A 72,089-nucleotide genomic window follows, 5' to 3' on the forward strand; every position below is an offset into this window, starting at 1 on the left:
CATAATTGCAGTTACAGTATATAAATAAAATATAATATATATTTTAAGTAGAGAACATATACAACATAAACTTGAACAAACAAAATAATATTAAGAAAAAGGCTAAGAATGAAAAAGCATAATTGAGTATTATATACACATCTTTTATAAGATAACCATTTTTTTGGGGGGGGAGGGTTATTTTGTGTTTTTATAGGGCTAATTATATATATATATATATATATATATATATATATATATATATATATATATATATATATATATATATATACGTATATATATTTTGCTGGTGAGTCTAATATATTTACAATTAACAGAAATTATCATAAGTGTTAAGTGGGCATATGACATTAAAAATAATAATAATTATAAAAAATAATTAAATAAATTAATCATCAAATAAATAATATTATAATTTTAGAAAGTTCGTGACTGTATTATGGAATATTATATGATATATATTCTAAGCTGTTCCAACTTGTTGATTATGTTGATGGCACTTACAGATACAGAGGACCATACAGAATAAATAAATAAATAAATAAATAAATAAAGGAAAAGTAATACTGTGGAAGAGAGGTGTTTTGCGTGGTGTTTTGCATGGCTGATACATTATAAACTAGTTTCCAAGTGGAAAATTCAAATATTCTGTTTATGAATTCACATATTTGAATTGCAAAAAAATGCTTCCCTAGAGAACAAATACCATAATAATAAACATACTCAAATGATTCCACTGGAATCAACACATCTATCTGTTTATCCATCTGCAGACAGTCTGGGTTCTGCTTAATGCTCACCGTGTTTTTATAATAGCCAACGCCCGTGTCGTAAATGATAGAATATTTATGTCGTTTATATCCTTTATTTCACAATCAAATGATTTATTCCACGTTACAAGAACGTTTAGCAACATTTTAAAAAGGTTTCAGGAAGGTTAGCCTGTAATATTACAGAAATAATATTCCAGAAACCAGAGGTGGAAAGTAATGAATTACATTTACTCACGTTACTGTAATTGAGTAGATTTTTAAGTAGTTTTTAAAATAGTTAATTTTACTTTTACTCAAGTAGATTTTGACACATGTAATTTACCTCACTACATTGGAAAACTCTGGAAATGCTGGAAAAAAATTCTGAATTTAAAAAAAAAAAAAAAAAAAAAACAATAAGGGACGCGATTTGTTCTGTATTTCCATAAATGCTCTTTTTTTTACATCAAATAATTAAAAGTAACTATGTAACTTGTACTCAAATTACATTTTAAATTGAATACTTTGTTACTTTTAGTCGAGTAGATTTTTAGATGGGTAATTTTACTTTTACTCGAGTAGAATTTTTGCAAAGTAAAGGTACTTTTACTTAATTACAATTTTTCAGTACTTTTTCCACCTCTGCCAGAAACATTCTAAAAACGTGTGACATAATAATAGTTTGCATCAAAACAAGTCTAAAGTCAGCGCAGTTTTGTTTTCCCACAAAATCTTACAGCACTTCATATCTTACAGCTTCCCTCTGCTACTGACAACTTTATGGAGATGTGGATTTCATTTTCCAGCAGGACTTGGCACACTGCCAAAAAAGTTACAACTTCCAAAACTACCAATTGCTCTTATATTATATTTTACTTTTCTAAAACATTGATTTTTGGGTTTTTATTGGCTGTAAGCATCACAATCCTAATCATCAACAATAAAAGATATAAACGCTTAAAATAGATCACTCTTTGTGTTTTAATACATCTATATGAACTGAATTACTGAAATAAAGTTACTTTTCAATTATATTAATTTTTTTTGAGATGCACTAGTATATTAATTAATGTTACACACAAACCTTGACCTTGTATGCTTTTTTTTTTGTTTACTCTATTTCTTGGGTTATTAGAACATTTCTTACATTTTCAGATAAATGGTAACATTATTGAAATGTTATAAGCAAGATTTCTAAAATTAAAAATTAAAACTTTAACATCACTTAACAAGTGATGTTGAAGTGATGTTACCAGAATGTTAATATTTTATTATATTTAAAATATTAAAAATATTTAGTAAAAATGTTTTAAACTATTATTCCATCATTTCCAGAAAATGTAGCAGATTGAATTTATATAGTTATAAGGACATGAACTGTAACATTTAGAAAACGTTCTACGAACCAAAAACTAGAAAATTAGAAGGAAAGCTGGTTAAGCTCAGAGGCATTATTAATACTATGATCATGATCAAGATCTGCTTTATAAGCGAGTTCACCAGAATGTTTTGTAGATGTTTTCACCTGGATGATCAAAACTCTATTACCATCAAAAACCAGTTTAAAACATATAAAACCAGATAAAAGCTAAAACTGGTCATGATGTGCAATTTTTAGAATAAAAAAACATGAACATATATATGCATTCTGAGCACCCAAACTTACAACAAAAACAAAATACAGATTTCTAGCTGTTATTTGAGAAAGAATACTAAAGAATAGTGTTTGTTTCCTGAGGGTTGGGTTACAGTAATTAATACCACAGCAGCAATTATCTGTAGAAGCTAACAAATACAAAATACAATAGAAACACCTTTGAAATATAAAGACTGAACCACAGTAGGCTGCTTCTTGTGTGTATTGTGTGAAAAGAGATAATACCAGCTTGAGCTGGTTCAGCAGGTTAGTCTAATCAGGTGGTACGTTTCTTTGATTTTAGTTCTAATGTTTAGTACTGTCATATTGGCATTATATATATATATATTATATATATATATATTTAAAAGTTTAAATTTAAAAGTTACTTTATTTCAGTAACTCAGTTCAAAATGTAAAACTCATATATTATATAGATGTATTAAAAAACACACAGAGTGATCTATTTTAAGCTTTTGTTTCTTTTATTGTTGATGATTTTTAATATGGCTTGCAGCCAATCAAAAAAAAAAAAAAAAAAATCAGTGTCTCAAAAAATTAGAATATTATATAAAAAAGACCAATTGGTGCTTTTAGCAGTGTGGGCAGTGTGCCAAGTCCTGCTGGAAAATAAAATCTGCATCTCAATTGTTAAGACTTGATAATAAAACACAGTGGATCAACACCAGCAGATATCAGACATGTCTCTCCAAACCAGTGATGCGGATTTCATTTTCCAGCAGGACTTGGCACACTGCCCACACTGCCAAAAGCACCAATTGATCTTATATAATATTCTAATTTTCCAAAACATTGATTTTTGGGTTTTTATTGGCTGTAAGATTCATAATCACCAACAAAAAAGAAATAAAAGCTTAAAACAGATCGCCCTGTGTTTAATACATGTTTAATACATCTATATAATATATAAGTTTCACATTTTGAACTGAATTACTGAAATAAAGTAACTTTTCTATTATACTCTAGTGTTTTTTTGAGACACACAAGTAAAATGATAGATTTCACACATAATTCTTGACCCTCTATCTTTTTTTTTACCCATTTTCATGAGTAATAATTTATCTGTGAATCAAAATAAATAAATAAATAAATAAATTGAAATAACTTTGTTTTTTTTTACAGTTTTACCACAGCAGCCAATTGGCAGCCAGTAGTAGCTATCTAATTCTGATGGTAATGGAAATACCCTACATGCTATTGATAATACCAGGCGGACTGGATTCAGTAGATGCTTTTATTCTGAGCTGGTTAATCAGGTTAGTCTGTTTAAATTCCAGAACACTCTGATCTGATCGCTCTGTGACTTTTATTTTTCTTTCACTTCTGTCAGTCACGAGAACACACTGAGGGAAAATTAACACCTTGTTCACACACTTTACAGCTCTGGAAAAAATAAGGGAGCACTTAAAAATGATGAGTTTCTTTGATTTTACCAAATTAAGAAAAAAACAACAACTCTGGAATATAATCAAGAGGAAGATGGATGATCACAAACCATCAAACCACCAAACTGAACTGCTTGAATTATTTTTTGCACCAGGAGTAAAGCAGCATAAAGTTATCCAAAAGCAGTGTGTAAGACTGGTGGAGGAGAACATGATGCCAAGATGCATGATTAAAATCTGTGATTAAAAACCAACCAGGGTTATTCCACCAAATATTGATTTCTGAACTCTTAAAACTTTATGAATATGAACTTGTTATTTTCTTTGCATTATTATTTCTCATTTTCTGTAAATAAATGCTCTAAATGACAATATTTTTTTAATTTGCAATTTGGGAGAAATGCAATTGTTTGTAGTTTATAGAATAAAACAACAGTGTTCATTTTACTCAAACATAAACCTATAAATAGCAAAATCAGAGAAACTGATTCAGAAACTGAAGAGGTCTCTTTATTTTTTTTTTTCCAGAGCTGTATTGTATATAAATTTCAGAAATGTGGACTAGTATTCTCTGCTTAAAAAATCAGATCTTCTAAATTCAGAAATTCTGCTGGTAGCTGATTTAATGTGATCAAAGCTGATCAGAAGTGTTAAGTAATAAAGTACCTTACTTAAGTAGAAATGTTGATTATTTATACTTTACTGCAGTAATTATTTTTAAATTTCCACACAATTATCTGAACTTTCTACTCCTTACATTTTAATAAAAAACAGCCTCGTTACTCCTATTTAATATCAGCTTCTCATCGTTCAATAAAACCCCTATCCAGATAGAGTGAATCTGATTGGATGTAGAGCAGCGGGTCAGTGTTAGTGTTTAAATGTATAGCTGATCTCTTACCTGGTTTAATGTGTAGAGATGCAGTCTCTCACTGATCAACAGCACAGCAGAGGCAGGGAGGAATAAAGTGAATGGAAATGAAGCTGCAGTTAAATATCTCCTCTTATATCACCGCCCACGCTGTCATTTACAGTCAGAGGAAAAAAGAAAGGGAGGGTCAGAGCCGCCACAGGTATGTGTGTGTATGTGTGTGTGTGTGTGTGTGTGTGTGTGTGGTGCATATTTGCAAAAATGTCCTGTCTAAATTTCATATATATACGTTTGAATTTTTGCACCAGGAGTAAAGCAGCATAAAGTTATCCAAAAGCAGTGTGTAAGACTGGTGGAGGAGGAGAACATGATGCCAAGATGCATGAAACAAAACTGTGATTAAAAACCAGAGTTATTAACTCTTTACGAAAACTTTATGAATATAAATTTGGGAGAAATGTTGTTTGTAGTTTATAAAATAAAACAACAATGTTCATTTTACTCAAACATATACAGTACCTATACCTTGTATATTAACCCATTCAGACCTGACTAATGTACCAGTGTTGAAGGAATAAAGGAAGACTTTAATATTATAATATAAAATATATTAACTGCTTTTTATATCTACTGGATTGGAAGGTTGTGCTTGATATATATATATATATATATATATATTATTTTTTTTGTTCATAAGCCATCCGTAAACACAATAATAAACAAGAAAAAAAGTTTCTAAATTACATACAGTTAGTAAAAATGCGCTTTTCTAATTTGCCTCTTTGGCTCTAGTGCTGTTTTTTTTTTTTTTTTTAGGGAAGTGGGCGGGGCTAAGCTATTGTTTTATTGGCTTATAAACTTTTTCTTTGGCTCGTTTAGAGTCTACTCTGATTAAAGACAGCTCTCACTTACCTGGCTGGACATTATGTATTATCATGTGCAACAAAACGTCTGTACAAATAAGAAAATACATGATGTCCATTGTAATTGGCGCTGGGTCTGAAAGGGTTAAATCTTAGATGCTTAAATACATTATATAGACTGTTTCATTGTTTCTTCTTCCAAAATGTATGAACTTTGTGTGAGCTTCTTCTTTGCATTAGATGAATGAATAGAGCAAATATATAAATGCTCCAAAATCACTTGAAATAAAAGACTAAACTTTTGGTTTTATCACAGTTTTATCACAGCAGTCATTACCTGTTTCAACTAGCTAATGCTAAAGACAATGGAAATACCCTAGTGGTTCTCAAACTGTAGCATCCCAAGGTGGTACACTAGATGTGACTTAAATCTATAAAGTTTTCACCTGTAATTTTCCTAACATTAGAAATTTCAATTCCTTTGCTGCACAGCTCAGAGTCTATTTTATTAATATATATTCAGTGCTGCTCTTGGGCTGCATTAGAGAATCTAGGAATGCTGTTATACATGTTTATAATTATTTGTGATGGGAACGCCTGGCATTAATTATGCCAGTTAAAGGTTTTAACTTCCTTAAAGGAAAAGAAAAATGTGTTATATAGATCAAAACTTTTTTATATGGGGATTTTCTGATGTCACCTAAGGCTAAAATAAAACTAAGGTCTTTGTTACCAGGCCAACATGTGTCACATCCAAAGCTCTGATCATTTTTAAGCTACTAGTAGTGCTGTCCAGTAATCTAATTTAAAAAATCTAATTAATTACATGGTTTGTAATTAGTTAATCTAAATTAATCACACTCATCATCTAAGAGTTTTAAGACTTAAAAGCTATAACTGTAATAAAAATCATATGGCCTATTTCTTACAACCATAAGCAAATTAATAGTTTGATTCATCTAAAAATTATAGACAAAACAATTATAGAAGGTGGTCACATATTTTCATGGTTATTTTTAGTGAGATTCTACACTCTAAGACATTTAGAGTAAAATAGCTCAAATATATTTACTTAGTAAAAAGTCCAAATAAGATAAAAACAGGGGTGCATTTCCCAAAACGTTTTTTTAAGGGCTAAGAAGAACTTCATGACCTCGTAATTAAGAACATATTTAAAATTATGAGCATTAAATTTATTTTTATTACCACTAATTTTAATTTTAAATGTTGCAATGTATGGTCAACAGACCTCATTTACATAAAAGTATACCTAATTACAGTCTGAAAATCCAGGTGCTTGGTTTTATGCACCTGTGGCCATGGAAGTGATTGGATGGGTGAGTGAATACGTCTGGGAATAAAGTGTATAAAATAAGTGTAGATACCATATAAACCAAAAAAACACAATGATCGAGTTTAAAACAATGAACAATGATTATTATAAAAAGCATAAAAAACAGACTGGTGTCGGGTTGGATGAGACTGTAGAACAGACAGAGTTATGAGGAAACAGCGCTGGAGTCCAGTGTTATTTTACACTGCTGGATTATTTACTTACAGTATCACATTTCCACACTGATCTATATATCAGTCCTATCAGAATGTTATGAGACAATAGTATTGTCTATTGTTTTTACTAATTTCCAGAGCCAGTGTCATCAGTTATCACAGATTCTATATCACAGATGATATAGCTTTTATATAGCTTTCAGGGCTGTTCTCCTTATAGTTTTCTATTGTTACCTTAAAGTTAATTGTTCTCCTCACTAATAGTTTTCTATTGTTACCTTAAAGTTAATTGTTCTCCTCACTAATAGTTTTCTATTGTTACCTTAAAGTTAATTGTTCTCCTCACTAATAGTTTTCTATTGTTACCTTAAAGTTAATTGTTCTCCTCACTAATAGTTTTCTATTGTTACCTTAAAGTTAATTGTTCTCCTCACTAATAGTTTTCTATTGTTACCTTAAAGTTAATTGTTCTCCTCACTAATAGTTTTCTATTGTTACCTTTAAGTTAATTTTTCTCCTCACTAATAGTTTTCTATTGTTACCTTTAAGTTAATTGTTCTCCTCACTAATAGTTTTCTATTGTTACCTTAAAGTTAATTGTTCTCCTCACTAATAGTTTTCTATTGTTACCTTAAAGTTAATTGTTCTCCTCACTAATAGTTTTCTATTGTTACCTTAAAGTTAATTGTTCTCCTCACTAATAGTTTTCTATTGTTACCTTAAAGTTAATTGTTCTCCTCACTAATAGTTTTCTATTGTTACCTTAAAGTTAATTGTTCTCCTCACTAATAGTTTTCTATTGTTACCTTAAAGTTAATTGTTCTCCTCACTAATAGTTTTCTATTGTTACCTTAAAGTTAATTGTTCTCCTCACTAATAGTTTTCTATTGTTACCTTTAAGTTAATTTTTCTCCTCACTAATAGTTTTCTATTGTTACCTTTAAGTTAATTGTTCTCCTCACTAATAGTTTTCTATTGTTACCTTAAAGTTAATTGTTCTCCTCACTAATAGTTTTCTATTGTTACCTTAAAGTTAATTGTTCTCCTCACTAATAGTTTTCTATTGTTACCTTAATGTTAATTGTTCTCCTCACTTATAGTTTTCTATTGTTACATTTAAGTTCATTGTTCTCCTCACTTATAGTTTTCTATTGTTACATTTAAGTTCATTGTTCTCCTCACTTATAGTTTTCTATTGTTGCCTTTAAGTTCATTGTTTTCCTTATAGTTTTTTATTGTTACTTTTAAGTTCATTGTTCTCCTTACAGTTTTTCTATTGTTGCTTTTAAGTTTATTATTCTTCTGGTAGTTTTCTATTGTTGCTTTTAATTCATTGTTCTCCTTGTAGTTTTCTATTGTTGCTTTTAATTTCATTGTTCTCCTCGCTCGTAGTTTTCTATTTTTACTTTTAATTTCATTGTTCTCCTCACTTGTAGTTTTCTATTGTTGCTTTTAGGTTCACTGTTCTCTTTGTAGTTTTTCCTATTTTACTCCTGTGTTTGTTGTGAGACCTGAATCAGTTTAGTCTGATATCTAAAATCTGTTGCTGTGGTTTGAAAACAGCATAAAATTGACACTGTATAGTTTATATTGTTGCTGTCCAATGAAAAACAAGTATCTCCATTTATGTAGATTTTTAGTTTACTACATAATATGAACAGACAAACTGTTTCTGATACTGTGCCAAAATTTCTTGATGAACGGACCAATAGAAACTCTTCAAAATTATGTGATATAAACACTTGTTTTTCATTGGACAACGACAATATTTAGCTTTTTCTATAGAAATTTTGCTAGCCTAAATTTTCCACACTCAATCAGCAGCTCAACACTCACATTTCTTTTCACACTTTTATAATACTTTAAATAAAAAATAAATCAGCAATAAATAAATACAACAACAGAGTGGTAAATGGCGGGCACTGGCCACAGGCCGAGTTTATAACTGTTATAAACTGTTGAGATGTTTTTTTATATATATATATATATTGTGTATCATCATCTGAAACATAGTAAAACAATACACTGATCAATCAATCATGATAAATAATGATACATTCACAAACTGTTCATTTTCTTATTCTCACAGCCCTGATGAAGACAGATCACAGTGAACAGCTTCAATGGATGGAAAATAAATAATAACTCCCAGTCTGATACATTCTAAGCTGGAAAAATAATTGATTAATGATTCATATAAAGCAGAGTTTTGGCTATAAATGTGTGGCTTTACACCAATAACAAGGTTCTGGCATTATTACTAATAATTAAGAGTCAAAACACTGTACCTGCCTGTACACACAACTGTCATAATAAAATGACATTTTACAATAAATAGACCAGCAAATATGATCCATTTATTAAATAAATAACAATAATAATAGTCTTTTTATATGTTAATGTATAGTGTAGTATAGGATATTGTCCTAATTGTACAACTGGTTATACATCTGTCTAACTAGGTAACTATTAATTAAACAATTTTTCTTTTTTTCCCTTTATTTTAATTACTTTCCCATTTTCTCCCAATTTAGCTAGGCCAATTAGCCCCACCCATGCAGTATTGCCGAGTAGCATCACAGCGCTAACGCTCGGAGGAAACCGCAGCGACTCGGTTCTGATACATCAGCTCACAGACGCAGCCTTGTGCTGATCCACACCACCCTAGAAGTGATGAGGGGAAAGAAAGAGCGCCATCTACTGTACTGTACCCACCCAGAGAGAGCATGGTCAATTGCACTCTCTCAGGGCTCCGGCAGCTGATGGCAAGCTGCATCACCGGGATTCGAACCAGCGATCTCCCCAACAATAGAAGATAGACGTTTGATTCCTTAACTGGTTACACAGATGTAATACCAACTCAACTGTCACGATTGATCGTTCATTTAACTGAAGATTCAGTCAGTGCTTAACACAATCAATTAAAACAGATCCTCAAGCAAAACATAAAATATATATATATGTGGCAAATACATGAACCTACATAAACACAAACTAAACTTAAAAAAAGTAAACAGAGTCAGATTTATGTTTGTGTTCCATTGAATGTATTTAGTCGGGTTAGTTTTGACACCGATTTAGGCACAACACCTGTTCTTTTTCTTCTTCTGTTGTTTAATAATGGTGATTAAAGCCAGTTTCAACGTCCTGTAATTGGTCCAAAAGCATCTGCAAATTATATGCAAAAAAAATAATAAGTCCAAAGATCCAGATTAAACAAGAAAATGCAAAAGCTAATTTTGTAATTTTGTACTGTGAAATCAGGAGTCAAATGACCAACAGTCAAACATGGTGGTGGTAGTGCTAAGGTCTGGGGATCCTTGGTGTGGTCAGAAGCATATATTTAGCTCTTTAATTGCTTCTTTAGTTTTACATTAAAACTAGTTTATTTGGTTCAACCAATTCAATTTTAGTTCATTTTTAGCTCCTAAAGACACTCGAACATGTGCGCAGTTTATATTTAAAAGGAAACTCTGGTGTAAAATAGAATTTTAGTGTAGTAAAAAATGATAAAGCGTACTAAGCTTTGTTAAATAGCCCACCCCTGTTCTCTTGCAGATCCAGTATTTTTTACAGTCAGTCCTAACATGCTTTAGAATGAATGATATGGGGCATATTTTGCCCCTGCAGATAAATCGCTTTTTCCACAGTTATTCAGGCTTAAAGTAGCTCCACACCTCCTTGCTGGAATCTGGAGAGCCCTGACATTTAAAACGAGGCATTAATAACTTAAAAAAGTGCAAAAGAAGCTTATTAAAAACACTGTTTACAACTCGTAGCGTAATCTAATCTCCGTTAAAGGTAAAGGTAAAGATGGCGGCTGCAAAATATGCCCCATATCATCCATTTTAAAGCAGGTTTGGACTAACTGTAAAAATTACTGGATCTCGAAAAGCTGCCGGAGAACAGAGGTGTGCTATTTAACAAAGGTTAATAATCTTTATCATGTTTTACTACACCAAAATCCATTTCACACTGGAGTTCTCCTTTAAACTAAGCTACAATCAGCATTTAGCAACATTTAGCTGGTGCAGCTCAACTGGATACTAAAGCTTAAGTGCTGTTGGGCTATGCAACATGACAATGACCTGAAGCACAAGAGTATGTTCAATCCTAAATGTCTCAAAAGGAAATGAACTGCAGGTTTTGGAGTGTTGATGATCTTTTAAAACTGTGTTTTTTGTGTTGTGTTGTCTTGTATTTTGTGAGTAATTAAAAAAAGGAAATAAAAAAAGGAAATACAGCTACTCTTTCAGCAATGCACATAAACTTATGAAGCTAAGAACAGTCCTCCTTCATTCTCCACTTTTAGGAGATACAATGTTGTGTTACAATAGTGACGATATCTTAACAGTTTCACACAATCTGGATCAAAATTCAGTTCAACAACAGTCAGTGAGACGCTTCTCCGCTACAAATGAAACACGCAAACGGGACTCTTGTGACTACAGCACAGAAACGAAACCTCTCCATTAAACGTGTTCAAGGCAATCGAACAGTCCTATAAAAAAAGCATGAAAATTATTAGACGTACTTTAAATCAAGGTCTATTTACATATTATTAACATATCCGTTTCAGGTGCTTTGCAAGGCTAACTACGTAAAAAATATTTCGTAAATAATGAGAAATCATTCATTTGAATTAGTGTTTTCAAATATTTGCAATATATATTTAAGCCAAAAGCAGAATCGCAACATTCATGCAGCATTCGATGACAAAATGCAGATTTCTCATTATTTAGCATTTTAATTTAGCCGACATGCTGCAATATCTAAGCATTTTGTCCAATATAATGCATGAGCAAACCTTATTATAAAATGTAATTTTAATTTAAAGCATAAATAAAAAAAAGCAAATCAAGCATAAAAGATACTAACTAAAAATAATAAATAAAAAGACTCATTTTAAAGGTGCTTTTCATTAAATCTCAGGTTCAGTTAAAGGTTCAGTTACAGAGATTGGTGGCGCGCGTCTGGATGGTGACTCTCCTGGGCGGGGTTTGCTCTGTGCTTCGATTGGCTATCAGCTCCTGCAACTGCAGAGCCCCGCCCCCGATGAAGCAGAAGGCGGGGCAGACAGGGGCAGAGCAGTCGACAGTCCCCTCCCACAACACCCTCAGCGAATGGGCATCGTAGAAAGTGACCCGCCCCCTTTCGAAGTCCAGGCACAAGCCGAGGCGTGGTGGCAGAGGGGCGGTGAGGGGCGTGGCCGAGGCGTTGGACGCGCCACACTTGGGGAGCAGGATCTTGCCCATTCCCATAGTGAGGAAGCAGAATGGAGGAGGACAGTCCTGAGCATCCTCTGTACCGCTGTCGTGACCACTGTCAGGGTCGTACCTATGGAGGAAAACAACAGAGGAGGAGGGGCCAAACAAAAAAAAAGATTAAAGGGGTTTATCTGAATATTGTATAAGTGCTTTTAACATTTGTGTGGGTTTACATAGCAAAAATAATCATCTACAGTCATGTGAAAGAATAAAGACACTCAACGAAAGGCATGACAATGGGTGCATTGCGATGCTCATTGCTATCTTACACCCCGTCAACATTTGTCTATTTTCACACCTTGCGGTCTGGCGTGGTGGTCTGGAACTGGAGTGTGTTTAGAAAACACAGGAGCGCCACTGACTGATTAAAACCCTGACAACAGTCAAACAGTCTTTGAAAAAACTTTTTTGAGTGACGCAAAAGATGAGTGAAAATCTGAATTAATGATTTAAAAAAAAAAGGTTTGGATCAGATTAGCAAAAATCTGATTTTTCATCATTTTCATGGTTTGTCCTAATTTTTTCACATGACTTTAGGAAAGTTTGTGTCCAGCTTTTCATTAATTTATTATTTCATCAGTCTTACCGTGGGCTGGCCATGTCCTGTGGGAGGTGAAACCATTCCTGCAGCTTTGATTCTAAACCAACTCCAACCTGATCTCACACACACACACACACACACACAAACACACACACACAAACACACACCAGTCAGTCAACAGTATGTTAATAACACTCCTCCCTCTACTTAATTGGTAAAATTCTAATCTCGTCTGGTCCGCTGTTTGCTCACCTTGACCAGGTACGAGCCAGGCTCCACTGAGCATGCCCAGTAGTGACGGCCTTGAGTGACGGACACGTCGGCCACCAGGAGGTCAGAGGTCAGGTGGCAGGAAGTGAGGGCGCGGTCTGCAGCCTGTAGAAGGGTGAGTCCGGGAACACTGCGGGCGTACGTCTGACCCTTACCCAGAGCGATCCGCTCGGCGTGAAGACCCCAACGAGAGTCCAGACAAAACGGCAAGACTGACACGGAGAGAGGGAGTGAAGGGAGGAGAGGACAAGGAGGGGGAGGAAAGGAAAGAATAAGGAAAGAAATAGGGAAGAGCAATTGAGGAGGCATAGGGATTGAGGAGAGAAATTGGAAAAGGAAGCAAGAGAACAATCGAAGGAACGAAGAAGAGACACAGGGACAGAGGAGAGAAATTTGTGAAAAAGGAATAGAGGAAATAGAAAGAAGGACAAGGAAGGGAAAACGAGAAACGTGGGGTAAAGAGAGGGAAAGCAAGAAAGGGAACAAGAAGGGCAAGAGAAAGAAAAAAGAAAGAAAAGGAGAGATCGAGAGAAAAAGAGAAAACAGGGAGAGAAAAATAGAAAGCAAGAGGAGAGATAAAGTGAGGGGAGGGACAAAAAGGAGAGAGAGAGAGAGAAAAATGGGACAAATACAGGAAAAGGGGGACAAAGAAGGAGTGAGAACGAGGAAAGAAAGTGTGGGAGGGGGGTAAAGAGAGAGTTGTAGGAGTGAAGAGAAAAATAAAAGGAGAAAATGAGGACAATGGAGTAAAGAGAAGGGAAAGAAGAGAGAAAAGGAACAGAGAAAGAAGGGACGGAGAGATGGAGTACATGCAAAGAGAGAAAGAGATAGAGGAAAAGAAACAAAGGCATGGAAAATAAAATAACAGGAATAAAAGAGAGGGATTTTGGAAGAAGAAAGAGGAGGAGGAGGAGTAGAAGAAGAGGAGGAGAGAGGAGAGCAGGAACATAAGACAGGTTTCCATCTCAGCCATTTCATGTGAAAAGACAGCGAATTAGGATTTATGGCCATGGATTAGCATTATGCTAACAGCCATGTTAGCATGTTTATTTTGATAAAAGCATGTCTTAATAAACTTAAAGAGTTTTTGGACTTTTGGAAAATAGCATAGCACAACAAGGCCAATTGTGCTCTCTCAGGGCTCTGGTAGCCGATGGCAAGCTACATAAACAGGATTCGAACCGGTGATTTCTTAATCCTAGCTAGGGTAGCTAGCTTTTAACCTAGCATGGATACTAGGTACTTCTCAGAGGGGTAACCACTCTCAGAGCAGTGCTTCTCTTAGTTGGCTGGTGAACTGTGAGCACCTATTACAAATTAGTATTTTTACTTACTAGATTTCCAAATGGAAAAAGTCAGGAAATCTATGCAAAACCACCCAAAATATTTCACGATAAAAAAATATTGTTTGATGCATTTTCTTCAATTCACATGATCGGATGGAAACCCAATTACTGTACATATTCCAGGATTCAAAGGAGGTCAAGCTGATTTACAGTATATTCCAGTTCAGACAGGAATACACATCCGAGCTGAGACTGAGAAAACAAACAGGAAGACGAAGGATGAGGAACAGAAGGAGATAAAATAAAACATGAGGAAAGAACTAAAATGAGCGAAGTTGAGAGAGAGATGTGAGATGGGTCTTTTGAGATGAGCGAGATAAAAGAGATAGAGTGAAGAGAGAGAGAACCTTGACTTCAGTTTGGATCTAAAAATATATCAATATCTATTCACCAAAGTGTGAATGGAATAAAAATGGATTATAAAAACTTCTTCATCAATTTTAGTCATTCTCAATTCCTATTCACTAGCTAGAAATCCCACACACAAATCCCACAGTACTGCTAATGCTGAGAGAGTGAAGGTAAAGACTGTATATGGGGACTGATTTTAGCGCTCTTTTGGGCGGCTGACTGTTGACTGTTGTCAGGGTTTTAATCAATCAGTGGCGCATTTGTATTTTTTTCACCACGAAGATAGAAACATGCCAGAAATGTACCTGAACACATCTCACTTCCACCACACCACGCCATAAATCAGTGTAGATTTATTCCTAAACTCCAATGCTTGAAGGAGAACACTAACTGCATAAAGTTATCCAAAAGCAGTGTGTAAGACTGGTGGAGGAGAAAATGATGCCAAGATGCATGAAAAAAAAACTGTGATTAAAAACCAGAGTTATTTCACTAAATATTGATTCCTCAACTCTTTAATCTTTATGAATATGAACTTTTTTGTTTTATTTGTATTATTTAAGGTCTGAAAGCTCTGCATCTTTTTTGTTATTTCAGCCATTTCTCATTTTCTGCAAATAAATGCTCTAAAGGACGATATTTTTATTTGGAATTTGGGAGAAATGTTTATTTCTCAAACCTAAAAAACCTATAAATAGCAAAATCAGAAAAACTGCTCTCTTATTTTTTTCCAGAGCTGTATTTTGGATAAGACTCCATAATTTCAACACTACAGCTCAGTGTTGGGGAGCTTTATACTCCTCTCTGCTCATAAGAGTCCAATTCTATTGGAAGCACTTCTCTACACGGACGATGCAAGCTGTGTGTGCATTTGCACATCTGTGTCAGCAATGGGTGCAGTGTAAAATTGCTAAATGCATCTAAAACGAGAGAAAGAAAGAGAGAAAGAGAGAGAGAGAGAGAGAGAGAGAGAGGAATGACGAGAAACAAAAAAAGGCCCACTGGGTGAGAGCGTGCACACCACATGCAGAAGAAAGGCAGGATGGATGGAAGTAGAGAAGGTGTTCGGCAGCAGGAAGACAAGCAGAATGTATGGGTGGATTTCAGAGGATGAAAAAAGGTGTAAAAACAAAAACAAAGAGAAAAAAGTGCAGAGATGGATGTAAGAAAACTGTGAATTCCAAATGAAGAAGTATGGCAGCGTGTGCAGAAACAATGTACTGTACAATGCAACAGTTAAACTGTTATAGTTATAGCTTAAAGGTTATATATAATATTCCTTTATACAGCACTGCACAACATTTTTAGGCATCTGTAAAAATACAGTCCGGTCAGTAAGTGTTTTTATTGCTCAGTAAAACTTTAATATTATACTAAATACAAATCAAATTAAAGCAAAATTGATTTTACAGCACTGTGTAGATCCCATCCTGCACTTCGTCCAAAACTATCCTGGTTATCATCATAACAACTCCTGATTTGGCGAATCACAGCTTAATGAGGCTCAGGTGAGGAAAAAGGAATCCAGGACAAATCTGGAACTAGACTTTGTTTTCAGACTGATTCACAGGATAATGAACTGATGAACTGATATTTTCTATTCATGTTATTCTTTATACTGTATTAACTTTTATCATTACTTTTAACATAATTCATATTTTTAGACATAAACACTATTACTGATTAGATAAATGGTTTTAAGCTATGTGTTCATGTGCTTTGCAAAATACTCTATGTAGTCTTTATGTAGATACACAAACTTTGAAAAGAACATTAAATCGATTTAAAATTGACGTTTTACACAGGCAAACACAGGTATAAATATCTAAAGAAGAGAATGCCTCTATATATTTTCTACAAAAGCATTTAAAGCATAGGTCGGCAATAGGCGGCCGGCGGGCCAGATGCGGCCCCGCAAGCAAGAAACATCTGGCCCGTGAGGTTGAACTATAATGAAAAAAAAAATCGGACTGTCCGTCTCAAAAATGCTCTTTATTTAGAAACTTAATTTTCCAAAACAGAAAAATTTATTAAAGATTTTTTGATAGAGCCACGGGCTGTTAGATAGCTGCTAGCTTCTTTATTCTGTTATTTTTTTTTTTTATTTGTTTGTTTTTTTTTATTTAACAAACAGGTATATCATTAATAGCGCCCCCAATGGTCAGTCCACAGATTTCACCCACATCAGCCCACTTGAATGTCTGCTTGTCATTTTAAGAGCGCCCTCCCGCCACCGTGCCCGCCAATCCCCCCCCCCCCAAGTGCTTGTGGCCCGCCATGTAATGCCTTGGAAAAAATCTGGCCCGCGGCCAAACTTAATTGCCGACCCCTGATTTAAAGGTTGTACTATCTACCATTACTTGTCACGTAAAATCATGAAATTATGTAATTTAATCAAGGGTGCCAAGACTTTTGTTTACAGCAATACTAGTGCATCTAAAAAAATAGAATATCAATGATTTTTTTTTTTTTTTTAGAAATTTAGTTCGAAAATGTAAGACTTACTCATATATTATATAGATGTGTTACACACAGTGATCTATTTTAAGTGTTTAATTTTTTTTATTGTTGATGATTATGAAGCTTACAGCCAATAAAAACCCAAAAATCAGTGTCTCAGAAAATTACAATACTATATAAGACCAACTGGTATTTTTAGCAGTGTGGGCAGTGTGCCAAGTCCTGCTGGAAAATGAAATGCGGATTTTGTTTTCCAGCAGACACAGATTTTTGGGTTTTCATTGGCTGTAAGCCATAATAATCATCAACAATAAAATAAAATAAAAATCTTTAAGAAAAGAATATTACAATGCATGTCAATTTAATTTAGGCTGTTTAACTGTTTACTGTTTTTATATGTGTGTGTGTGTGTGTGTGTGAGTGTGTGTGTTAGAGTGTGTGTGTCGTACCTGGTGCAGGTGGTGTGTGTAGGTACACCTCCTCACTGCACTCCCCATAACCCGCCTTGTTGCAGCCCCTCACCCTCAGCACATACACGCTGTCCATCTCCAGCCTGTCAATCACAGCACTGGTCCCGCCCACCTCCTCTAATCGCTGCCACGGGCTGTTTCCACTTCCTGTGCTTTCAGACTTGACCCCGCCCCACAACGGGCCAGACCCGCCCACTTTCCTCTGATATTCCACAGAGTAGTACCAGGCAGGGGCGGAGTCCTGAGGGAGGCGCCAGCACAGGTAGAGCTGGTCATAGGCCAGAGTCTTCTGAGTGTCAATCACAGGAGCCAGAGGAGCTGCAGAGGAGAGGATGAGCAGGGTTAGTACCTACTCAATCCGGATCATTATATAGAAATTTTATAGAAATGTATTTAATGCAATGTAAATGTTTAAGGATTAAAGATTAAAGCAGCATTTTCAGTAAAACCGCATTGGAAACCTTGTATAAAGTCCATGCCGCTCAGGAGCTTGAGCTCTCGGGAGACGTCCATATGGAAGTGCCGGAACGAGGGATCAGCGGAGAGAGAGAAGTGCTGCAGGTTGTCTATGGCTTTAACAAGCCTGAGCAGCGGAGAGAGAGAGAGAATAAAACACAAAGAATTACATTAATGATTAAACAAAATGCAGAACCTTCAGCCTGGACAAGTGGGGCTGAACTGCTACTGCCTGTAAAATACAGGTTAAATAGGTGGATATATGTGTTGGCTTCAATATACAATACTGTGTTATATTACATAGTAATTAAACATATAGGGCCTAGTCCTGGACTATATTTTCCTTTCAGTATGAAAAAAAAAATCAATTCACATCTCTGGGTCACAGATAACATGCTCATAGCAGAGCCCAATTAGGATCTAGAAAGTTTTCTTCATAGTTTTCATGTTGGCACCACATAGGAATGTCAGTGATTGGCCACATCAGGACCAATGATGAGACCAGGAGAGTTTAAGAGCTGGGAGATATAAAAACATTAAGATATACATTATCAGTATATATCAGTTAATAATATAGAGATATGTATCATATAACACCTTTCAGCTAAAAATATTTATTTCTATCATATATATCCTTTCAGCAAAAAAAAAAAAAAAATATATATATATATATATATATATATATATATATATATATATATATATATATTCTTCAGCAAAAACATTAAATATATATCATATATTGCTAAAAACATTGAGATATACATTGAATATATCAGTAAAAAATATATAGAGATAAGTATCGTATAAAACCTTTAGATAAAAATATTGATATATATCATATATATCCTTTCATCAAAAAAATAAAATATATATCATATATTACTAAAAAACATTGAGATATACATTGTATATATCAGTAGAAAATATAGAGATATGTATCATATAAAAACCTTTGCTCCGCTATTGAAGTCTGTGCACTGTTTAAAGCAGCGCTGTGAAGCTGCGGGACTGAGTGAGAGGAGAGCCTCGGCGTTACCAGTGATAAGAAGAAGCTGATTCTGAACTAAAGTTCAGCGCGTTGTAGCGCATATTTAATCAGTGACATGTACACATAACAGTATATATTTAATCACTTATTTTTCTACATTTTAGGGGAAGCTGAGCTTCCCTTGCAGTCTTAGAGCAATCGCCACTGATGTACACACAGATAACACACATTGCACATTGCTAACCTGGTGTGTGTGACTCTGGCGGCCTGGACGAAGCAGGGCTGATCCGTTTCTTTGAGCAGCTCCTGAGTGTACGTGACGAGTCCGGCGTTTTCCAGCAGACTCTGTTTCTCTGAGAGCTGACTGTTCAGAGCCTCAGCTCTCTGAGACCGAGACCCTTCTATTACTTTAGACAGACCACCCTGTCTCTCAGCCAGCACCCCCCGCAACTCGTTCACACACTGATTCATCTGCTCTTTGGCTACTGCACTGTTCACCTACAACAAACAACACACACACATAAACACACATATATACATATAGAAAAATCTCATTTATACAACTTGTATATACAGTACCAGTAAAAGTTTGGACACACCTTATCGTTTAGTGTTTTTATTTTATTCTTTTTTTCCTACATTGTACAGAAATACTGAAGTGATCCAGACTTTAGCCCTATGAAAATTATTTTACACTTCGACCAGTGAGGTTTTTTTTTTTTTTTCACATTAAGAGACAAGAAATTCAAGTAATTAACTCTTGACGAGTTCAGCACAGCTGTTAACTGAAAGGAGTTTCCAAACTTTTGACTGGTACTATGCGTTGTGAGGTGCAATCTTGTGAGTGATAGAGATAGCAAGTTGACCTGAGTAAGGGATTCACAGTGTCACTGGGCGTGTACTAGGAATAGATCATAGAATGCATTACCACCATTACCACAGTGGACAGCGCTGTGACCAGTAGCATCTGCTACAACTGTCCCTGATACTTGTTCCTGTCCCATGATTTGTGGCATGTCAGTGTATAGTCAATCAGCTTAGACCTTTTTAGTTTCTGTAGTCTGTTTAATTTTTTTTATTTTTTTTTTGCTACAAGACTAATATAATGATAACAAGCAATAAGCAAAGATTAAAACTCATAAATATCATGTATCAATACCAAAGGCTACAATCAAGAGACTTCATAACTTTATAAAAGGAACTACAGAGGGTTTAGTTCAAGATGTAAAACACTGAGAACATTTGAGAACAAAAAGGGCAGATTAGACTGATAGTGAACATCTTAACAGGTTTTTCAGATCTAAAAAAAGTGCACAAAGTGGATAGGTGGAACTAAAATGAACTTGAGAACGAATAATAAAAAAAGAGAGTGTCTGGAGATTCAAAGCTTATCTGTTAAACATGGTGGAGGTACTGTTACTGCTACCAGTGAAAGACCGAAGATGCTTTAGCTATTTACTATGTTTCGTAGAGATACAGTGGTAAAAATGTATAAATGTAACTTGTATCAGTATCAGTTTCAGAGAAAAGATGAAATAAAATGAAAATAATATTCACTACTACAGTTTACTGATGCAGCTACTAGAATGCCGGTAGGAGGTCTAATAATAAAGAAAAAGAGGAAAATAAAAAAAGTTTACCTCTGTCTGAGCGATGGCACTCTCCACCTGGGTGATCTGCGCCTGTACCATCTCCTGATTACCCAAGACGTAGTTCATCTCCTTAGTGATTTTATCCTGTAAAAATCATACTAAGCAGTTAACACCAAATCCACCGGAGATCCTATTTAAATGTATAGTTACACAGAGAGATAGTCCAGGTCCAGGAAGTAAAAATCCTCTGTTTTGTTTCTTAGCTCTGAATTACTGGGTAAAGTATATAAACACTGAAGTGTTATTCGCACAAATAACACAGGAATGAACTGCATGCTGTTCCTAGCGCTGTTAGTTATCTCCTATCTGACGAGACGGCATCGCTGCTTGGCTTCAGCTCTGCCTGTGGGCGGTCCAGAGCCGAGGTGGGCGAGGTCATGAATACTAATTCACGGGTTGATGTAGACACGGTGCTTTTCCTGATAGACTCGTTTTTTTGGTTTATTTTATTTAACTAGCTCAAACCAATGCTTACCAGATTAATAAAGAGGCGGATTTCATTTTCCAGCAGGACTTGGCTCACTGCCCACACTGCCAAAAGTACCAATTGGTCTTATATAATATTCTAATTTACTTTATTTTTTTCTGGAATAAAGTAACTTTTTAAAAAAATTATATAATAACGATCATCCCAGAAAACTCTGAGAAATGTCTCAGTTATGAAGCTTTTGTAAAGTGAAGCTGGATCAGGTGCGGTTGAGGATCTTGGAATAGCTCTTCAATAGAAATTCATAAACTCCTGTGGAGTTTCCCCTCAACAATATGGTAAGATCAGACGTATGGATGTGAGTGGGTAAAATTGAAGGAATTACCTTTAGAGTCTGGTAGGCCTGAGCGATGGGCATGACCTTGTGCCCACTGTGGACCCGCCGGAGCTTACAGAGGGCACAAAGCAGCCGCTGACACGACCGGCAATAGAACTGCAATCGCTCCTGCTCATGCTCAACACACACCAGCAACTGAAAGAGGAAGAGAGAAAAGGCAGAGACAAATTATTATCAATGTCATGCAAAACCCTTTATTACATTATACATTTCTGTATATACATATATATTGGACAAAGAAACTGAAACACCTGGTTTTAGAGCACAATAATTGATTGTGGTGACGGACAGTTCTGGTGGAAACAGGAGAGTTGAGTTGCACATTGAATTCTGCGTGATTTGATCAGCCGTGGTTTTATGTTTTTTTGGATACAATCCGGGTTAGCACCCGAAAAACATCCCTTTCACACAGCTTCTTCTTACAGCGTCCACAGTTAATCCTGTTGGATGTGGTTGGTCCTTCTTGGTGGTATCTCGCTGACATTACCCTGGATACCGTGGCTCTTGATGCATCACAAAGACTTGCTGTCTTGGTCACAGATGCTCCAGCAAGACGTGCACCAACAATTTGTCCTCTTTTGAACTCTGGTATGTCTCCCATAATGTTATAGTGTGCATTGCACTCTAATATTTAGAGCAGAACTGTGCTCTTACCCTGCTAATTGAACCAACCTTCACACTCTGCTTTTACTGGTGCAATAATGTGCAATTAATGATGATTGTCCACCAGGCTGCTCCAATTTAGCCATGAAACCTATACATATATATATATATATATATATATATATATATATATATATATATATATATATATATATATATATATATATATCAAAATCAGAGAATCTGACTCAGAAACTGATTCAGAAACTCTTAATTGTATCCAGAGCTGTATATCTAAAAGTACATCATATATTTATCTAAACTGGAATCAGCCCCCTGGTGAAGCTTGAACTGAGCTGCATTCCTTTATTTTTGTCCAGCAGGATGTTTTACAGTGTGCTTAGTCACCACAGACTCTGAATCTGAAAGGAAGCGATCTGGATTCAGATCAAAGGCGCTGTGTTGTTACCTTGGGCCTGAAGCTGTGCGTGGGCAGGATGTGTTCGTGCTGGGCGCGCGGCGTTCCCCACGGGTGGTAGAGCTTAAAGCACTCGTTACAGAAGTTCGCTCTGCAGTCGGCGCAGCCTTTAGTGGCCTCCAGAGTCTGAGGGGGTTTACAGAACTGACACATCACCGCCATGCTGCCCAGGCTGATCGTGTGTCTGTACCTACATACACACACACACAAAGACAAAAAATAACACACACACACATTAATAATCAGATGCACAATAGGACGTTCAACCTTAATGCAGTAAATTAATAAAACCTATGATGATAAGAGGCATGGGCGGATCTACCGGGGTGGCATAGGGGGGCAGCCGCCACCCCTGCTGCCAGCCCAGAGTTAAAAGTTATTATGGCCAGTTCAACATTTACAACAGCGAATCCAGGCTGCATTAAGCCAGACTGCAGTAAATTAATATAAAATAAATTATAACAAAAGTGCGGTGCTGCCATAGTTGCGATGCTGTTTTTGAACTTTTCTTTGCTAACTATAACATGTATTGTTTGCTAGGTCCAGAGATGTCAGTTAGTAATTAGTAATGCGTAACTCTAATCTGTCAAATTTTATAGTAACGAGTAATCTAAAGTGTTACTATTTCCAATCCAGTAATCAGATTTGTCAAGTTAAATATCCAAGTAACTGTGCGTTACCATTTTTATCATTTTCCTTAGTAAAATAATATTGTAGCGTCCGACTGGATGCGTGGGAAAGATGGACAAGAAAGACATTTATAGTCTGCGCTTTATTGCTGAAACTTACAATAGTTGCTGTCGGATGCAACCAAGCAAAACAACAACAGGCTAACAAGCTAACAGGCTAAAGCAAGACACTGATTGGATAAGATTAGGTCTGTCTGTATGAGTTTGTACATGGTAGCCCGTACCTTATATATATATACGTCTACCGTACGTACTGTAACTTTTTGTAGATTTTCTAGATTACAAACTTTTTCTAGATTACATAAATATGTATGGATTATTAAAAACTTAGCCAGAGACTTGACTCTTATCCAAGAGATCTAGGCTCAATACAGACTTGTATCCCAAAAACCTGAAGACACTTGAAACTTGGCTCAGACTCAGGCCTCAAAAAAACTTAACTCCGTCACATACCCAAAAAACGAAGACTTGACTCAGACCTGTGACCAGGGTGCATACCTAAAAACCTGACCCAGGTTCACACTTAAGAGACTTAAAACTTGACTTAAGAGACTGCGTAGTTAAACGAAGTCACAAGGCTGCAAGCAGTGAATGCATGCTGCACACCCTGTGCATGTAAACAGCATGGAGCAGCAGAGAGAGCGTTTTTCATAGCTGTGTTAATTAGCGTTATCTGACTAATATATCAGATTAAACTGCGCTTTATCAAAGGTTTAGCTCAAATAAAAGAAGTCTATTTGATAGCTGGGTTGGATCGAGACCAGATCACACTCTCATCACTAGCAAACCGCTCTACTTGCTGGTCTTGGTACTGAGTGCAATTACTGTTTTTACAGTAATTTTATTAGGACCAAATAGTGCTGGTGTGGAAACGCCCTAAGACTAACACTCCAGAGACTGATTAGGTCCCCACAATCCTGTGAAAAGTCTGACAAAGTGGGGACATTTTTGTGTCCCCATTAGGAAACTTAAGAAACTCATAGTTTTTCTATAATTAACCTTTTATTTAACCAAATAAACTCCTTCCCTAGACTCCTTCTAAAATGCTAAGGCTCAGCACCAATACATTTAACCCCTTAACGCCTGTTGTTGCAAATATGCGACTAACCGTTTGATTCAATCAACCTGCCAAGATAGCGCCTGCATTCCCTCAATGCCTGTTAGTGCATATTCGCCACGGACCTAGGAACCTTTGACAATTTACAATTCAAATGAATCTAGAATTCAAATTAATGAAATGTTTCCTGTAATATTTGTGTATATTGTGTTGGTGACAGTAATTGGTGTTATTTATTATTGAATGCCTGCTGTTGGGTGCATAAATAAAACATTGATTTTTCACTGTTATATTACTCTGTTATTGTTATCTTAGTATGGACCATTATGTCTGCTGTAGCAAATTTGCAACATACCAAATTTACCCCAAATAGACCATATTGCCTGTTGTTGCAAATTTGCAACATACCAAAATTTCTATTTATTTTTGTGCAAAAGTGAAATTAATAATCTCAACAATATTTACTATCTACTTAAAGGTAAAACACACATGAAACATTTTTTCATATACAGCTACATTAATTCAGGCGTTAAGGGGTTAAAAGTAGACACCCACCATTAAAAAAAACTAATTTAAAGAGATACTTGGCGTACAATACCTCTTTAATCTTATAGCCAATATAGCCAATTGAGTGGGTAATATTTAGATAAGAATTTTGTCCACTTGAACCCACAACCCAAAGACACAAGACTCGACTGTCATAACCTGATCAAAAATTCAGGACATTCAGGAATTTTAATGAAACCATGTTTGCTGAGAACTATAGCTAGTGACTATAGCTAGTGACTATAGCTAGTGACTATAGCTAGTGTTCTGTGTTTGTATAATTGAATTTTGATAACAGAAGTCCTAAATTAGGGGACGATTTACTACGCAAGACACTAAAATATATACTGCAGTATATTAGAAATGTAGGACATTTTAGGGACATCATTATTCAGAAATATATATGTTTAAATTATTTTGTTTACTCATGCATTTTCTACAAAGCTACGTGTGAGTGGGTTTGTGCAAACAATCCGAGAGTACCTGGCAGAGGAGCTGCCCCCATATATCTCCACGCACTGCAATATATAGCTCAGCGTATCAAAGGCTGCGCAAAACACCACATCAGCAGACTGCTAAAGACCAACTCCACTGCATCCACACCCCATCTATCTATCTCTCTCTTTTTCTCTCTCTCTCTTTCTCTCTCTCTCTTTCTCTCCACCACCCCCACTCTCTGAGCTGATCTTTAATTAAGTGTGGGTCAGTGTCTGTGCTAGTTCTACTGCAGATGGTGTTTCCGGGCCAGGGCGAGACAGGCATATATCTCAGTTTAAAAAGAGTTGGGAGAGCAAAGTGGAGACATTTTCTTTGTTTGTTGCCAAGAAAAGCCAAACAAAGCTTTTCTGAGCTGTCTAAAAGGTCCCCAATTACTTCTTAAGATCTGCATCAGTTCTTTTTAATGCTTAGTCCGTCTGCTGTGTGAGTAAAGCTAGTTTGTAGCTTTAAACGCTTACAAGGCATGAGGAACTTGGCCCTACAAAAATAAAAAATAAAATGCTGTCAAGTGAAACGGGGCAATTGTTCTTCTTGTAAGATAAGCGGAGCGTACGCAGATTGAACAAACCAGTACAACCGCATTTCTGCATTGACTGGAAGAATGTTGTTATGAGAAATAATCTGGACAGAGCTCTACATAGATCTAAAGACATATAATACATCAAGGAAGTAAATGTGTTTGTGAGAAAGTGTGTTTAAGGTGATATTACATCTTAAATGTGCCTCTATTGTTAGGTCCCCACTAGCTTGTGAAAAGTCTGACAAAGTGGGGACATTTTTTTGTGTGCCCTTTATGAAAACTTAAGAAACTCGTAGTTTTTCTATAATGAATCTAAAAGAATTTAACCAAATAAACTCTAGACTCCTTTTAAAATGCTGAAGCACAGCACCAATACATTTAAAAGTGGACACCCACCATTAAAAAAAGCTAATTAAAGAGATACTTGGCATATAAAACCCCTTTTATCTCATAGCCAGTGTAGCCAATTGAGACATCAGGTAAATGGTTAAAGCTCAATCAATCGAAATTGCCTATAAGCATACGTAAAGGCCTTCCATACGCATTTTGCCATGCATTTTGTGCAGAGATTCATATATAAAATATCTAAAAATGCTTAATCAAATTCAAATTACCTGCAAAATCAAATAGAGCAAATTGAGGATTGATTGTCAGCAGAGATGTATGCAGTTAATACATGCAGTTCTAAATCTGTGAAGTGAGGATTGATTCCTAAAGATTACTAATGAATTTGCTTTGGACATTGCCCCCTAGTGTACATGTATGTTGGCAGACATATATGCAATGTATGTATTAAAACATATAGGCCTAATTAATTAAATATGGGCTTAAATGCATTAAGTGGCTAAAACAGTAGGCTGTGTGAGCTGCTGCTGATGCTGTAGCATTGCCGAGCAGCATCACAGCGCTAACGCTCGGTTCTGATACATCAGCTCACAGATGCAGCCTTGTGCTGATCCACATCACCCTAGGAGTGATAACGGGAAAGAGCACCATCTACTGTACCCACCCAGAGAGAGCAAGACCAACTGTGCTCTCTCTGGGCTCCAGCAGCTGATGGCAAGCTGCATGACCGGGATTTGAATCAGCGCTGTGTGCATAAGTGTGTGTATGTGTGTATGACCTTTCTACAATGCGCTCCAGTGTGAGATTTCTGAGGCAGTCCATGAGGCCACGCTCCCCCAACTCCACATCACTCCGACAGGTGGGACACGGGAACATCATGGTCAGAACGGGCGTGTCCTTCCGTCTGCGGCCAGGATACGTCCCACAAACTGAAATACAGAGAGAGAGAGAGAGAAAGAGAGAGAGAAAATAGCATTTACAAACTCTTCATAGGACTGTGGAAGAGATAGTAGAGAAAGGAAACACACTATATGAGTGGTGTTTACAAAACTTATAGTTTTTCTTCTACTCGTTTGTTTGTGTAATTTTTTATAGTAGTATTTAGTGTTTATTGGGTCACTTTCTACATTACCCCCTCCCCCCCTAAAAAAAATGATACAACAGAAAAAGCAGAAAGCGTGTAACTGGTTGTTATGTGGTCTTTCACTTTGTTAAGGCTTGAGTTTAGATGCCTGTTCAGAAATGTGCTGCAGTCAGGAGCTTCACTGACCTGAGCTTTCGCCTCATTGGGTGTCAATGAATCACAATAATAACTAAATATTAAAAATATACTGCAATAAAAACAGCTTCTGGACAATGTCTTGTTCTACTAACAGACTGGGAGGGTTTGGTATATCTAACATTTAATTTAACTGCTGCCAAAAATCTCTATGAAACATAAAATGACATTATTTTTAATAAAAGTTCACCATCGTAAGAAGTGCTTTTAGTAGAAGAACATATTTTAAAAACACAGGACCCAACGCTACTGAGTCTCTTTTTTTTTTTAAAGAGTGGAAAAATGTAAATATACAAAAGAATTAACATGCCAATACGTGTCAATAATTAATACTATTAATCATAATAAAATTGCATTGTGGATGAGAGCGAAAGAGCAAGATAAAGCAGAGAGAGAAAGTTCTGGAGAAACTGGGTGTGCTGACACGTTCAGAATTAGCCCAGTTGCTTCCAGACACACACACACACACACACCTGCAGAAAAAATAGACTGTACATCTGGTTGGTAGAACAGCACACACACACACACACAAAGCGAGAGAGACACTAAAATAGAGACTTTTACATGCAGGAGTGCAACAGCAGTGATACATTGGTGAAGTCATACACACTGATGTCATTTTAAAGTGATGTCACAAGGCCTGTCACATTAATTACATTCAATTTATGGACAAGATCTCAATAATTGCGGACATCAATATCTCCTACAGTGTTTATTTAGAGAGAAGAGCTCATTAAAAATAACTTTGCTTAAAAAACGAAAAAATATATATATAAAATATATTTTATTACAAAACTATTAACATTTTATTAAAAAAAAAAATAATAAAACCATTTGTTCCCGGTTTTAAAGTCTGGATTATAGTAATAAATATATATCTATATATTTTTAAATATAATTTCTATTACAATTACAATTTGAATTTGTAGTAACGTTTATTATTATTTAACATGAACCCTTTTTAATGTAATGGTTGAATAGAAATCTTCAAGATTTAGGTGATTAGTATCAGGTCAGCCTGTCTAGGGCTGATTTTAACACACTGGATCAGACAGTGCGTATCTCTATTAAATGTACCGTATACACTCTACAGGCTGTTTGCAGATACAGAACACACACTTATACACACACTCACACACACCTGTCCTGAGCACGCGGTCGAGGCGATCGGTTTTGGGTGGGGGTCTGCGGGCCTGTCGTGGGGAGCGAGTGTTGGGGCTGGACGTGGGCGTGTTGGGCTCTGGAGGGAGCTCAGGAGGAGGATAGCCCCTCTGGACCAACACCTCGGCCGCACACAGCACACACACACTGTGCAGACACGGCAGCACGATGGGCTGCTTCACCATCTCCTCACACACCGGACAGCGCAGCTCACGCTCCATGCTCTTCATGTTGGACTGGAGAGAGAAAGAGAGAGAGAAAAAAAAAGAGAGAGAGAGAGAGACAAAGATTGTCATTCAGTAAAATGAGTCCCTTGTTGACCTGTACATTCTTTCACATAATCAAACTCTCATATAACAGGAAACATGGTGTAAATCTCAGCAAGTGACAACTAAACAAAACCACTTTCAGGGATTAAATTACTTTTGAACAAAAGTAAGAGTAACTCATACAAGGTCAAAAGGTAGCCTGAAATGTTCTTAACCCCTTAATTAATCTCTATGCTTATTATTCAGTAATACTGTAAATTGTGATTATTATTTGATTGTCAATCAGCAGGATTCTATATTTTAGGGCAGATGAAACTTTTAAACGTTAATAGATAAATGTTACTTATAAAAGTAATGTAGTGCATGCGAAGAAGTGATGCCTTTCAAACAGGTTTTCATGGGTTTTATAGAAAAAAAATCAATATGTTTCATTAAAAACTGTCATTCAGACTCAGTAGTGGTGATTAGAATGATTAGAATGTTGTAAAGGCTCAAGTCTTATTTAATGATTTATGCTGTGAAAAACACTGATTTATATAGCCTGGAGGAAGCTAAATAATGCTATGTTAGAGCACAGAGGCACAGTGGTAAAAACACAGGATCTGGCTTGAGCTGGATTTTTTTAATGTAGAGTAAAATCAATTACTGAATCAGTATTTAATATTTATGTTGTTAAATTTAAATACGAGACAGACCCTTGTTGGCACCATTAAATTGAGTTTTTAAATCAATTTATATAGCTGTAGTTCAAGCTTCAAATATAAAGAATACTAGAGAATGCGCTTTTGAATCGATTCATTACCAACTGAATCAAGCTTATGAGGCATCTAGGGCATCTACGGGCTAAACAACTGCAGTAACACGGAAATATTAACCATAATTATTCCTCATCTTCACATTTAAACCTTTTAAAACCATAATTATACTATTTCTGGGGCAGAATATTATAAAAAAACGGTCAATTCGAGCACTCGATTCACTGAAACGGACTGTTCGAACGAATCGGTTCACCGTCACTCGCCTGAGCATTGCATGCTCCGTCACTATGGCAACACGCTTCCCCACTCAGAGCAGCGCGTGCAGGCCCTGCTGTGTTTAATCTGTATTTTACAGATTATTTGAGATTATTCATAATTTCCTTATTTATTTGCCAAACGTTGATACTGCTAGGATAATTACTCGCAATATACTCCCCGCAAACGTCATATAATAATAAAAATAGGGAAAACAAGTCTAAACACACGAGACTCTGTCAACACTAACGCTACAAATGGCTCAAAAATATATCTATGTCCAAAAATGGTTAATAACTTAAAAAGTGCATTAGAATTGATAAAAAAACAAACAAAAAAACAGATAAAAAGAAAAGTGCAACCGTTGTGTGTAGTTGTGTGAAGTTTTATATTGATTATTATTATTATTATTATTATTATTATTATTATTATTATTATTATTATTATTATTGTGTTAATATTTATGGTATCTGTCGAAAAAATGTTAATAACTAAAAAAATACTCTAAAATTTCTTAAGGACAATAAAAATGGATGTAAAAAGAGCAAAACCTTGTGTGAGTTTTTTTTTAATGATTTGATATATTTATTTGTTATTATTGTTATTATTATTATTATTATTATTATTATTATTATTATTATTATTATTATTATGATACTACTGGACGGAATACGTACAAAAAATTTTGTTTTTGTTAATAAACTAAAAATAATCAAAAAATTCTAAAATCATGTTTTTAATACTACTGCAAATTGTATTACTTGCACACACAATTAAAATAATGAACAAAAATTACAAAATATAATTTTTATTTATTTTTATTTGAACCAGAGCCACGACCACGTGACAAGCCAACCTGAAGAGCTGGATTTATTGAAAAATGGAATAAAATTTGGGGGAATGTATTTATTTAGACGTATTTATTAAACATAAGTAATGTTTTTACGTTTTTAATACATAGCAAGCTAAATAATCCAAGTGTGTGAGTGTTTTTTCAATTTATTTAAATTGGTTCCAATGGCCTGAACCCCAGCACTAGCTAACCTAAGCTAACTAACGCTATAGCCTAGCTAACCTGAGTGGCCTGTTGGACCCTGTGAAGCTTTGTTATGTCTATAGTAGAAGCTTTGAGGACCACCACGATACACATAACATATCCTAGCAATGAAAAAATGAATCATTAACTGCTAAAAAAAAAAAAGCTAGCTTGCTATAAATAAAAAAACACATGATACTCACACTGATGCGCACGAGAGCATCCATGATGGATGTGAAGGTGTGTAATTCCGCGTCTGTCATGGCTTTAAGCTAAATAAGACAGCGTGTAAATTTTATAATAAAGAAATCAAAACAATAAAAAATGGTTTATTTCCCTTCCAGGTCCATTTAAACGAGGCAGGCGAGCATCAGAGGATTCTGACAGTAAAACCATCCAGTCTGGATGCAGGTAGCTGGATAACGTCCCTCTGATCCAGAGCATCAGCATCAGCACCACCAGCAGCATCAGCAGCTGCGAATAAAGAAATCAAACTGTTGACCAAAAGCCTGATGAGAAAAGAGCTGATTCAGCGAGAGATCAGTAATCCAGTCCATTATTCCCTCTTAATAAAAAGACGGCAAAATACGTGATCGTGCTGGTAACCAGCTCAAGCAGTGGTCCTACAGCACACGTACGCTTTATAGACGCTACTGGGGATGAGGTGAGTTGAAGCATGCGCACTGGGTTTCTGTGGATCCGAAGCTAAAAGAAAAGGAAACGACGATTTTTTTATTATACTGTACTCTGCAAACCACAATCTTCCAAGCTTAAATAATGTATTTTTCTAGTTGGAATAAGAAAATGATAATAATAGTAATAATAAAAACATATTGTATGTTATTTGCTGACGTTATATTTTAATGAAAAAAATAAAGAAATAACCGCTAATATAAATAACTGTGCTCTGTTTCAATGTCCACCAGGTGGCAGGAGGATTCAGAGGCAGGAAGGCACCCACTCATGTCAGAAATATAATAATAGGTAATGATAACACAGATAAATGCTCATATGCAATTGGCAATGGACTCATGGGCTCCTTTTGATTCGGATGCCGAGATCTTTATAACTACACTGCCTTCTAAGTGAGACAGCAAACGCAGCAAGACATTAAGTGAGCTTGCTTTTGCATTTCAGACACACCCTTAGAATTTGTTGAGCATTAAACCTGTTTGTGTTCCAAACTGGATTCAAGCACACTTTAAAAAATGTACTACTATTAGGAGTCTATTATTGATCTTTAAAGAAAAAAAAATGCTAATGATATAAAATACTACATTTGCAGACATTACATTTTAATAAGTAACTGTGTGGACTTGTGTCCACCAGCAGGTGAAAAAAATGTTCACCTGGGCAAATCTTTCTGGTTGTCAGTTGGGTTAATCAAACAGGCCCCACATGCACATATTATCAGTATTTATCAGGATTTAGGAGTACAACCAAATGTATATTATAAACAGCATACTTTTAAGCTTTTTCTGATTAGTAAAAAAAAAGTAAAAAAAAATAAATATTAAAATGTGTGTAGAACAAAAAAAAAACGATATACGTTAAGTTATATGAAATAAAAATTACAATGTTAAACGAATGACTCCACTACAATGAACAAAAAAATACAAACATATTGTTTAACTTTTTGTGTATTAATTTATTCATAAATGTATTTTTTTTTACTGAATCCCGTTTTTGAGTGCATTGCAGGCAGAAAATAGCATTCTTATTTTTTTTTTTTCTTTTATTTTTTATGGCTAGAACATGTCAGATCTGAAGGTGTTAAAACGTTACTGTTCTTTTTATGGCAGTTTTTAAATAAAACCTCATGTACTTACCTAATACATACATATCTATAAACCTATCCAACTAAACAATTACCTACTACCTACCTAATATTTACCTCCCTACTACGTACCTACCTTCTATCTACCTATCTATGTAATACCTACCTAAACCATTTTCTTTTCCTATCAGCTGGAACAATTAATCAGATTATAATATAAACTTAAAGTATAATGCCTTAGTAAAATATTTATATCAGATTTATTATATTTTTATTTATTTTAGGGAGCAAATTCCCCTTACTGTACTGTAGGTGGCAGCAACACAAGCCACAGCGGCCAGTCTGAAGGAATCTCTCACAGAAGAAGGGGACAGTGGTGAGAGCTGCCAGGATACCGGGATCAAATCTCACCTTTCGGATTAAACTATGGGTACGGTTTAATTTTTTATTTTTATCTGTATTTAACTCTTTAAACAACAGTGCGGTGAATCCAGGGACTTATAGTTAATTACCGCCGCAGGCTATAGCTTACTAGGGTAGCTAGCCTAGTTAGTAGCGGTGGGTAAGCCAGCTCCAGAAAGTAAAAATCCATCCCAGGCTGCTGCAGCTGCAGCAGAGCCGCCCAGGCAGTTGGTGCAAAACCCTGGGATGGATTTTTACTTTCTGGACCTGAGTTACACTTCTGCGTTAGATAGGTTATTATTACCTGTTTAAACGCCATTGTAATTGTTTTTCGTGCTGAATTAAAGTCTATGAATAATAAAAAAATGCATATTGAGATATGTAGTTAGCTAGCTTCAGTTTAATAATTGGTAACGCAAGCTAATTAGCTAACTAGGTTAGCTTCTCTTGCTAGCTAGCTGGCTATGTTAGCTAGCTAGGCAACTAGGCTACGTGTACTTAGCATATAATACGTTAAAATACGTCTAAATAAAAAACGTTTTTGCTCAATTTCGTCATGTGCTCCTGGTATAAACTATGCAAACACATATGATAATTGTGCAGATATTTTTAATAAGCAGTTTTATTAAAGATCAGAGCTGGTTTTGTTTCCAACCGGAACAGAAGGAGGGGTGTACACTGACGTGTCAAATACGCAGCCGGTAGCTGCATATAGAAATAGAAGTAGTATAAAAAATAATAATATATGTATAAAGATAACACATCACATCAAAACAATAAAGGGAGACATATGGAATTACTAGAGCATCTCAAAAAAATTGAATATCATTAAAAAGTTACTTTATTTTAGTAATTCAATTAAAAAAGTGGAAACTCATATATAGATGTATTGCACACAGAGTGATCTACTTTAAGCCAAAAAACAACCTAAAAAACAATTAATACTTTTGGCAGGGTGGGCAGTTTGCCAAGTCCTCCTGGAAAATGAAATCCAAATCTACGTAAAAAAAAAAAAAAAAAAGATTGTTAGCAAAGGGAAGCATGAAGTGCTGTAATATTTTCCTGGGAAATTACTGCACTGACATTGGACTTGATATAACAACATTGATTTCCAAATAAAATGTAAAAAAATTATTGATAGTCAGTGATGGTTTGGAGAGACATGTCTGTCATCTGCTGGTGTTGATCCACTGTGTTTTATTATCAGGTCCAGAGTCAGTGCAGTTTTGTTTTCCCACAAAATCTTACAGCACTTCATGCTTCCCTCTGCGGATTTCATTTTCCAGCAGGATTTGGCACACTTATCTTATATAATATTCAACATTTTTTAAACTAATCATCAACAATACAGTAAATAAAAGCTTAGAATTGATCACTCTATTTATCTATTTATACTTCAAGAGGCTGTGAAAACTATTCCAGCTGACTCTACCTCATGAAGACACTGAGAAAGTAATAAAGAGCCTAATTTTCTCTCTTTTTCTCAAACAGCGGTGAACACAGGGACGTCTCTGGTGTTGTCCAGCCTGTTGTCGGTGCTGGTCTTCGCAGGGATGCAGATGTTCAGCAGGCAGCTGGGTTCCTCAGAGTGGCTGACCATCCTGGGAGGCTTCCTGGGTTCAGTGCTGTTCGTCTGCTCCCTCACTGTATCCTGATCTCAGCTTTGATTTCAAGATTCCTGCATTTGTGTACAGCAGCTTGTTGATTTTTTTTTTATGTTTTATGATTTTGTATTGTGGGCACATGACTGTAATTATTTAAAGGTTAAAAACCTGATGTAACATAAATAGAACAATAGATTCACACGTATTTGAACATTTTGTTGTTGTGTGTAAAACAATATATATAATTAATGATTTAATGCTTAAATGGGGGTAGAACCAAAAATGCACTTTTTAAAGGAGCTTGTTTAGTTTGATCTCCAGATCTCACCCAAAGTACATCTCCATTCTGTAAATACATTCAGACGAACAAATACAGATTCACACACTGTCCTGTAGTGATGCTCTCAGGATGTTCAGTATATGTCTCGTAGGCACTTAATTAATTAAAATGACTGAAGAAGTGCTGTAAAGGAATTTTACATGTCTTTTAAAGGGTCTGGGACACAAACATACACATTACCATGGACTCTTTTGGGTTAAGATGATGCACAATTTCACCTTATTTAGCACAATGGCTCCATCTCCTGGGTATTTGTGGCTTTGCTATACAAGAAATCAACCCCATTAGACCAAAATGAGCTAAAACTAAAAAGACTAAAAAAGATTTTTTTTTTGTCCTGTACTTTTTCTTAACCTTCATCACCAGGCCTTTAATAATCTGGAGAATCTTGTCTTTGGGAAAGGCTTCCAGGCAAAAATCTTCCCAGAGAGTGAGTAGGCAAATCTGCTGCTTATGTTTATTTACTATCATAAAGTCGTAATTCAAAATGTGAATTTTAAATATGTCTATATCTCTACACAAGCATAATAAGCCTCTCTCTCTGTTTCTTGTTTTCTTGTTTTGTTTTAGTTCTGTTGTGCCTGTGTTTGTCCCTCTTCGCCTCTGGTTTGGTGCATCGTGTGTGTGTCACCACTTGGTAAGCTGCTAAAGAAATGGAAATTACTTATTTTAACTTCCTTTAAAGATCTCATTGCATCATTCTTTTTCATATATTTAAAAAAAAATGTCTAGTTGTGTCTCTAGTATGAATGAATGCCAGGTGTTTCTATTTAGCCCTGTTTTAGATCACTGCATTAGTGGTCTCTGAAGAAAGACAGGTTTTTGCTCTTGCTCATGAATATTCATGCATGCAAACATATAGATTCTGATTGGCTAAAATCTGATGTGAACGGCGTGAACATGAATTACTTTGACCGGTGTTCTGTTCTGTTCGAGTTGTGCTACCTTGTCAAACTGTGCTTCCCTAGTGTTTATTTAAGGTCTTTCTAAAATGCAGAATCAACCGGAGATCCAATTTAAACTTACAGTTACTTAGACAAGATAGCTAACGCTAACTAGCTCTGTAAACAGAAGCTGTAAACTATTCTTTAGCTGACTGACAGTGTCGGTTCTGCTCAAGCCTGACTTCCGTGGGGGAAAATAGGTATTTGATACTCTGATTTTCGATTTTGCAAGTTTTCACACGTACAGAAAATGGAGAGGTCTGTAATTTTTTTATCATAGGTACAGTTGCAACTGTGAGAGACAGAATAAAAGAAATGATAGTAAATCACATTTGTATGATTTTTAAATATTATGTATATATTAAATAATAATCTTGGGGTCCAAATAAAGGATCTGCCAGAGGTTGTATTTTGCCCTAAAAACCAGCATGTATTTAGGGGTAATAGAAATTGTGTGTAATAACAATCTCCTGTTTTTCCATCCACAGTTTAATATTCTCACTTTTCGCTCTCTACTACATCAACAAAGTCTCTGCGGCTCTTTACCAGGCGGCCGCTCCTGTAGCAACCCCTGCCAAAACCACCAGCAAGGGCAAGAGGAAGAACTGAAGCACTTAAACTGCCTGTTATCGTCCAATCAGCTCCCACACAGCAGCAGCCTTTTTTTTTTTTTTTTATGAACTTATTCTGATTTCTACATTCCATTAATGTCATAAAACAAACCAGTCGAGAGTTACTGAAACATCCCACCCAGATTAAAATGGAAATGCAGTTTAGTAGAGAGTTTTGTTAAGGACATGTATGTTTGTATGTTTACACCACTGTCTTGCAGTGTTCATATATAAAAATAACAGACTGGCCAATTAAACAGTGAATTATCAATACACTCATGATCATGAGCTGTGTGTGAATCGTTTCTACGTACAAAATATTTTGTTAAATGATTTGTTATTAAAACAAAACAAAAAAGACATCAAATCCAGTGCCTGTGGCTTTTCTTTCTTTTATTTTTTTTTTTGCAGCTGAATTTTCTCTGTTTATTACTAATAACAGCAAATCCCCACAAGTATGAGAAGCTCAAATATAATGGATTTCTTTTTTAAGAAATTGCTGCAGGGTTTGCTGAAGATCATGAGACTCTCAGATATTGAATATTTGAACAAAACGCACTGAACCTCTCGCCATGACAGTATGCTGCTTCATAATAGTGCATCTCAAAAATTTTGAATATCATTGGAAAAATACTTTATTTCATTAATTATGAAAATCATATATTATATTGCACACAGAGTGATCTATTTTAAGAGTTTTTTTTTTATTTTTTATTGTTGATTATTGATTATGACTTGTAGCCAATGAAAACCCAAGAATCAGTGTCTTAGAAAAATTAGAATATTATATATTAAACCAATTGGTACTTTTTTCTTTGCAGTGTGGGCAGTGTGCCAAGTCCTGCTGGAAAATGAAATCCGCATCTCCATAAAAGTTGTTATCAGCAGAGGGAAGCTGTGAGATATGAAGTGCTGTAAGATTTTATAATGACCATATAATGGTGTCTCTGTGTCTATGTTACCTTCTGCCTCTCTCCCTTTAGTTAGGCTGTTTTATTCATATCTGCCGCAGTCATTAGATAATGTTTTATATTGTCTGTTTTACATAAATCCAGTCAAAACTAATTCCATCTCTAAAGTGCTATATAAATAAAACTGAATTAAGTCGAATTGAACGTTTGTAATGTAAAACTGTGATAAAGACAGAAGTACAGAATTTGATGAGTGTTCTTCTATTGCCTAATCCAGTCCAGTCTAGGTATGCAGAGAATGAGGAGATTGCTGGCGGCTCCAGAACGACTGACTCTGGAACGAAAGAGGACAGGTGAGCGTCTGTCTGTACCTTCCTGGGCTGAACACAGTGCTCAAATAAACTGTGATTCCCACAGGTTTGCACAGGCCCGGCCCGGCCCGTCCTGTGTCCTGTGTTTACGACTGCCTGGTAAAAATGACTGTTTTGTTTAATTAGAAGCTTTCTGTCCCTGTTTCTGATAATTAAAGGCTCTCGTGGAACATTAAAGAGAGAGAGAGAGGAACGCTCTGGACTCAGAACAGCTGAAATGTACTGAATGGTGCGGATAGGTCTTGGTTAAATGATTGTGCAGAGGAACAGTGTGTGCACAAGAAATATGCACCAGAGCGATGTTAGAAGGAGGACACACCCAACACTGACATTCATGAGCTGGAGAGGGAGGGTGTAGGCCTTGGGCTGCTTTCACAGACAAAAATGCTTAAAAAATGCCCCCTTTCACCCCAGTCTGACCCCAGCTCACAGAAACTGACCAGTACATATGAAAAAATAGCTTTTAGTAGACCCGAGCTGCTCTGCTAGTTATCATTCGTTAACTGTAATGCTATCGGAAGTAATTGTATTAAGCTAAGGCTGGACAAGCAGAATTTAATTATATAGCATTCTATTTATTCATTATTTATCCATTATTTATCCATTCTGTTTATCTACTCTCAACTGTCTTGCTTTTTTATTCTTTATTATTGAACTCCTAAATAACTCCTCTTAATTTTTTATGATGCACACCACTTGCAAGGGGACTGAGTGAAGTCACACAGAGCCATTAGAGAGATTTATTGAGGGTAATCCTAATTTTCAATGCAACCGAGCATTTACAACTTAAAGGGACTGAAACTTTTCTTAAATTAAAATTAAAATCAACTATTTAATGAGCTTAAGGTAAAATAAGGAAATTGATAAACAAAACAATAAAAATTTAAATCATGAGAGTATTAGAAAAACAAACCAGCAATATGAGACTTTTAAGAATAAAATAATCTAGAATAAATAAATAAGTGGACAGGCTAAAATGCAAAGCAATAAAATAAAAAGATAATTAATTAGAATAAGAAAAACAACAAACACAAATAAGGAAATAGAGGACCTAAAACATAAAGTTGCTACTGAAAAAAAAAGGTAAAACCAAAGCAATAAAATAAACAAATAATAGAATAATAAAGCTAAAAAAATACAAATGAAGAAATAGAGGACCTAAAACATGGAGTTGCTAAGGAAATTATAGAAATAAAATAAAAGATAAAACAAAAGATAGAATAAATAAAAAGATAGAATAAATTAAATAAAAGGTAAAAGGCCAAAAATAAAATGCAAAGCAATAAAAAAAATTAATAATGAAAGATAACAAACACAAATTAAGAAATAGAGCTAGACCTAATAAATGAAGTTGTTAAGGAAATGATAATAAATAAAATAAAAGGTAAAACAGAAGATAAAATAAATAAAAAGATGAAATAAATGAAATAAAAAGGTAAAAGGACAAAAATAAAAATATAAAAAATAATAAAAGGATGAAATCAATTAAAGGAACAAAATGGCAAAACAGTTCAAAAGTAAACATAAAATAAAATAAATAAAATTAGAAAATACATTTAAAAAAAGGTAAAAAAAAAAAAAAAAAAAAGTCCCATGCAGTCCCTTTGGATCTGACTTTTCTACATATCTAGCATTCTATAAACCAGCATTTCTCAATCCTGGTCCTGGAGACAACCCCTAACCCCTCCCTGCATATTCACATATCAGTTTCTCTCTTCTATTCTAGCGGTTTCTCTGCTCTAACACACCCACTGCAGTTCTTAAAAGAATTTGTTAATCAACTGATTAGCTGATAGAAGGGTGTTGGGAGAAGGGAAGGCAGTAAATCTGCAGGGCAGGGTGTCTCCAGGACCGAATCCAAACCAAAACGTTTTATTGTCTCATCCCCACCCTGTGGGCATCAATTATATATAGCCCAATAACCTTTGTCTTCGGTTTTTGTCTTTAGACAGCTGCTTTAAAGAGCACATAGTTGCAAAGTTTTAGTACCAATTTTTAAAAGTCTGCAAATTTGAGCCTTTTCACTGCTGATGGGATCAAACTTATACATGCGACTATATATAGATAGATATAGAATTGAGCATCCTATTGATTATACAGCAAATAATTGTCATTAAATTTGATTTTTTTTTTTTGTTTGTTTTAGTGCCCTCTCTGGTGAGAATGAGTAATTGCACAGAGCATGCAGAAGAATCATTTTAAACTGCATGGGTGGGTGAATGAATGGATGAATCCGATTCCAGGTTATGTTCAGTCAGAGAGAGAGAGAGAAAGAGAGAGAGAGAGCGCTCAGTCAGAAACTTCACTCCTTCGTTTCTTTGTTTTTACTATGAGTGAATGAGCTACTGAGCTCTGAGTTTCCTCTTCTGAAGTCTCCAATGCTCCACCAGCCGCTCACGTTCAGTAAAACTGAGCCGGATCCTCTTTTAGAGGCTGTACGTGTGACGTAAGTACGTAAAGGCACGTGACGTGACCAAGAAGAAGAACTCCTGCAAAAATCGAACTGACACCCCAACAGTTTTTAGAATGAATATATTATTAGTATTAGCAGGGATGGTGGTTCCAGCTCACATTAAACACAATATTTTATTCTTATTCTCCTCCACTTAGAAATGCTTCTGCTTTCAGTTTAGAAACTAAATCTTTAATTAAAGAGTTTAACCGTCAGTTATGGAAAAAATGTACTGTGGTAAGATTACTGCCCGTATCGCCCTGCTTTTGGTGAACAGCATCAGGATGTGGGCCACTGCAAATCCGCTATTTTACAACACACCCAGACAGCCCAAACCAGCCCTACCCTCTACAATAATGTTCTGATAACAACCAGCTCTTGACTCAAGTCCAAAACACACTGTCTTTTTGTCTATTTCACAAACGCACACTCCCCTCCTCACACACACACACACTCACAGGGCAGTGAGTTAAGAGGAGGTCTGGAAGCTATGAGTCACTGTGTTGGGAAAGAGAGGCAGAGAATGAGTGTGGAGGGTGGTGTCGACTCAAACTAATTCCACCATGTTCTCTGTGAGCAAACATGAATACGACAGAATACACGCACAATTATAGAATAGATTACAGAACTCATTTACAGATAATGCAAAATAATGATTAAAAAAAGACTTAACCTAAATTATCTTGGAGAGTGCAACAGTCTGTATAAATACAGTTATATAAGAATTCCTACTTTATCACATAATTGCATAGTGCAAATGAGGGGGAAAAAGGTTTAATAAAAGAGTTTTATCACAGTGACCACCATGCCTCAACATTTGATCTGATTTTGCTATTTATAGGTATATATTTGAGTAACATTAAAATTGTTGTTTTATTCTATAAACTACGGATAAAGGTCGTCATTTAGAGCATTTATTTGCAGAAAATGAGAAATGGCTGAAATGAGAATAAAAAGATGCAGAGCTGCTTTTAGACCTCAAATACTGCAAAGAAAACAAGTTCATATTTATAAAGTTTTAAGAGTTCAGAAATCAATATTTGGTGGAGTAACCCTGGTTTTTAATCACAGTTTTCATGCATTTTTATGCATCTTGGCATCATGTTCTCCTCCACCAGTCTAACACACTGCTTTTGGATAACCTTATGCTGCTTTACTCCTGGTGTAAAAATTCAAGCAGTTCAGTTTGGTTTGATGGTTTGTGATCATCCATCTTCCTCTTGATTATATTCCAGAGGTTTTCAATTTGGTCAAATCAAAGAAACTCACAATTTCTAAGTAAGAACACAGCAGACACATGTAGCCTAATATGAAGATGATCCGTGCTCAGAGACTCAAGAGAACTCGAGTTTTCCAAATTTCTCAACTAAGCTTCTTTAATATATTTACATTCTACTAAAATACATTTATTTCCAATGGGCATATATGCAGCTGAAACACTAGGGATCCAAATGCATCCCAAATTTATCAACATTAACATTGTAATAGAACATTATAGTCATTATGGCTATGACTATGGCTAAAAATGTGTTTTAAGGAGGGGGGTAGTGCACTATAGAACTCTGTGGGTGTGGCCTAAACTTTTGTTTTGTTTTAATAATGGCCATATTTTTTACCCTTAAATTACTTTTACTTTTATACATTAAGTACTTTTAAAACCATTTTTTAAACACTTTTACTTAAAGAGTAAAAAGCTTGAGTTGATACTTCAACTTCTACAGGAGTATTTTAAACTCTAGTATATTTACGTCTACCTACAGAGTAATGAATGGAAATACTTTTTTTACGCTACTTATTTGTTTTTGTTGCATTAGGTAGCTTTTTTAGTAAAAAAAAAAAATTACAAAACAGTTTGCTTTAATTAAGTATATATATTTTATTAAAATAATTAGCTTTTACTAGAAGAAGCTGCTTTATCTTACCCACCCTTTAATTTAGCTAACGCTAGATCACTCATTCACATGTAGGGAGAGGCCGCAGCCGGTCAGCGCGCATGCGCAGGGTCCGGGCGGTGCCTGAGTATATAAATCTCCCTTCAAACATTCGCACTTTTTTCCTGCAGGACAGAAATCTCTGCTCTACCAGTTCCTCCCCGTCGTCTAAACCGGTAAGTCTCTGCTGTAGTCCCTGGATAAAGTTGCTTATTGTTATTTTTACGGCTGCAGTGTGGCTTTGCATGAGTCTGGAAAGGAGTGGGAAAGTTTTAAAAAGTAGTTTTAGGACATTTTCCAGCTGAATTATTCACAGGTGGTCGTTTTAAAGCTTTGGCACGATCTGTTCTAACGTTTCTAGGCGATTTAACGCTCGTATCTTTGACTCATGCGCATTTTCACGTGCTTTTTGAAAGAGAAAAAACGTGCGCGTAATAAGTTATCCAGTTTTGCGCATGACGCGCGCGCGGCTGCGTAAAGGTGCGTAAGATTATTTGAAGGGTGGTACTGATTTACGGGTTTAATACGGGATTTTCTTCTTTTAACCCTGATGCTAACGCATTCCTGGACACTTACTCACTCACTGTGGGCTGAGTCCTAAATGCGCTTGGAAATCCGGTGTTCTGTCGAATTGTGCTACCTTGCCAAAACCTGCCACCACGGTGAATATATTTAGAGTAAAGTTGCCCAAATAAAAAATTCAGGTAGGAGATTTCAAAAGGCTAAAAGCATCATAGCAAAAAAATCATCCAGATTAACTATTGGCAGAATATCACTTAAAATACTTGATGACTTAAGAGGCAAATTGTGTGATAAAATATAATTTTTAAAATTATTTTAAAGCTCAATTTACACTTTTGTAACACTTAAGAAGATAATAACAGTCGGCTACAAGTGTGTCATTTGCGAGAGAGAGAGAGTGTAAAAGAGAGAAAGAGAGAGCGTCTGTGAAAGACTTTTAACGTCCATTAATAAAATCAATAGAGAAAGTATACATGGACTGTAATAAATCACATCAGGATATAAATATGTAAGAGGGAGAGGGGAGGGGGAGCAGCGTCTGAGAAAGAGAGAGAGAGAGAGAGAGAGCATATATGAGAGAAGAAGAGAGAGAGAGACTGAGCGAGAGCATATGAGAAAAAAAGAGAGAGACTGAGAGAGAGAGCATATGACAGGGAAAGAAAGATAGAGAGAGAAAGAGCATATGGCAGAAAGAGAGAGAGACAGACAGAGAGAGCATATGAGAGAAAAAGAGAGCGAGAGACTGAGAGAGAGAGACCATATGGGACCATATGACAGAGAAAGAGAGACAGACAGAGAGAGACAGACAGAGAGAGCATATGAGAGAAAAAAGCGAGAGAGTCTGAGAGAGAGACGGAGAGAGAGAATGGTGGCCAATCAGTGGGCCCTAATCATTGCATGGGCCCAGGGTAGCCTAAGGTCAGTGCATGCGCAGTGCCTTTAGGAAGCACGTATCGGTAGGTAGCATAATTGGACAGAACACCAGTCGTAAAATATATATATATATATATATATATATATATATATATATATATATATTTCGGCTCCAGATCGTTTTTACAGTCAGTGGATGAAGAACAAGAAGAAGTACAAAGTGGATCAGACGGGACTAATAACACACATATCCAATGGTAAGTGGTGTGTGGTGTATAGTCTGAAGGAAGCCTAGTGGATGATTGTATTGTAGGTTTATATCAGATATAGCTAATAACCACATGCTGAAAAGGGGTGTGGCCCTGTGGCCCACGCAGAGCCCTAGGTAACAAGCCTGGCAACCACAAACTACACGTGTAGAGAAGCTAATTAGGCCTGTTGTACTGACTTTTGCTTACCTTAAAGGTATTTGTTAACAGCATCAGAGGCTGGTATAACCACAGTTTGGCTAAACTGAACTATTTGAAACTTCTTTTTAAGCTTTTATTCCACCTTAAATGTTGCAGCATGCTGGGGCTGGAGACACACCTGCCAGACGGTAACTGCTGCAGCATTTAAGGTGGAACAGGAAATGTACTCTTTAAACTATGGAAACATTTCTCCCAAATTCCACATTAAAGTTTTGTGATTTAGAGCATTTCATAATCAAAACAAGTTAATAATCATGATGTTTTAAAAGTTCAGAAATCAATATTTGGTGGAATAATCCTGGTTTTAATCACAGGTTTCATGCATCTTGGCATCGTGTTCTCCTCCACCAGTCTTACACACTGCTTTTGGATAACTTTATGCTGCTTTACTCCTGGTGCAAAAAATTCAAGCAGTTCAGTTTGGTGGTTTGATGGCTTGTGATCATCCATCTTCCTCTTGATTATATTCCAGAGGTTTTAAATTTGGTAAAATCAAAGAAACTCATCATTTTTAGGTGATTTCTTTTTTTTTTTCAGAGCTGTATAACAGTGAACAGTATTTTAGCCAGTCGTGCACTACCAGGCCAATACCAGTGTGGACTGAAAAAAGTATATATATTTTCCATTCCATTATATGATTATAATTGCTTTAATGTAATTTAATAGTCTTAAAATGACAATAGTATAATTTATCACAATCGTTTTTACAAAAAATAAAAAAATTGTGACAGACCTAACATTACATAAAAGGAAGATTTTAGTGGCTTCTCTGCTTTAACACACCGATAACTCATAAAGGGCTTGTTAATGTGCTGGTTAGCTGAATTTGCTGTGTTGGGAGAAGGGAAAGCAATAAAAGTGCAGGGCAGGGGTGGCAGCTCCAGCCCTTAAACTACACAATGATCATAACTAGGGGTGGGCGATATGGCTCTAAAATAATATCACAATATTTCAGGGTATTTTTGCGATAACGATATACTTGCTGATATAGGAAAACAGAAAAATGATTAATTAATTTCAGGAGTATAGTATAATAGAATAACAGTATAATCATAACGTGGCAAAATAAATATTATAGCATAAAATAATATAATGCAGCAAACAATATTGCAGAATATTTAGTGCATGCATATAAACTGCAAACTAAAACAATTATACAATAAATACACTTAAAGCTTCACAGTAAATAATAGACTACATTTAAGATAGAACATCTTTATTATCACGATATGGATTTTTAATATCATGATATTTTTTTTATTTAATATCACGATATATTTTATATGATATAATATTGCCCACCCCTAATAATAACTATCATAATGAATTAAGCACATGTAAACTTAAATGTCTAAAAAATGATCTAATATCTAGTGTATTTTATGCATTTTGTGTTTCCCTCCAGTGAGCCACCATGCCGACTGACCTGGAGAGATCTATGGAATCCCTGATCACGGTTTTCCACCGTTACGCCGATAAAGAAGGCAACAGCAACACACTGAGCCGCAGGGAACTCAGACAGCTCATCGAGTCCGAGCTCCCCACCTTCCTTAAGGTACAGTATAGGGGGGTAATGTAGGCACTGGTCCAAGCACATGTTACCAAATTAAAAACCTCTGGAATATAATCAAGAGGAGTAAAGCAGCATAAAGTTATCCAAAAGCAGTGTGTAAGACTGGTGGAGGAGAACATGATGCTAAGATGCATGAAACAAAACTGTGATTAAAAACCACCAGGGTTATTCCACCAAATATTGAAATACATCTGAACTCTTAAAACTTTATTAATATTAACTGTTTTTTTTTTTTTTTTTGCATTATTTGAGGTCTAAAAACTTTTTTTTTGCATCTTTTTTGTTATTTCAGACATTTCTAATTTTCTGCAAATAAATGCTCTAAATGAAGACATGTTTATTTGGAATTTGGGAAAATTTGGGAGAAATGTTGTCTGCAGTTTATAGAATAAATCAACAATTAAAAGCATGGCTTTTAATTAGCTTTTTAATTTTTCTTCTTTATATATATTTAACATTTTTATTTGATTTTTTTTATTCTTATGTTTATTTGATTCTATATTTCTAATATATTTATTATGTTTTTATTAATGTCTATATTTATTTCATTGTATTTTATTACTATTTTATTACTTTTCAATAGCTTTTATTTGTTTTATGTTACTTAATGTTTAACATTTTCCGTTTTATTTATTTCATAGTGAAGCACTTTTTACGCATAAAAGGTGCTATATAAATAATATAAATACAGTTTAATATATTTATATTATTATTATTATTATTATTATTATTATAAAGTATTATAAATTATTATTATTATTATTATTACTCTTCAGGCTCTCTCATTTCAATACATACTTTCTTTCTCTCTCTTTCTCTCTTTGACAGTCATTCTCAGACTGTCTCTCTCTCTCTCTGCATGCATCTACCTCTCTTTCTCTATTGTGTAGTATATCTGTATCTATTTTTCTCATTCTGTCTCTCTCTCTCTCTGTCTCTCTGCAGTCTCAGAAAGACCCCGCCACAGTGGATAAGATCATGAAGGATCTGGACGCTAATGGAGACGGAGAGGTCAGCTTTGAGGAGTTTGTGTCTCTGGTGGTCGGCCTGTCCATCGCCTGTGAACAGTGCTACCAGCTGCACAAGAAAGGAAAGAAGTGAAAGAAATGCACGGAGGAAACAAGAGAAAGAGGAGAGGAGGAAAGATGTTGAATTTTCTACTAAATCATTTTATAAATGAGTTTTAATAAACATGACTGCGAACAACAAGCCTGCGTTTACGTGTGATTTTGTGTTCCTATACAGGAAGAACATTAAATAAAAGTTAAATAAACGTTAAATAAACGTTTATTTAACACTGCCTAAAAGGCGTCAGTTAATGTTGACATTTTGACACTGAATCAATATTTCTTTAAAGGTTTTGAATGATTGGTTTACAAACTAGGTACACATATTTAATTTAAGCAAAATTTAACACAAACCATGCATATTGGCTCGATGGAAGGATAAGAAGGATGGACGTAATTGCAGTTAATATAAATGTAATAAAATGAAACAAGCAAAACAGAAAACAAACAATAAAAACACTAATAAAAACAATAAAAATATACAACACTGGGATAACAAATGAAAAAAGAAAAGAACAAAGACTAGTCAAAACTAGGGAAACAATAATAATGGGATCAACAAAACAAAACCACAAACACAGCATAATAGCACACACAGGAAACATTGAATCGAAGGGGCTTAAATACACAAGGAGGGTGAGGAACACCTGGGGCCAGTAATGAGGGGGCGGGGTTACAAACAAGACACAAGGTGACAACACTAATGGCTAGGGCGGAGACAGGACAATAACAAAACAAGGCCATGTGCTTGAAAGAGCACGTGGCTGGGAACACAAGACAGAAACACAGAGGGCAGAAGCACATGGAACCCAAAGAGGAAAAAGACAAGACATATAAACAATATAAGCCCTAACATTAACATGCACGGATGATGTCAAAGTGTCTGAGATCAATGGTGTTTTAATGCTTTAGCGATGATAAAATGAACAATGGTTCAACTTGCTTTAGCAGTTGTCATCTTTGGGTGGGCATTTGATTTAAGTGATTTATAGCTTTTCCAGCGACTCGGTTCCGATACATCAGCTCACAGACGCAGCCTTGTGCTGATCCACATCACCCTAGGAGTGATGAGGAAAAAGAGCACCATCTACTATATCATCTACTGTACCCACCCAGAGAGAGCAGAGCCAATTGTGCTTTTTCAGGGCTCTGGCAGCTGATGGCAAGATGCATGACCAGGATTCGAACCAGTGATCTCCCTATTGTAGTGGCAGCAGAGGCCTGGTTAGCGCTAGTTGCTTCCCAGTGTTACTGATCAGCATTTTCCACCATGTGCTTCACCCCAAATGAGGCTTCTCACACTCATAATTAAAGATAAAATTAGATACTCCACTGTGTATCATGAGCAAAATATATACAACAACCCTACATTGAAATCTATGGCAAAATCAGGTTGTGAAACCATCTGAGGTTACCAAATAAAGCTCCTGGCACTCAGGTTTCATTCCAAACCTTCTTTTTTTTACAGCAACATCTGTTTCCTATTCACTGAAAGCGCAGTGCCAGGCTGAGAGCATTGTTTGGCTGGGAGATTTATAATATGACTAGATCAGAAATTTGAACCTCCTGGTGTTCTGGAAACAGAAATGTGGAGGAGTTTTTTTTTTAATTATTATTATTATTTTATTATGTAGAGATATCTCCTAGTTTGGTCAAAACAATGTTCAGGCCTAAAGCCCTTTAAACCTGGAACATGTGCCTGGTTTGACCATCCATCCTTCAATACGCATATAAATATTTTTTCTGCCTGGCATTAACGTGATGGAATGAACTACCTGTACTGTGTGTCCGAACAGGAGAATCTCTGGAAATCCGGCTATTTTCATGCCTTGTTCCCCCACCATTAAAATAGCATCAGAGTTTAGGAATAAATCTACATGGTCTGATGGTTTGGCGTGGTGGTCTGGATGGAAGTGAGGTGTGTTCAGGTACATTTCTGGTGTGTTTTTCTATATATTTTGGTTGCGTAAAACACAGGAGCGCCACTGATTGATTAAAACCCTGACAACAGTCAATCATCAGAGTCCATTCCTATAGGTGCGCCATGCATGCTGCGCAATCCCAGAATGCAAACTTAGCTTTTACCTCAACAATAAACACAAGCACAAAGCACCGCGCTGTTAAGATACAAACTCCCCAAAGTCAGAGCTCCCCTGCCTTTTAAAGGAAATTATAACTGACACACTGATTGGTTTATTTTTACGTTACCCCCAAAATTAACCACACCCATGAATAATTTATAAAGAGAATTAGCACATGCCTGTTGTGTGTTTCAAGCTGCACAATGCAGCTGTAAATGTTTGTAGACACACCCTCTATAGAATGCATTCAGCTATTTAAAGTAACATCGATCTGCAAATGCACACACACACACAACTTGTCTAGTCTCTGTTAAAAAAGTATTGCCAATATTATATGTACAGTCTACAGATATTTGTGGTCCTTCGCCCAGCATTACTCATTTGATATTATGAAAAACTGAAAGAATTCTGCATGGAGGAGTAGGAACTAGTGCAAAACTAGACACCCTTTTATTTTAGAAACAAATAACTTGCTGGGGGATTTCAGAATTTCTTGTTTGTTTCGTTTCCCTTTTCTGTCTGAAATAAAAGGCTGTCCTATAAATTATGAAAGTGGCATACCTCTCATTAAATATCTCGCCTCTAAGGGTTAAGGGGGTAATTGTGTATTATTTTCAGTGAACCACACCTTTTCTAATTTAAATATAGCATATATATTTATGTTAATTGTGATATTGATTTGTGGTAAAATTGCCCAGTATTACTCATGTGCTATAATGAAAATTTTAAGCTTAAATCTTACAGCTGAAAGAATTCTGCATGGAAGAGTAGGATATCTGTTAGACATTATTACATGGTAGCCCAAATCTGACTATAAATCTGTCTGACGTTTGTAAGTTAATAACTTAAATTTACTTTTTGCAGTTACTATAGAAAGAATCAGACTGTGAGCCTAGATGGAGTCTAGTAAGTCTAGTACATGTATGATGTTTGTATTTGGTTTGTGTCTCTGTTATCTATATTGGGATTGTAAAATGTGGAAAATAATGAAAGGAAGTAAAGCTTCTGATGAGTGGATGTGTTCACACTCTCTCTCTCCCTGTTTCTGTGACACAATACTGGGTTTTTCCACTCGCAAGGCCTCCAGCCCCTCCTAGCAGTGGGCGAGGACAGGAGGCGTGTCTGTACAAACAGAGGGGTTGCTAAGGAACTTTTTTAGGGCGTGACTCTGTGAGGTAATGCGAAAATGCTTGTTCTCTTTTTCAGTCCAAGAAAACGTTTCTGTGGGCATTCTTACACCTTTAACTCAGGGCTTCAGAATTATTGCATTATTACATTTTATGGCACTTTTTGGAGTCAACGTATATAATATATATATATATATATATATATATATATATATATATATATATATATATATATATATATTTTTTTTTTTTTTTTTTTTTTTTTTTTTGCTCTATGTGTCTGTGGGAAACATATGAGAGCAAACAGAACAGAACAGAACAGGACCTGACCTCAAATCACCTTTCTTTTTTTGCATGTTGTTGCATGAAAAAAAGATGTGAATTTTTAAACTGTGCACTAAATGTCCACTAGATAGCAGCATCCGAGCACCACACAGAGCTCATATCTAATGAAAGAGCTCTTTGTCAGATTAAATTTACTCATTAATGGGCTTAAGAGCACAAACATGATGTTGTGCATGCTTTAAACATGCAAAAATATCCTGTAGATTTAAAACGTTCAGCTCAGGTCCATTTTTTGCAGGTTTTAGATGGTTTACGTTGGATTTTTATGGTTGTGTTAGTTGCATGTGCATTTAATTTTAAAGTGTGGTCTTCATGGTTGACCAGCTTATTAATGCTGGTCATGCTGGACAATCAGATCATGGTTATGCTGTTTGCTTAGCTTGGTCAGATTGTTTAAATGATTGTAGAATAAAATAATCACCTATTTATCTCTACAGATATTTGTTTCATGTTAAATGTTTCATGGCTTTCATGGCTGAATTGGAGCAGCCTGGTGGCCAATCTTCATTAATTGCACATTGCACCAGTAAGAGCAGAGTGTGAAGGTTCAATTAGCAGGGTAAGAGCACAGTTCTGCTCTAAATATTGCAATGCACACAACATTATGGGTGACATACCAGAGTTCAAAAGAGGACAAATTGTTGGTGCACGTCTTGCTGGCGCATCTGTAACCAAGACAGCAAGTCTTTGTGATGCATCAAGAGCCACGGTATCCAGGGTAATGTCAGCATACCACCAAGAAGAACCAACCACATCCAACAGGATTAACTGTGGACGCTGTAAGAGGAAGCTGTCTGAAAGGGATGTTTGGGTGCTAACCCGGATTGAATACAAAAAACATAAAACCACGGCAGAATTCAATGTGTATCTCAACTCTCCTGTTTCCACCAGAACTGTCCGTCAGGACTATAAATTATTGTGCTCTAAAACCAGGTTTCAGTTTCATTGTCCAACCCCTGTATATCGCCCAGCATTACTCATTTGGTGTTATGAACAACTGAAAGAATTCTGCATGGAGGAGTAGGAACTTAGGAACTTGTTAGCCATTGTTACATGGTATTGTAAAACTAGTACAAATTATGAAATGATGATTGATTTGTGTCTAGTTATATAACTTTAATCTCTCAATCAAGACATATGAGTCAACACCCTTTTATTTCAGAAACAAAATAACTTGCTGGTACATTCAGGTATTTATTAAGTTTTGTATATAGGGTTTCCTATATAATATGAACAGTCAACAATGGATCATATTAAAAAAGGCATACCTTTGTCATTTAATATCTTGCCCTTAAGGGTTAAGGGTAGTTGTGTAATTGTGTATTTTATTTTATTTTTCAGTAAACAGAGTGAACAGAACTGTAAGCTCCTCCTCAGCTATAGCTCCTAATGCCATGAAGTCACTGATTGACATAGACACCCTAACATCTCTCTGATCAACTCGTATTTCTGAGGATTTTCTTTTACTAGCTACTGCAGACAATGGAGGCTGAGAAACGTTACAAGTTTCATGTGCAGCATCATATAAAACTCAGAGAGACCTACAGTATTTTATAAAGAACCATAAAAAATGGATTTTAGCAGAATTAAACCTTTAATTATTTGATGCATTTTCAAAAGCAGGCAGATTAATTACCATGCATGGGAAAAACCAGCAGCAGAAAACAGTGTAGACCAGTTGTGCAGGATAGTGTGGGAAAGCGCCACCCAGTTATGCAGCGCTGGAATTTTCTGTTTGGTCGTTGGAATGGAAAATCTCCATGAATGTTGACCCAACCAGTATATATACCTTTAAGAAAATATCTTATTTTAAGAGTTAAGGGTTGACATCTTGAATTACATGCTTTGTTACACACTGTAGGCCTGGGGGCTGGTATGTTTGGGTGTGTTTCAGACAACACATTGTCTGGGCATGAATCACAGCTGTAGTATAAAAACAGCAGAACTCAAGACGTTTCTGTTATCTGAGATCACTGAACACCCTGCGGTTCATCAGGTGAGAGACTGTGTGGATATTAAGCAATATTTAATATTTTGGGTGTAGAATATTGCATTGGTGTGCATAATATTGGTCTAGAGACAACAGTCACATCTGCACTGTGCTGGAGTTACAGTGGGTGCTGGTGGGCTTGTGGGTATTGTAGTTCTTTCCAAAGTTAGTTTGTAGTTTGTTTTTAGAGGTGGTGATAAAGTAGAAATTTCAATTAGATATATATTTTACTATATAAGTAAGCTGTGCAGAACCCTCAGGCTTGGTTATACAAAGTGTACTGAATTTTTTTATTTATCATTTTTTATTTTTTATATCATGATGCAATTCTTTAACTCCATTTGAAGTGTCTAGAATCCTCCAGAAATTTGTTTGTTGTTAGTTTTGTTTCCAGTGCATGCTCTTCCATAGATCAGGACTGTATATTACACATAGATATAGACATCAAGGAGCTCCCAGCATGCTTAGCAGCCACCCTTTTCTGTTTGTTTAGGTATTTAAAATGTTATGTTGGTTCTGGGTTGGGGGAATTTGCATATTTGTGTGGGTTTAGTTTTGTTTTATTGTGACATTTCAACTGGCAGAGCATTATGCAACCACTTGGTGTTGGGTTGAATAGTGAATAAGCGATCTATACTAGTCCTGTACTTTTTATGCACTAATTCTCTTAATTAATCATGTGTGTGTTTTGGACATAACGTTAAAAATTAACCAATCAGTGTGCCAGTTTTTATTCCCTTTAAGAGCCGGGTGAGCTCTGACTTTGGCACGTTCGTATCTAAACAGCGCAGCGATTGGCAGAGCATTATGATTATGAAACCTCTTGGTGTTGGGTTGAATGGTGAATAAAGGACCTATAATGTCCTGTTCTAAAAGGATAATGTCCTCTCTTATTGGTCAGGACTTTAGGAGCCGGAGCTGGACAAATAAAAGCTTTTTCCAATCAGTGAAAGTCAACATTAAACAATTTTTATCTAATTTTGGAGCATTTCTATTTATCATTCATTCATTCATTCATTTATTCATTCATTCATTTATCCTAAAATTTTGATGCAAATATATACAGAACCACAACTGCCAGACTCAGTTTGTTGAATTGTTCTGATAGTTAAGATAGTAAAGTTAATGTGTGCATATTTTTGTAGATATCCAATATTACATATTGTCGCTGTCCCATGAAAAACAAGTATCTCCATTTTTTGTCGATTTTTAGTTTACTACATAATTTAAACACACAAACTGTCCCTAGCACTGTGTCAAATTTCTCTCAATAGAAATGCTTAAAAATGACCTGAAATTAGCTTATTTTACATTGACTTCCATTGAAAGTTTAGAACGTTTTTTCTCTCTTCTGTAAAGTTGCTGTTTTGGAGATACTTGTTTTTCATTGGACAGCAACGATATAAAAAAAAGATGGGTTTACTACAATGACTTACTTTCTCTCTCTCTCTCTCTCTCTCTCTCAGTCTCAGCCATGTCTAAGCTCGAGGCAGCCATTGACGCTATAGTGAAGGTGTTTGAGGAGTATGCTGGAACAGATGACAACAAGAAAAGTCTCAGCAATGCAGAACTCAAAGAGCTGATAAACAAAGAACTGAGCAATCCTGATTTTCAGGTAAGAAGAAGAGGAGGGCAGCAGGGTAGAAAGTATCTGTTCATTTCATTTAATCATGTAAACAAATGCGAGATAATACATACAACCCCATTTCCAATGATTTGCAAATCCTTTTCAACCCATGTTCAATTTAATACACAACAAAAACAAGATATTTAGGGACCTTTTTTAGTGATCTATAGCGCATAGGTCAATTGCAGATTGTGCAGGTATTGTGAGGGCACAAATAATACGCCTTGCACGACACAAAACTTGCAAAAGGCATGTACTAATTCTCTTAATTAATCATGGGTGTGTTTTGGGCATAACATGAAACAAACCAATCAGTGTGCCAGTTGTCATTTCCTTTAAGAACCGGGTGAGCTCTGACTTTGGCGCATTCGTATCTTAACAGCGCAGCGCTTTTGTGCTTTGTCTCAGCAGAGACAGATACTGACCTGTGTGTTCATGCTGTGAAGATACACCGGCAGCTCATTTAAGAGAACAGCAATATTAGTTTATTCTTTATCCTGCTTATTGTTGAATTAAAAGCTGGATTTGCATGCTCTGCAGCATGTCCATGTGTTTTAGATTAATGAGCGCACATGCTATACGTGCTGCATAGCTAAGATAGAATTGGGCCGCTGACTGTTGACTGTTGTCAGGGTTTTATATAGCCAGTGGCGCACCTGTATTTCCCGCCGCCAAAACAGAAACACGCCAGATATTTACCTGAACACACCTCACTTCCAGACCACCACGCCCATTGCCTTAAATATACTGTTGACAGGGTGTAAATGTCAAATAGCATCGTGACACGCCTCGCGCAGGGTGTACAATAGGGGTCCTTAATGTTAAAATAAATAAACTTTATTGGCATTTTCAAACATTCACTTATTGTAAATTTGATGCCTGCAACTCGTTCCAAAGACAATAGTACAGGGGAAACAAAAGACTGGAAAGTTCAGAAATATAAAAAAGTCTTGTTTAATTGGAAACAAGTAAGTGTCTAACTTTTTAGTCACATAGGTTTCTTTGACCTGTTCCTAAGTGGACAAATGTTTTATATAATGTTTAAAAAATGGGACTTTGGCCTGGCCTCATTACTCCACTCTCAGTGATGCTACAGTACAGTGCAAATGTTTTTACAAAAATGTTTTGTTTCCCATCCAAAAACCTTGTTTCTCCAAATATAAGCTTTTTTTCATCAATGAAACTCAACATTAATTGTTTGTTTCTCTAAATTTTGCCACAAATACAGAACCACAACTTCCGGGTTCAAATTCTCAACCCTGTTTACACATGTACGCACATAAAAGAAATAATTACATGAATCATAGGCTGTTTTAGGACATGATCTTGTAAAGCTGTCAAACTGCCTTTTAGAGCAAGCCAATCACATTTGAGATGTTTGTGGTTCTTCTACCCGCCCACACCCTACAGTAAACAGTCCTGAATCACCAGAGGATGGCTGTTATGGCAACACTAAAGGGGATTCCCTTTATGATTCATGCCCCTGCCGCACTGCTCACTACAGAACTCACTATAAAAGAGTGAGTTACTTACTCACTAAGTACCAAAACATTGCCATACCAAACCAGATGTGTGTTATGTTGGGGAAATCTATAACTGTCTAAAGTTATTTTATCATACATTTAAATAGGAAACAGTCTTTCAGTGTTAATTTTGTTCCGGCTGCTTTAAAAATGCATAATAACCTTCATGGTATTCCCCAAGGATCAATCTTATGTCCAGTTGTTTTTCGTGAACATTGAATATGTTAAACTGTCACAGATCATGCACTCAGTGTCCATACTTATGCAGAATTATGCAATGTACCTACTGTATATGAGTGGAGCACCAGAGGTTGAAAGTAGGGTATGTACAATTTTACCAAATTGAAAACCTTTGGAATATAATCAAGAGAAAACAAGCCATCAAACCACCAAACTGAACTTGAATTTTTGCACCAGGAGTAAAGCAGCACAAAGTTATTCAAAAGCAGTGTGTAAGACTGGTGGAGGAGGAGAACATGATGCCAAGATGCATGAAAAAAACTGTGATTAAAAACCAACCAGGGTTATTCCACCAAATATTGATTTCTGAACTCTTAAAACGTTATGAAGATGAACTTGTTTTCTTTGAGTTATTTTTGATATTTCAGCCATTTCTCATTTTCTGTAAATAAATGCTCTAAATGAGAATATTTTTATGTGGAATTTGGGAGAAATGTTGTCTGTAGTTTATAGAATAAAACAACAATGTTCATTTTACTTTTGGCAGTGTGTCAAATCCTGCTGGAAAATGAAATCCTGTTATGTTTCAAGGGTAGGGGTCTCTGGTACAATAGTGCAACTTTGACCTAGGATTAAGTTTGTCTGCATATCAGATAGTTGGGACTTCTGTTAGACTATTGGTAAAAAGCTCTATATGACTTTTGACTCTATGAGTCCTTGGTTTAGGATAATTTCTAAACTTAATTGTAATATTGTCTTCTACTTTCTTCTATATTGTCACTTTCTCTATAAAGTGAAAGTGGATAATCAGTAAATGTTTCTTGTCCTTTTCGTACGCTTGTAAATTTGTATAAACGTAATTTTTTGGTGTGTAAATTAATGGTGGCAAATAAGAAAAAGGATCCCTACCTGCCTATTCTGCTTCTTCCCCTGCCTCTGAATATTCACCCTGCACTAAAGAATGCACTTTATCACAATCTGAATAATTTATGTTTAAATAGTGTAATACAATATCTTACCTTATCAGAAACACTTTCTCTCTCTCTCTCTCTCTTCATCTCTCTCTCTCTCAGAGTAAGATTGACAAAGAGGACATTGACGAAGCTCTGGAAAATATCGACAAGAACCACGATGGCCAGGTCAACTTCAAGGAGTTCAGTCAGTGCGTGGCTCTTCTCGCCAAGGGCTGCTTCAAGAAGAAGTACGGCAAGGACAAGGGCAAAGACAAGGACAAGGGCAAAGACAAGGGTCATCGCTAAGTCGAACAATAAAGCCCTTCATTCATGCTCTCTCTCTCTATATATATACATGCATACATACATTCCCCTCCTTGAATTATCCATCATTGAAATATACAGCTAATAAAGCATGAGTAATACAATATAAATGAAACAATAAAGTTGATAAAGTGAGTGCTGTTTTCTGTGTGTTCTCTGTCTCTGGCTAGACTCCAATCAAGTCCCAGCCAATCACAGCTGCTGCAAAGAGTCAGCAAATATGTGGTCATCCTGTAAAACAGAGATATTTAAACTATTGTCCATTTCAGAAAATTAGAAAATACAAAAATTCTAAAATATATGTAGAATATTCGTCAATCAAATAAAAGTGGAAGTGGAATGCGCCTTGGGTTATTTATTTTATTTTGTGTTATTTATCTCTTTTTTTTTATTTTTTTTATAAAGTTGCATTATGTAGGATACTGTGTTGTGTCCTCTGTTAAAAACAGCCTCTAAGAGGAGAATTTTAAGGAGGATGGGTAAGAAAAAAGGAGGTGCTTTTTGGGTTTTGTGTTTCTGGACGCAGCCTATGTAATTAGGCACTTTGCACAAGTTTTAGAATTAGTCCAATTTAAGCAATTAATCTAACTGATTACATGCTCTATGCTTAATCAAAATGAATCAACATTAATTGCATTCATCATGTATATATAAAAGTATATTAGAGCACAGTGTCTTAAACTGTACCATTGGCTTAGATTTAAAAGCTTCCTGTAATGAACATCAGTCAATAACAAATACTGATGTAAATACTTGTATATATATGTATATATATATATACAAGTATTCCCTTAATAAAGGGGATTCCCTTTATGATTCATGCTCCTGCCGCACTGCTCACTACAGAATATCCCTTTCCTCTCTGGGGAGTGAGGAGTGACTCACTAAGTAGCCACTCCCTGATTGTGCATGCTTTCTGTTGCTAAAACCCAAAGATAAAAGTGTGTTATGGTGGGAAATCCATGACTTGGCCCAACCACAGCGTTGCCACAAATAGTGCCACGGCCCAAATCCCATATTATACTTAGCAGCCAGTTACTTTATATCAGTAATTCAGTTCAAAATGTGAAACTCATATATTATATTATTATTTTAAGCGTTTATTTCTATCATTGTTGATTATTATGAAGCTTACAGCCAATTAAAACCTAAAAAAAAAATCAGTGTAAAAATCAGGAAATTAGAATATTAAATAAGACCAATTGGCAGACCAACTTTTGCAGTGTGCCAAATCCTGCTGGAAAATGAAATCCGCATCTCCATAAAAGTTGTCAGTAGCAGAGGGAAGCTGTAAGATATGAAGTGCTGTAAGATTTTGCGGGAAAACAAAACTGCACTGACTTTTGACTTGATAATAAAACACAGTGGATCAGCACCAGCAGATGTTGAGACATGTCTCTCCTCTAAACCATCACTGATCATCGGTACGTTTTAAAATTTTGCATTTAATTTAAAGGAAATCAAGGGAGCAGAGTCTGGAGGAAGAGTGGAGAGACACACAGTCCAAACTGCTCGAGGTCTAGTGTGAAGTTTCCACCAATCAGTGATGGTTTGGAGAGAGTCATGTCATGCACTAGTAGAGTTCTAGATCTATGTTGCACATTTGTTGAATGTTTGCGCTCTATGTTGTCTTGATTCTACTGTGTTGGGTCCTGAGAACGTAATTTCACTGGTTCACTGTGTTCCTGTACTCAGATGTGATGACAGTAAAAGCCTCTTGACTTGACCTGACTTGACTTGAAACACAAACACCGGTACTTCGCAGGCCTCTGGCATCATGAGCTTGACTTTTTATCCAGTTGTGACTTGTTATAGGGATAAAAGAATGTCTTGGTGTGATTTGCATATTTAGGGCTGTGATGAAAAGTAGTTTGCATGGGAAACATGAACGTTTTATGAGTTAAATGCTTTATAAAATGCTGTGTGGAAAAGTAAGAGCTGGTGCTTTATGAGAATAATGTGCCTTTTTGTGCTAAAAATAAAAAAGTTACTTAAATTAGCAACGTGAACATGGCAAAGGCCACTCCCCCAACATTAGAGAAAACAAAAAATTATAAAAGTGCTTCAAAGGGTAACTAAACCCCCTGATTTTAGCTGACTTCACCCTCAGCTTAAACGTGAAAAATGCTAAAAAAATGGGAGGGGTGATTTGGGCAGGGCAGTGGGTGATGTATGGGTTTAGAGGCAGGGCAGGAGGAAGAAAGACCTGATTGGCTGAGCTGCAGCAGCAGCAGCACTGTGCCTCTGATAGCAGTGAGACCCAGATGGTTGGACGTCAGCAGGGGGCGGTATTATTATTTTTGATTGATCTTTGATGTTTTGCATATTGTGATGTGTCTGCGTACCAAAGTACACCGAAACATCATCCTCGCCTATATAGCACAGATAAACCTGTGATTAAGCTGCAGAGACAGAAATTACCACAATAAAAGCGTTTTTTTCAATGGTTTTATTAAACATTTTAAGCAGGATTGGTATGATTTATTACTTCAAATAAACACATTTCAGCTATTAATGAAAAAATATGGTTTAGAGTTTTCAGAGTGGCTCTTTAAAGTGAATATTAACATTCCTAGTGCTGTGCGATATGGTGATAATATCGTAGGGACGATAGAAAAGTGTCTATAGTGCCTATAGTTTCTGTAATTTCATCAATTATTCATGCAAATATATAAAGTAGGCTATGATGAAATGTAGTGCCGTGGTCACTTTGCATAAACTCAGTTTATATAAGTGATAACAAAGTAATCTGCGCAAAATTTGATTCATTTGATACATATATATTGCTGCACTAAAAGGTAGTAATTCTCATTTGTGAAAGTTTGGTTTAATGTCACTTTGAAATAAATAATAAAGTTGGATATAAGTAAGCAATGATATTATTTCTTCATATTTTTCGAAAAATAACTGAAAACATACTTAAATGTGATATATCATGATATATATATCGTTATCGTGATATAAAAAATTCCATATCGTGATATATATTTTTCAAATATCGCCCAGCACTAAACATTCCTCTATATTTCTAATGATGTGTTCATTCCAAGTAAATGCGTTTCTATGAAATTTTAAATTAGAACATAAAAGGCATGATGTATTGTATTTTGTGTATTGTCAGAGAAGTCAATAGAAATACCATCCAAAGAACACAAATGTGTGTGTGTGTGTGTGTGTGTGTGTGTGTGTGTGTCTACACCTTCAAGCCAGGGTGTGCTCTTCATAGATTGGATATAATGAGGCTGTGACTCATTTGTTTGTCTAGTTTGACAAACCGAACCCTCTTGAGCAATTTTCCCTCAGGACTGAGAATCTCCACCAATAGCATCAATTGTAGCACTGAGGTGATCAAAAAGTTTGTTTCAGTTTGATCTAAAAGTAATTGTTTATATAGCACAATTGTAAAAAAAAAAATACTGACTGGGCTGGGCATATGTGACACATATGTCAAAATATATATTTCACATACATGTACGTATATTCAAGAATATAATCAAGAGGAATAAAGCTATCCAAAAGCAGTGTGTAAGACTGGTGGAGGAGAACATGATGCCAAGATGCATAAAAATGTGATTAAAAATCAGGGTTATTCCACCAAATATTGATTTCTGAACTTATAAAACTTTATGAATATGAACTTGTTGTTTTCTTTGCATTATTTGAGGTCTGAAAGCTCTGCATATTTTTTTGTTATTTCAGTCATTTCTTATTTTCTGCAAATAAATGCTCTAACAGACTATTTTTATTTGGAATTTGGGAGAAATGTTCATTTTAGTCAAACATAAACCTATAAATAGCAAAATTAGAGAAACTGATTCAGAAAATGATCATCAAACAAACTTTAATATCATAGAAAGATAACCTGAATAAATACAAAAAGCAGTTTTTAAATTCTGATTTCATTACCTCTAATAAACCACATCAACCGCAGGAGTGACCCCTTCTGGAATTACTCCAAAAGGGCATGGACAACTCATCCAGGAGGTCACAAAAGAACCCAGAACAACATTTAAAAAACTGCAGGTCTCACTTGCCACAGTTCAGGTCATTGATTGTTCTTGATTCAATAATACTACGAATACAACTGGGCAAAAATGGTCTTAATAGAAGAGTTCCAAAGCAAAAAGCAGTACTGACTAAAAAGAACACAAAGGCCCATTTAATATTTGCCAAATTTGCTTAAAAAAACATCTTGACGATCCTTAGGACTCAAAGAAAAGAAAATAATCTTTGGGTTACTGTGGTAAAAGTGTAACTTTTTTGGAAGGTGTGTCCCGTTACATCTGGCTTAAAACTAAAACATAATTTCGGAAAAAGAACTGTTTACTAAATGTAAAACATGGTGGTGGTAGTGTGATGCTCTGTGGCTTTTTTTTTTTTTTTTTTGCTGCTTTTTTAGGACCTGGGCAACTTGCTATAATTAATGGAACCATGAATTCATTGCTTCATCCCTAGAGGATGTGTGTGTGTGTGTGTGTGTGTGTGTGTTAATGTGTGTTAATAATGTATAACCTGTAGGTAACATGTATATGGAAACATTGTCTTGATAAATGTTTAAACCGTTCAAACTGACACTTAATAATATGGACATATTCAAATAGTTATCTTTGCTTAGGGCCAGTATGCAAATGTGGCCATATAATAAACTGGTAGCTTTCTGGCTTCATTATCTAGTCTTAATCGTGGCTATTAGGTCCATGTTTATATTTCTGTTATAGGAGCTAACAGAGTACTGAGTAATAATTCAATAATCATAATTTGCCTAGTCAAACATACCTAGAAGTGGCCATTGTTGCTTTAAACTGCTGATGCCCTAAGCAAGCGTCTTAAACAAATATGCTCAGCTCAGCTACTTTTATCTCACCAGAACATATATGTATGTGTGTTATTCATATTTTGCATTCATAGTACACTCTGTAATTGTGAGATAACCCCGCCCATTACAGAAAGCAACCGTAAGGGACTGAAGATACATGCTGCATGCTCCAGCAATTATTAATTTTGCTTATTTTATTTTTTTATATTGTATCTGTGTTGAGCTGATGTAAAGCTTAAGCTATCTGCTTTTATAAACATAAATATTAAAAATTTAACATGTTTTTGTACTCTAGATCAACCACATTTTCATCAAATGCCAATTTTCACTAACACTGCCTGTTGCACAGCTTTCTATAACAGGAAAAAAAAAAAAAATAACACAGAGTGATCTATTTTAAGCGTTTATTTCTTTTATTGTTGATAGTTGATTATGGCTTACAGCCAATAAAAAACATGAAAAAAAATATATAAAAAATATAAAATATAAAATATAATGTAAGACCAACTGACCATTTTGACAGTGGGGTCAAAGTGTGTGAGCAAAGTGCCAAGTCCTGCTGGAAAATGAAATCCGCTTTCCAAACCATCGCTGACCATCAGCAAATGTTGCATTTCATTTCATAATCTTCTTGCTGACAACTTTTATGGAGAGGTGGATTTCATTTTCCAGCAGGACTTGGCACACTGCCCAAAAAATGCAGTACCAAAAAAAGTACCAATTGGTCTTAAAATATAATATTCTAAATTTCTGAGACACTGATTTCTTTCATGGGTTTTCATTGGCTGTAAGCTATAATAATCATCAACAATAAAATAAATAAACTGTTAAAATAGATCACTCTGTTTTAATTAATACATCTATATAATATATATGAGTTTCACATTTTGAACTGAATTACTGAAATAACGCAAGTTTTCAATAATATTCTCATAGTATAAATATAATAAAAAGTATACGAAAATTGAACGTTATGAGACACCCCAAGGTACAGTATTCCTTAGTATTCATGATGAAATATATAATATATATTAAGTTGAGGCGATGTGCCTCTCGAGAGCTGTTTGGCGTCCGCTGGAGTGTTTTTTTTCTCATATTGTAGTCCCTGTTGTTCTCCTGTTCCTGTAAACTACAGCAGGCAACATATACCTGAGTGCACACTCCTGTACTGTACTGAGAGTCCTGTCTTCATTCTGAACCTACACTTAAACATAACCCTCTGCTTAAAATCCAAATAATCTTTTTTATTGAGACTAAGCACCAAGAATTTCTGCACAAATCCAGGATGTATTTTGTATTGCGGAGACATCTGACCCCTCCCGACCCTTCTCACACACCTGGTCCAGGTAATTAAAGCCTTAAGGGACATTTGCGAACGTCCTGCTCTCAGGTGTATTAGATCTCCGAGACTGAAATCTCGAGGGTGTCTTGTTTTTTATTTTCTTCCTCTTTCTCTCTCTCTCTTCTTTCTTTTCTGGCTTCCTGATGGATAACTCCACTTGATGGTTTCATATTTTGCCGGCTGCTGGAATGACGAACCTTTCTGACTGGCTGGCTACTGTCAGCAACTAGTGGGAGGAGCCTCCTTTAACCCTTGTATGGTGTTCATTTTCATTTTTCATCAAATGATACTAAAAAAATATTTTTTTCTAACTCAAACTCATTGGCATTGGCGAATTTTTTGTGAAAAACATATATCAAAACACATTTTCGATAAACACACACTGTACACATTTATATTACATACAGTCTGTTTGGCCAAGGGCTAATAAACATTGCTTCATTTGTAAATTTGAAACTAAACGAATTTTCTACTCATGTCTTGAGTTTAATTCATTTTCTTTTACATTTTATTAAAAAACTAATAAAAAAAGAGTAGCACTTTTTGAAAGAAATGTAACATAAGAAAGGTAAAGGGTAAATATTAACCATGTAAGCTGTTTATATTGCTTGCAATTTAGGTGAAGCGAGCATGTGTAAAGCATTTTAATGTAGAATTGCTTAATTTTGCTGAATTAAATACAAGTAACAAAGTAAACGAGTAACAAAAATATGAACACCACACAAGGGTTAAAGGGGATTTTGATAGCAGTGTGGTTGTACTTTAATGCACTGACCATCACATGATTTAAAGGGGCGCTCAAATAGTTTATCATTGCATTCAGTTCATAACAAGTTGTTTTTGAGGCAAAGTCGAAGGAAAAGGATACATTTGTTAAAATTAATCAAAGCCCACCCTATTGTGACTTAGAACAACATTTGTGAAATTACAGTTAATCACAAAAATACAAAATATTTTTTTTCAATACTTCCGTTTATTATTGATTATTAGTTAAATCCAACTAAAAGTGACTTTACAACCTAAACATGTTACTCCACATTACATTTACTGCCGTTAGAAAAAAAAATGCATGCATTTTCTAAATTATATACATAATTTATATTATTATTATTATTTTGTATTAGCATGTTAATTCTGTCCTTTTTTTTTTTTTTACTCAGTAGCGTTGTGTCCTGTGTTTTAATTTTTTCCACTGAAAGCACTTCTTACGATGGTGTCCTTTTATGAAAAATAAAGTAACTTTACATGTTATAGAGATTTTTGGCAGCAGTTCATAAACGTTATAAACAGATACCCCAAACCCTTTAATCACTGACCTTGTGTGTAAAGCCGGTGTTGTGCTGAATTCAGCACCCCTGCCAGGAAAAGCACCCTCTCTCGGAAGCGTGCACCCATGTCTTCTTGGCTTTAACTTTACTTAGCAAATGGAAATACCCGAGATATTGTTCTAAGCTACACTGACTGTGTAGCTTTAAGAGTAAGGAAGTGTTTTTTTAAAGCATGCCGTAGATTTCGGCACGCTTTCAAAATAAAAGCTTTTTTTAAAACAATTTGTCCCACCTATTTCTGATATTGCATCCCCTCCCCGGTTCCTACAGGCAATGAATTGGTTTGCTTGCCTTGTTGAAACGGGCCTGTAAAGAATTACGAGTCCTGTAATTGTCACGAAAAATGAACCATTTCACCCCAAACCCACTCTTAACGATTTTGTTTCCATCTCAATTACTGAATCATGCAGAACACTTAAAAAAATCATTGGAATTCACTTTTTTTTTAACACAAAACGCACAAACGTGCATGCACACATACTGCAGAACACAGGCATAATAAGCGAGCACTAAGTGATATGGCAAACACAGATCTAAATTACTGTGTGTGAAGCTCGTTTCACTGCCGCCTTCACATGAGTTATTTCCATAACTCATTTGCTTAAGGCAACTATAGTCTCATTCTCGAGGCCAGTAACGATCTACAGAGCCCGGCCGCCCATGACTCACTTCTTTTGCATTTCATTTGAGAAATGCCTTCTGGATTAAAGTGAAGTGAATCCAGCTTGATCCGGCTGCTCGAGCTGTTTTTAAACTACCAATCTGGGTGTGGTGATTTAGAGAAAAAAAACCCAAGGCGGTAACTCTTATTGGATGTAATTTTAATCCCAGAATGAACAGAATAAATTCTATTCAGTTTTCAAGCAAGAACAAACAAATGACCAGACCATAACCAACTACAAGACTCAAATCAGAAAGTACAAATAATATATATTGGCTATGATCAGTTATCTTGTTGTTCTAGACCTCCACTTTTCTTCATTAGAGTACCTCACAGAAGTGAGTAGACCCCTCACATTCTGAACTCTAAATATTTTATTATGTCCAATTTCATGGGATAACACAACACAACACTGAAGATATGACACATTGGGACACATTGGGTCCTATTTTAGCGATCTATAGTGCATCATTCAACTGTGAATAGTGCAGCTGGATTTAGGGTGTGTCTGTGTGTCTTTGGTATTGTGAGGGTGCAGAAAGTACTCCTTTCGTGGCTCAAAAAAAAATGCTAAAAAAAAAAAAAGCATGAACTAATTATCTTTATTATTTAAATTTGGGTGTGTTTTGAGCGTAACATGAAATAAACCAATCAGTGTGCCAGTTGTCATTCCCTTTGAGAGCCAGGTGAGCTATGACTTTGGCACATCTGGCGGCACGGTGGCTTAGTGGTTAGCACATTCGCCTCCCAGCACTTGGGTCTTGGGTTCAAGTCCCTATCTGGGTGGAGTTTCCATGTTCTCCCCGTGTCTGTGTGGGTTTCCTCCGGGGACTCCGGTTTCCTCCCACAGTCCAAAAACATGGAGATCAGGTAAATTGGATACTCTAAATTGTTCAGAAGGTTTGTGTGTGTGTAAATGTGTGTGTATGACTGTGCCCAGATATGGCTTGGCACTCTGTTCTGGGTAATTGCTGTAGTGCCCGATGCAGTCCTCCAGGTGGACGGTCGTTTCCGGTTGAGAGCACGTGCGCTGTGCGCTATTGGCAGCCGCTTCTCACCGGTGTGTGGATGAGTGTTAATGTGTAATGTGCTTGTGTTAATTGTAAAGCGTCCTTGGGTTTGTAGAAAGGCGCTATGTAACTTCATTCATCATTTGCATCTTAACAGCGCAGCGCTTTGTGCGTCTCAGAAGAGGCTCTTAAATACGATCTGATCGTCTGATCAGCTAAATTAGAGACATATGGGTCAATCGCATATTTTGGCTGAACTTTAGCCAATATTAGTACAGAACTGCATGTACTAATTTTATTAATTGGGTGTGTTTTGGGTGAAACAAAAAGAAATAAAGAAATAAACAAATCAGTGTGTCATTTCCTTTAAGAGCCAGGTGAGCTCTGACTTTGGCGCGTTAGTATCTTAACAGTGCAGTGCTTTTCTACATCTCAACAGAGGATACTGACCTGTGTGTACTCTCTTACAGGGAGCTTTGCATAGAGCTAATGTTCTCCTTAACTCTCAAATACAATCGTATCGTCTCTCAGGATCAGCTAAATTAGAGATATAAGGGCCATCTGCATATTTTGGCTGAAAATTGGCCGATATTGATACAGAACTGATTGATTTCTTCCATCTCTACCAAGAATTCGAACTTCAGACTTCTTACTTTTCCTGTGTGACCAACTACATTTGGCATAACAGGAGAACAGTGTGCATGTTAGCCGAGCAGTTCCTCTAATGAGGGATGACACACTGTGTGATTCATGCTTTAGTCACTCTGGTCACAGTTTTTTGGTGAATGTGTTTTTTTGAGCTCCATAGACTCTATCGTCCACCCTTCAAATGCGTGTCACAATGCTCTTTGCTATCTTACACCCTGTCAACGGGCTAAATCCAGCTGCATGATCCGAGTAGTTTAGGAAAAACACTGTGTCTACGTCAACCCGTGAATAAGAAGCAGCATGCAGTTCATTCCTGTGTTATTTGTGCGAATAACACATCAGTGCTTTACCCAGTAATTCAGAGCTAAGGAAGAAATGGTTAGAATTAGTCTATGGAGGAAAAACACCACCAGCGACATACAATTGAGATAGGTAGGTGTATGATAAGAACAGTTCCGTTTACACAGGGGTGAATTTTTACTTTCTGGATCTGGACTACACACCTCTGTGTGTACGTAACTATAGGTTTAAATAGGATCTCCGGTGGATTTGGTGTTTTACAGAGCGTTTTAGTCAAGAATTTCCCCCCGGGGATCAATAAAGTATCTATCTATCTATCTTTTAAGACTAGGTCAGTGGCTGACCTAAACTTAGCAGGGCATTATTACACATGCTGGAAAATAACATATGACATTACAAAGACTGTTATTAGTGTAAAAATGTCTTTAATTTAAAACGTTTCTAACTGTCTCACTGCCTCCTGGTACATTTGCATGTATGAATATTCATGAGCGAGAGCTGAAATCCTATCGTTTCTCAGCGCCGTCCACTCCTCCACTGGACTAAAGCAGCGTTATACCGAATCACCAGAGCACTTTTTATCACAAAAAAACTCAATCACAAAAAAATGCTCAAATAGCATATATTCATACTAGAGACACAACTAGACATTTTAAAATTAATAAAAAAACACTGGAATGAGAACTTTAATGGATTTTTATGGACGCTAGCACTCTTCAGATGTCAGTTGTTAGATGTTAGATGTTTTTTTTGATAGTTTTGCATGTTAGGCCTGCTGCGCTCGGCTACAGTAACTGTAAAAACTGTGTTTCTTTGTTATTGTTCACCCACAGCGAGTTACTGACCAACAATAAGTCACAGGAAGAGAGAATGAGAGGTTACAGGAGGAGGAGAAAAGTGAGGGAGGGAGAAAAACGACACTCTGCAGACTGGAGGCTGGGTGGCTGGAGAGCTTCCTCTGTGGAGTTATTGTGCCAGGGTGCCAGGGAAGTAGAGCTGGCATCAGGAAAGCATTAGCTTTAATCCAACAATGTGTGTGTGTGTGTGTGTGTTTTTGTGTGTGTTTCTATTATAAAACTCAGGGCAGGACTCCAAAAGCTTACAAATAACCACTTAACCTAATGCACATGCCGAGTCAAACAGAGATGTGAGAAAGAATAAAAAAAAAAAAACATACACAGAAAATACTCAAATACACACATTCTGTGTACTTAACTATTTTTAGCTAACTTGTCCGGATATGTCGCACAACCAGCCCCAACTATACACTATCCTATCTGCTAGCCTAGCCACTGATGCTAGGCTAGCTTTAAAAACCTCTTCATGCTGCTAGCTAACATTAGCATGTACCATAATGTAACCACTAAGAAATACAAAGAGCTAAGTGTATAAAACCTAGGCTAGCTAAACTGTTTAGCTAAGCTACTGTAGCAGCAGCATCGCCAGGGGTGGGGTAACAAAACCAAAACCCACAATCCCATTCAGCAGCTTTGTTTTTTTTTAAAAAGCTACACAAATGACTGCAACATGCAGTAGATTTCTCTCAAACTGGTGTGATGGATCAATGGATGGAACCAATAGGGAGTCGGAATGGTATATGTTTATACTTCTCTACATCCAATCACAATCAGATTCACTCTATCTGGATGGAGAGATTTATATGAATAGGGGTTTTATTAAACGATGAGAATCCGGAATTAAACCACCTGAAATGAAATAGAAGTAACGAAGCTGTTTTTATATTTAAAGTGTAAAGAGTAGAAAGTTCAGATAATTGATGAGGTGTTATCTTGTGAGTGAGGCTAAACATTGGTCATCATGCTCAACTCATGGCAACATTATTAATCTAAAAATGTATTAAGCCAAATCTTGACCTTAACTGAAGCAGGTGGATTTTTTTGTTAGACTACCCTGCTAAAAAATCCTGCTCAAGACTAGCTGGTAGCAGTTTTTTTTTAGATGTTCTCAGCTGATATTTGCTCTAAGATAGTTGAAATGCCTGTCACCCACATGAAAACATACCATATTATGCTTGATCATGATAGTTTGAGCAAGCAGTCTGACCAATATGGTTTTGCTTGTCATGTTGATCATGCACCCCTGTAAAAAAGAAGTATACCTAAACTATGCTGAAATAGGTGTGTACTTAAGTTGTGTTATTTTGTAACCACTAATTTGTACTTAAATACTACTCGTTTGTAATTAAAATGATATAGATTTTTATATAAAATATATAGGAGAAATATATTTGAAGTCACGGGCCACAGACTTTGTAATAAAACAAATAATGAAATATACCACATTTGAAATAATACATTTTTCCTGATTATTTCATTTAAACACCATTTTACTTGACTTACTATCTTTATCTTTGACAGTGTTGTGTAAACTAAGATTTTTTTAATTTGATGTTTAATTTCATGATGTCTCTTAATATAAAACTCCTTAATTACGGCAACTTTTAGACTCTTTGGCCCGTTTTTCTGCGCTACAACTGCGCACTCTCTCCACTTTTAGACTCTTTGCCCCGTTTTTCTGCGCTAGAAATGCGCACCCTCTCCGCTTTTAGACTCTTTGCCCCGTTTTTCTGCGCTACAACTGCGCACTCTCTCCACTTTTAGACTCTTTGCCCCGTTTTTCTGCGCTAGAAATGCGCACCCTCTCCGCTTTTAGACTCTTTGCCCCGTTTGTCTGCGCTACAACTGCGCACTCTCTCCACTTTTAGACTCTTTGCCCCGTTTTTCTGCGCTAGAAATGCGCACCCTCTCCGCTTTTAGACTCTTTGGCCCGTTTTTCTGCGCTACAACTGCGCACTCTCTCCACTCTTAGACTCTTTGCCCCATTTTTCTGCGCTAGATATGCGTACCCTCTCCGCTTTTAGACTCTTTGCCCCGTTTTTCTGCGCTACAACTGCGCACTCTCTCCACTTTTAGACTCTTTGCCCCGTTTTTCTGCGCTAGAAATGCACATCCTCTCCACTTTTAGACTCTTTGGCCCGTTTCTGACACCTAGCGTTCAAACTTTGAATCTCACATTATAAAATCCTGCTTAACAGCGGGCCAACTTTCATTCTATTTCTAAAATACCTCGCGGGTCGCTCCAAAAAAGAAAACGGGCCGCAAATGACCCGCAGGCCGTAGTTTGGACACCCCTGATCTACGGTGTTAACTCTTAAATCAGATTCTTTATATGCTCCTACAGAACTTGCACTGAGCATTAGGACTGTATTAATATCATGTGGCTGGGCTGGGTTTTGGAGTCACGCTCACGCATAAAGGGCTTCTGTAATGAATACACACTGGAGAGTGTCCAGACTGCCCTTGAAGCCAGCACACAGGAATTAGAGCGGGAAGGTTTAATGAAGTCTCCCTCTCTCTCTCTTTCTCTCCATCTCTCTCTCTCTCTTGTTTTCTCTCTCTTTCTAAGCCAGGCCAATAAAGGCCCCGTAAGTACATTTAAATGAACCCAGGCTTTGCTATTGCACAAGCTTATTTTATGGTTATAGAGACACAATTTCTTTTTGAGACCCGCACGTAACACACACACACACACATTTCTGAGCAGTTTTTGGATGCGCAAGTATGGAGGTCAGTTCGGGGTACGAGAACCCAAACTGTCATCTGTTTTGCATTAGAACAAAACCACACTAAGCAGTTCAGTTTGGTGGTTTGATGGTTTGTGATCATCCATCTTCCTCTTGATTATATTCCAGAGGTTTTTAATTTGGTAAAATAAAAAGAAACTCATTATTTTTAAGTGGTCTAGAGCTATATGTGTGTGTGTGTGTGTGTGTGTCTTAGTGTAGGCGTGTATTCTGTAATACAATCTTACAGAAAATTCTTGGTTGTCGAGTGGATTGTCCTACATGCAAAAAGAAATGCAATGAATGAGACACACACACACACACACACACACACACAAACAAACAAAATGAGAGTCACATTCTGTTCCAGTGACTCATACTTGTGTTATATAATAACAGGGAGGTTAGCTGAGTTTACAGCTAGGCTCCTCCCCCCCCCGGCCCCCCCCGAACCTGTCCTCTTCTACATTCTTTCCTTATTCATCATCCGCTTCAAAACTCACTTATTTCACTATCATCGTCACAGCATGCAGAGGTGCTGAACACGCTCAGCCTATCTCTCCATCAGTCTGCACTGTAGCATGTTTCACACACGATACTTCAAAGTTCAACATTTGGTTTGTTTGATAGATGAAATCAGTGCTGCATAAAAACACTAAATTACTGCACTGAAACAGCTGGATTTCCACCATAGAGTCATAGTGTAACAATGTACAACATGCTTTTAGCTAATATCCCTTTTTAGCTAAAGGTCTCATTCCACTAAAATCCATTTTTCTTCTTGTTCTTTGTGAAATATAGTACTATAGGTCTCTTTCTGTTGTCTCTTTCTGCAGTAGCTACTAAAAAGAGAGACGTTAGGGTGTCGACGTCAACCAGTTACTTCAAAGCCTCCCCCACCCTTCGCTTGCAACCGCCCAGTTGTTTACAAAGCTAGTTAGCGTTAGCTATCTTGTGTAAGTAACTGTAGGTTTAAATCGGATCTCCGGTTGATTCTGCATTTTACCCAGACCTTAAATAAACACTAGGGAAGCACGGTTTGACAAGGTAGCACAACTCGAACAACAGAACACCGGTCAAAGCGGGTGTCGTTCGCATCGAATTTTATGATATAGAGCGTATATAGACTCTGGAGCTTCAACGTGGTGAAACTGCACATGCACCGAATCACCAAGTCTGAGGTAAGGTCTGAGTTTAATAGCGTCTAGACTCCTGGCTAAATAAAGCAGGGCTAAATAAAAACA

At 36.1% G+C, this 72,089-nt stretch overlaps 4 protein-coding genes across 7 annotated transcripts; 3 read left to right on the forward strand and 1 right to left on the reverse strand.

Moving 5' to 3' along the window:
• Positions 1-8,946: 8,946 nt before the first annotated feature.
• trim46a (tripartite motif containing 46a) lies at positions 8,947-31,820 on the reverse strand. Of its 2 annotated transcripts, XM_022674219.2 has the most exons (12): positions 31,363-31,820; positions 28,822-29,077; positions 27,180-27,330; positions 22,738-22,936; positions 21,654-21,800; positions 20,830-20,925; positions 19,434-19,687; positions 18,204-18,325; positions 17,722-18,060; positions 13,098-13,327; positions 12,891-12,958; positions 8,947-12,374 (listed from the first exon to the last, which is right to left on the reverse strand). In XM_022674219.2, exons 1-12 carry the CDS (start codon positions 31,420-31,422, stop codon positions 11,984-11,986), a joined length of 2,313 nt encoding a protein of 770 aa, XP_022529940.2. In that variant the 5' UTR covers positions 31,423-31,820; the 3' UTR covers positions 8,947-11,983. The 2 variants fall into 2 exon arrangements, with proteins under 2 accessions (XP_022529940.2, XP_049336092.1); XM_049480135.1 differs by lacking the exons at positions 8,947-12,374; positions 12,891-12,958; positions 13,098-13,327 and adding an exon at positions 13,328-15,813.
• A 1,424-nt stretch (positions 31,821-33,244) lies between these two features.
• Positions 33,245-36,902, forward strand: krtcap2 (keratinocyte associated protein 2). Its single transcript, XM_007255933.4, has 5 exons — positions 33,245-33,366; positions 34,830-34,984; positions 35,649-35,712; positions 35,853-35,919; positions 36,715-36,902. The coding sequence occupies exons 1-5, from the start codon at positions 33,363-33,365 to the stop codon at positions 36,833-36,835; spliced, it is 411 nt and encodes a 136-aa protein (XP_007255995.1). The 5' UTR covers positions 33,245-33,362; the 3' UTR covers positions 36,836-36,902.
• Positions 36,903-42,577: 5,675 nt separating this feature from the next.
• Positions 42,578-47,149, forward strand: s100a10b (S100 calcium binding protein A10b). Of its 2 annotated transcripts, none has more exons than XM_022674220.2 (3): positions 42,578-42,678; positions 45,773-45,922; positions 46,886-47,149. In XM_022674220.2, the coding sequence occupies exons 2-3, from the start codon at positions 45,782-45,784 to the stop codon at positions 47,039-47,041; spliced, it is 297 nt and encodes a 98-aa protein (XP_022529941.1). In that variant the 5' UTR covers positions 42,578-42,678; positions 45,773-45,781; the 3' UTR covers positions 47,042-47,149. The 2 variants fall into 2 exon arrangements, with proteins under 2 accessions (XP_022529941.1, XP_022529942.1); XM_022674221.2 differs by lacking the exon at positions 42,578-42,678 and adding an exon at positions 44,130-44,154.
• Positions 42,598-57,256, forward strand: s100w (S100 calcium binding protein W). 2 transcript variants are annotated; one of them, XM_007255930.3, is made up of 3 exons: positions 42,598-42,678; positions 54,017-54,165; positions 56,954-57,256. In XM_007255930.3, the coding sequence occupies exons 2-3, from the start codon at positions 54,025-54,027 to the stop codon at positions 57,137-57,139; spliced, it is 327 nt and encodes a 108-aa protein (XP_007255992.3). In that variant the 5' UTR covers positions 42,598-42,678; positions 54,017-54,024; the 3' UTR covers positions 57,140-57,256. The 2 variants fall into 2 exon arrangements, with proteins under 2 accessions (XP_007255992.3, XP_007255993.3); XM_007255931.4 differs by lacking the exon at positions 42,598-42,678 and adding an exon at positions 52,451-52,556.
• The last annotated feature ends 14,833 nt before the right edge of the window (positions 57,257-72,089 follow it).

The sequence above is a fragment of the Astyanax mexicanus genome, chromosome 6 (genome assembly GCF_023375975.1).
Source record: "Astyanax mexicanus isolate ESR-SI-001 chromosome 6, AstMex3_surface, whole genome shotgun sequence".
Classification (NCBI taxonomy): domain Eukaryota; kingdom Metazoa; phylum Chordata; class Actinopteri; order Characiformes; family Acestrorhamphidae; genus Astyanax; species Astyanax mexicanus.

What these genes read in the sequence shown, in the direction of transcription:
- krtcap2 (XM_007255933.4), top strand. An exon ending in GGCAAAAATCTTCCCAGAGA is followed by an intron (nt 35,713 to 35,852) that starts GTGAGTAGGCAA and finishes GTTTTGTTTTAG; the next exon opens with TTCTGTTGTGCCTGTGTTTG. An exon ending in CGTGTGTGTGTCACCACTTG is followed by an intron (nt 35,920 to 36,714) that starts GTAAGCTGCTAA and finishes TTCCATCCACAG; the next exon opens with TTTAATATTCTCACTTTTCG.
- s100a10b (XM_022674220.2), top strand. Translation starts at nt 45,782, where the DNA reads ATGCCGACTGACCTGGAGAGATCTATGGAATCCCTGATCACGGTTTTC. An exon ending in AGCTCCCCACCTTCCTTAAG is followed by an intron (nt 45,923 to 46,885) that starts GTACAGTATAGG and finishes GTCTCTCTGCAG; the next exon opens with TCTCAGAAAGACCCCGCCAC.
- trim46a (XM_022674219.2), bottom strand. Translation starts at nt 31,422, where the DNA reads ATGACAGACGCGGAATTACACACCTTCACATCCATCATGGATGCTCTC. An exon ending in GTGCCATCGCTCAGACAGAG is followed by an intron (nt 19,688 to 20,829) that starts GTAAACTTTTTT and finishes TGTTTGTTGTAG; the next exon opens with GTGAACAGTGCAGTAGCCAA. An exon ending in CTGGCTCGTACCTGGTCAAG is followed by an intron (nt 12,959 to 13,097) that starts GTGAGCAAACAG and finishes GTGTGAGATCAG; the next exon opens with GTTGGAGTTGGTTTAGAATC.
- s100w (XM_007255930.3), top strand. Translation starts at nt 54,025, where the DNA reads ATGTCTAAGCTCGAGGCAGCCATTGACGCTATAGTGAAGGTGTTTGAG. An exon ending in TGAGCAATCCTGATTTTCAG is followed by an intron (nt 54,166 to 56,953) that starts GTAAGAAGAAGA and finishes TCTCTCTCTCAG; the next exon opens with AGTAAGATTGACAAAGAGGA.